This window comes from Limanda limanda, chromosome 5 (genome assembly GCF_963576545.1).
Source record: "Limanda limanda chromosome 5, fLimLim1.1, whole genome shotgun sequence".
Lineage (NCBI taxonomy): Eukaryota > Metazoa > Chordata > Actinopteri > Pleuronectiformes > Pleuronectidae > Limanda > Limanda limanda.
Genome location: NC_083640.1, coordinates 18,861,885 through 18,913,860, shown reverse-complemented (window position 1 = coordinate 18,913,860; position 51,976 = coordinate 18,861,885). Strand labels below are relative to the sequence as shown.

At 40.7% G+C, this 51,976-nt stretch overlaps 3 protein-coding genes across 4 annotated transcripts; 1 reads left to right on the top strand and 2 right to left on the bottom strand.

Moving 5' to 3' along the window:
• Window positions 1–2,690: 2,690 nt before the first annotated feature.
• fbxo4 (F-box protein 4) lies at window positions 2,691–7,772 on the bottom strand. Of its 2 annotated transcripts, XM_061072316.1 has the most exons (7): window positions 7,538–7,772; window positions 6,257–6,522; window positions 5,943–6,163; window positions 5,350–5,425; window positions 5,069–5,241; window positions 4,571–4,797; window positions 2,691–3,935 (listed from the first exon to the last, which is right to left on the bottom strand). In XM_061072316.1, exons 1-7 carry the CDS (start codon window positions 7,703–7,705, stop codon window positions 3,840–3,842), a joined length of 1,227 nt encoding a protein of 408 aa, XP_060928299.1. In that variant the 5' UTR covers window positions 7,706–7,772; the 3' UTR covers window positions 2,691–3,839. The 2 variants fall into 2 exon arrangements, with proteins under 2 accessions (XP_060928299.1, XP_060928300.1); XM_061072317.1 differs by lacking the exon at window positions 4,571–4,797.
• Window positions 7,773–7,875: 103 nt separating this feature from the next.
• rimoc1 (rab7a interacting mon1-ccz1 complex subunit 1) lies at window positions 7,876–11,619 on the bottom strand. The gene is made up of 6 exons (XM_061072318.1): window positions 11,510–11,619; window positions 10,725–10,834; window positions 9,573–9,719; window positions 9,271–9,402; window positions 9,034–9,148; window positions 7,876–8,941 (listed from the first exon to the last, which is right to left on the bottom strand). The coding sequence occupies exons 1-6, from the start codon at window positions 11,601–11,603 to the stop codon at window positions 8,706–8,708; spliced, it is 834 nt and encodes a 277-aa protein (XP_060928301.1). The 5' UTR covers window positions 11,604–11,619; the 3' UTR covers window positions 7,876–8,705.
• A 299-nt stretch (window positions 11,620–11,918) lies between these two features.
• Window positions 11,919–49,772, top strand: oxct1a (3-oxoacid CoA transferase 1a). Its single transcript, XM_061072315.1, has 17 exons — window positions 11,919–12,041; window positions 13,408–13,516; window positions 14,398–14,488; window positions 17,583–17,718; window positions 17,892–18,041; window positions 18,446–18,552; window positions 18,883–18,943; window positions 29,547–29,654; window positions 29,906–30,020; window positions 30,587–30,681; window positions 31,225–31,273; window positions 31,633–31,705; window positions 32,644–32,719; window positions 39,642–39,731; window positions 40,713–40,793; window positions 48,762–48,863; window positions 48,981–49,772. The coding sequence occupies exons 1-17, from the start codon at window positions 11,952–11,954 to the stop codon at window positions 49,014–49,016; spliced, it is 1,569 nt and encodes a 522-aa protein (XP_060928298.1). The 5' UTR covers window positions 11,919–11,951; the 3' UTR covers window positions 49,017–49,772.
• The last annotated feature ends 2,204 nt before the right edge of the window (window positions 49,773–51,976 follow it).

The window sequence follows — 51,976 nt, the reverse complement described above, 5'->3', positions numbered from 1 at the left end:
GAATTATAGATCTACACTGTACAACTGTTGCTTCAACCACACTTCTAGGTACACAAACAGTGTTTTCAGTAATGCATAATCAACAGACAGCATGTTTTAAATTAACCTCTGTGCAAATGTAAAAATTTGAAAAATTGCCCTTTTTTGCAGTTACTTGGTGAATATGGGTCAACCAATTTAAATAAAGCGATAAAATGAGACATTGCGTTCACTGAGGTTTCATTGAGCAGTAAAAACCTCTGGCATATATATATATATATATATATATATATATATATATATATATATATATATATATATATATATAGGAAATACCGGTGCAAAAATATTCTCCATGATCAGTAAGTAAAAAAGTATCTGTGCAATGTTGTTGATCATTTTTGCTTTTACATCAGAATGAATAGAGAGATTAAATGAATTGGCTTCATGAGGGACTCGGGTAAAAATGTTGAGTTCAGACCTTGTATTTTTAAAATGCTATGATAGAGTTTTAATCCTCACCTTGAATGCTTTGTATTCTTGAGGTCAGTAAATAAAAGCGATTCTTCCTCACGACACATCAGCGGCCACCTGTTGACTGTGAGAGAGAAGAGGCTGGAGGTTTTCTACTAGTTCACTCGTCCAAAGTATCGCATGGGAAGCCCCCCCCCCCCGACCAAACCCCAGCCACCATTATGTGGAGACGTGTGCTAATGGTCCACAGTCTGCACTCTAAATAAACAGACCTTGAAAATATCCTAACCCAGCAAGTTACAGAGCTGGAACCCCAATAGCTATAAACCCACAGTATCTTCTGTAACCACTTCACATCTGTCCACGTTGTCAGTGCCAGCTCTGCACGGGTGGGTCTCTTCCTCCATCAGGTTCACAGAGTACTATTATAGGATTAGGAAATGTTATTCTCTGCACACCTGCCCTAAAAACAGCTTCCTATGGTTTGCATAGTAGTTATTTAATGTGGTTCCATCCTCAGGGACAGTCTGTGTAAACACAAGCATGTGCCTTGGCCCACAAACACACAATAGGTAAATAATTGTAAAGTGGGGACCAAAGAGTAAAACATCCTGTTTACAGTGAACAGGATGATGTTAAGATGAAAAGTCACTTTGTGCCCATGTCCAATAGAAACACGCACATTATACACACACAGCCGCCCCTCCATTACTTCCCTCAAAATCTCACCAGTAAAAAAAAAAACATTCTGCTCAGCTTAATGCCCCTTAATTGCACCAATCATGGCTGTTCTAAATCTGTATGTCTATGAAAATGATTGTTGAGACTGAGGAGCCTTCTGATGGACAGGCTGCGGAGGAAACATACTTTTGCCAATAATCTGTGGTTACCTAGGGGACTAGAACAAAAGAGCGTCAGCACATTATCTTGTCATGCATGTGGCCCTAATGGCATGTGAGCGCTGCTGTCGGGGACAACTGAATATGAAGCAGTTGGCGCACACACAACTTTAACACGTTAAGGGAAATTCAGTTTAAGCCAAGTGAAGCGCACAAAGGAAACATGGAGAGTGTTAGGGAATGATTTTCAATAAATTTGGATGTAATCGAATGTGTATTCCTCATGTTCGCTAACAGCACATGTGCTGATGAAATAAAGACATATGATTAACTCTTAATTAGTTTTTTTTAAGGTCCAGTCTGTAAGATTAAGGTGAAAAGGATATATTGGCAGAAATTGCATATGAAATCATCCCAGTGATGTTTTCACTAGGGTTTTTTTCTTTACCCTAGAATGGTGCCTTTATTATATTTAAATACTTTATATTTACATCGGGAGCGGGACCGGAGGTTGCCATGTTTTGTACAGTAGCCCAGACTGGACAAACTAGACACCTTTTGAGCTTTTATGACAACTGAAGGCTACCACAGGTTCTCTGACATGTTTGGAAGGGGAGGGTGAGGTTAGGGGTATTCAGCTGCAACATGCAACTTCACTAGATGCCACTAAAATCTACACACTGAACCTTTAAACAATAACAGCTACAGAGAGGAACTTAAACTATAACATAAATAGTAATAATATATATATATATATACACCAAACTAAATTCACAAAAAATAACAGTGAGATAATAATAACAATAGAATACTTCATACCGTGGAAATACAAACTCCTGTGGGATTATTATGAATCTGTAAATATAATTTCTCAGATTTCATATTTCTGTGGTCATGGAACCACTTCACCTGTCAATCATTTGTTTAATACCTGGTTCAATATAGAGGCAAGTTGTGCCATCTTCCTACAGTACATTTTTTGATTTGGCTTTGGCTGTATGTCTTATATTTACATAATCTAATGTATTCCAGGAAACACGTCCACAAACGTCTTTCAAAAACTCTAGAATTCCGAAATTATATCAAGGATTAAAAAACAAGTAAAGCAGTTAAAAAGGCCAAACTTTCAATAATCTAGCACTGAATCATTAAAAAATTAGTACTGCTGCCTGGTGGCCACAACAGGATATTCTTCCATACTTGCACACACACACAAGGCCAGCTGTGACCTCAGAGGCAAGGAAGCACAGGGAACCAGTTTCCAGAGTAGGAAGTAAATAGCTTTTACTGCTCACACTTTTTTTAAACTGTGACTATGTGCATGAGATAGAAAGAAAAAACAATAATGGAAAGACAGAAAACATGCCTCATACATAGAATAATTTTAGATGCCAGTAGAATAAACTTTTATTTTGAAAAAGTCAGAAGAAATCATTGATCAAAAGTCTGTGTGTTTTGTATGAAATTATAAAAGCTGGAGGGTTGTTGGCACACGCTCAATTCAATAAAGAAAAAGAAGACGAGAGTAAAATATTACTAATAATAAAATATTTCCATTCATTAAAGTAATTACATCATGAGTATTGCACAATGTCATGGCAAAAAATGTGCACACTCTCATAAACTAAACACCTGAGGAGTTAGCCGCTCACCAGTGATTGTAAAAATGAGTTTTTACGAGCTTGTAGCACTTTCATTTCCTACTTCTACAACTGAGTTTACACCTTTTTTATCACTGCAGGATGACGGTTAACAATCTGGCAAAGGAACTGCCGATAAAAATTGGCTTTTCAGCTTAAGCATGTAAATCTACATTTGGATTAATCTTGATTTATGTAAATGGTCTCTTTTCAAAAAAAACATTAAATAAACCTTAAACCTATTGTGTTCTTTCATTCAAAACACTGAACGCTTCTGTCACTTCCTGCTCCACAGAACACAGTGTTAAACAAACCAGTTTGTGGAGTTACTTTCATTTTCTTTCTTACTGTAATTTATATTTATACCACCACCTACCAGGAGAACCTATAGGCAAGAAACTTCACTGCCTGCCACTGCAACTCTAACTCAAAATATTGTATCTACTTTTTTAAATTATTGTTTTCACTTTAAGCTTTTTACTCAATAATTTTTGTTATGTATTTTATCTGTTTCTCCCATGTCTCTCATTCTCTCTATTATTTTGCCATTACATCAAACCGCTTTGTGTGCCGGCTATAATTGTTCCCTGCTGTCTTTCTTGTTCCATTGCTTGTTCTTGTTTGTGAAGCACTTTGTAGTGGTTGTTTTGTGCTATATAAATTAAGTTTATTATTACTATTATGAAGAACTGAGTCTCTGTCAGGTCTTCCAGATGAATAATAGTCAGTCTCTTCTGTTGCACATCCAATTCATTAGACTCCACGGGCAGCGCTCCAGCCTTGAGACACTCAGTGTACATGTGGTGCACATTTATCAGGAACTGCCGCAGTTTGTTTTGGAGTCGGGATAATGCAGCCGTCAGGTCTGTGTTTTTAATCCATCTCGATGCCACAGGAGTTGAGGGAACTAGCTACTACCAGACAGTTTGACTCCAGAACATCTCAGCAGCCAGGAAATGCCATCCAGGAGCCCTGACAGGGATTCTGCCACTGTATCCTGCACCTGATCATCACAGAGAAAAAACAAGCAGGGGGTTCAATTCTCCTCATAAACCTGTTTTTCACAGCAGACAATGTGACATGTAAACAGTACAGCCCCATATTCCACTGGCACAAAGAAAACAAAACACCTACAAACATCTGGCTTTTGTCTGAAATATGACTGGGTACAAATTGCATTCACTCCCCGGTCAAAAGACTCAGGTTTTCATCGGCTCCGGGTTCGGTTGGCAGTGATGGAAATGAGACACATGGATGAACATGCTGATTTGGCAAGACAGTGAGGTGAGAGAGTTTCTTTTTTTCGTTGCACTTATGACTTTGAACCTGACGCACCGGTGGAAAAAAAACTGGAGAGGGTGAAATGAGTCACAATCACCCTTTCAGTGGGTTAACCTGCACATAACCTCACATTTTGGTGTAAAAATCGGTGGTTTAATTCCGTTGAAGAGTCTCAGGAAGGCATGAGCATGTGGCAGTGAGCAAGCAGGAACAATACAAGCACCCTGAAACTAAAGCAGCAATTCAGCCATCATTCATTTAAATGTTTACACCTGTTCTCGTCCTACATGTCTGCTGTAATGCATTTACAGTTAAGGAAATAGAAGCCTTTCAAATAACCAAAAATCAATTAGTTACCATCCAGGGGTTGGCCACTGGATGTAGGCTGAGTCTTTTTGCCATCTCCACACAGGGAGTTCGATGCCTGGCCTTGTTCCTGTGTGCACTACTCGGCTGGCTTGTGGCGCCAAACGCTTCCGGGTCTTCTCTGGAGACACAGGAGAGCACCAGCAGAGGCCTGGATGTGGAGCCCCTGGCTTGGCTCAGCACAGCCTGGATCTGAGCCACCTCAGAACTCCCCCCGTCTGTTTAAAAACATGGCCGCTCATGCAAATGTTCCGCACTCGTGATTCAACAGCCAACATGCAGAAGCTCCACATATAAATGCATCGTCATCCAGGGCCGGGTCTAGACAGGCATGTATGAGGGGGCAGCCACAAATCTTGAGGGGGCATTGTGCTTTATTATATTATTATTATTATAAATTGGGATTTAGTTTGAGGGGGCACAACATTTATTTGAGGGGTCCAGGCCCCCTCTTGCCCCTGCCTAGACCCGGCCCTGTCGTCATCTCACCTCTCCCTGGCTCTGCGTTGGCGACATAGATGAACCCATCCACCACCTGGCACACTTGTTGGACCTGAGGGGTGGGGCTGTAGATGGGGCAACCTGACTCATCTGTTCCATCTGTGGTAAAAAGTTTATTAGTGATGCTCTGCTGCTGCAATCTGGCTCGTTCTCTCTCTGCCCTGCAAACAGATACAGCTTTTGTGACCATTAAATAAACACCACAACGTGCAGAAAACTAATAACACACAAAGCAACTCATGTGGTAACACAAGATACTGAGTTCTTACCTATTGGTTGAGTACAGAGTGAGGATATTAAATCTGTGTTGGTTGTTGAAGATGTAACTGATCCCTGAGCCGATCCCTGGGATAAAAAAAGGTGGGTGCTTAGTTGCATACTCGGGGTAGCTTGGCTGAGGTGTATTGGTAACAATCCTGGGCCAATACTGCCACCTAGCGGTAGGCAAATAAACCTACAACAAGCAAGATAAACCAATTCCTTCACCAACAACCGACAACCATAACCATCATTTTAAAAGAAAGATGCATTATGGGTCACAAAAGATAATTCATGAATAAAAATCAAGATCTCGTGACTTCATAGGTGCTTTCATTAGGGGCCTGTTGAGCTTTGGCAGAGGCAACTGTCCTCTGAGTTTGTTAGTTAGCAGGATTACCCAAAAAACAACTCAAGCTATTTCAATGGAGCATTTGTTTCTCCACTTGTTTCAACATGGACAAATAGGACATTAGCCTTGGAGGATGTATGCATGTCTTACTTCACTAATAAACTTTGAGTATGAAACAATCAAATTCCAGTGACAGCAACGTTTTTTTAAGAGTTTGGCTTTCAGAACCGAGGTTGATCACAGGTATCTCACCGTTAATCTGTCTGTGCGGCGTGCCCGACACAGGAAGCACATCTGGGGCGAGCATGAGCCGCGTGACTAAAGAAACATCCAGCTGCTCCATGCCGGGGCCAAACATGGCATAACGCGGCTCAGACAAGGGCACCAGAGACTGAAGAAATGAGGTCAATCGCTCGTACGCTGGTCGTGAAGGAAGCCATTGGTGTCTGCAGAATGGACAAGCTCTCAGGTATCTGTTACAGGCAGACACAGACCATACTGTTACTACTGGTAATACTGTAGTATCCAACTGACCTCGACATTAGAAAGCGGACAAAGATACCCACTCTGACATGTAGTCACATTTTGATTCCATCCCTTCGTCCTCTCCTTCAACCAGGCTCTCATCTTCATTGATTACCGGTGCATTCAATATCTCCAGCCGGGGCATCGTCAAATGATCAATGGAGGACCAGTATGGCATGTCCCTGAGCAGGAAATACCTCCAGAGTATTGGATCTCTAACCAGGTCCCTCCAGTAGCGACTGGTGGCTCCCAGTCGGCAGATGTCCGCAGGAGACAGGAGGGTCATGATGAGGAACTGCAGGTCCACCTTAAGGGAAGTCAGGATACATCAACTACTATTGTTTCTATAGCTTGAAGTCCTTAACATGTGATTCCTTAAAATGATAAGTCTGGGTTTTCTTTTGGTTAAGGGCTTAATAGAAAATTCTGTCATGGAGACAGAGGAGACAATCAACAAAAGGACATTGTTGTATTATAATAACATATTATAATATAGTCACAAAGCCATCTATCTATCTATCTATGTGGTATTTCATGAGCTTCAGTTTTATGTAATATCTAAATCTGTACAAAGGACAAACCATCAGATACTTTTCTGTAATGATGTTGTAGTACATGATGTAGTGGATGTAAGAAGTAGGCTACAAACTCATTTGGTTTTTGAAAACAGTGGTGGAAATAAAGTTTACTTTCACCACTAGGGTGATTCACCTCCGGCACAACTTAAACTTGATTCCATCCATTTTTAGGATTGTATATATACCTGCAGATATTGGTAGCCTAGATTTGTCTTGGATAACTTTGTAGTTTTACTGGAAATAATTTCAAAGAAAAGAAAAGTCCAGCACAACATACAAATAAAAGACTTTGTCATTAATCTAATTATGTCTCTTCCTAAATATCACATCCACAAATGTAAATGTGAAGAAATTGGACTGAATATTGCTTCAATATCTTGCTCAAATAAAAGCTGTCAGGAAGTAGAACTCTGCTCCAGATTTAAATGTATGTTAATACAATTTTCACTTCGGTTACATTGTGTTTATTCTGTTTTTCATGTCAATCCCTGGCTTTATTTACATTCATGTTTTCATGTGTCTCTAATGAGCTCATGTGTGCATACGTTTAAGTCTAATTCGTATTGTTAGTATGAGTCTCAAATAAAGTTTTTCAAAAAAAACAACAGTGTAACCTTGATTGGATTTAGATCATTTGAACTTTATACAAACTAAAGAGTGGAACTTTTACAATCGTTCAATTCAGTCCCACCTTGACTGATGAGACGTTTAAACAGACAGGTATTTACGGATAGTTTGTCTCACCGGTAAACTGTCCAACAGCCCCGGGTGTTCCTCCTCGTCCCCCGGATGTCCACCTGCTGTCCCGTCGCCGCTCCCCGCTGCTCTGCTGTTTGTGAGGTAAGTGTTTCTGAAGCTCCGGAGGCTGCGGATCACCACCGACTCATTGAGTCGCTGCATCTTTGCTGCCATGTCTCCCAAAGTGTGACGAGACAAACACTAACACACAGCGACCGGAACACACGACTATACTGTTGACGTTTCCTTCTCCGCTGTCACGCTTCCTCATTGCTTGCGGCAGTGTGGCATTGTGGGTACTGTAGTTTTATGAAAACCTGAACTTTTGAATAGTTGCAAAACAATTTATTTCTTAAAACGGGCGTGTTTATTGTCAACGGGGACATAGAAAACAGAAAATGATTTTTCGTCCAAACAACACAGAATCTCTACTAATAGTTATACTATCAAAGTTACTCAAGTGGCAGAAAAACAAAAACTTGCAATAGATGGGAATACAAGTGGTGCATTACAAAGCTGGTATGAACAAATCTGAACACACCTCAAATGGTCATGAATACGTCATGTTTTTTAACACCTCTTTGACTCATGTGTTTTTATACACACACATAGTTATGTATATGCAATTATAATATATTAAAGCATAACAAAATGGAAAGAAAATAATAAATAAAATGTTACTGTGCAATGTCTCATCTCCAGCTGGATTATCCTTAAACTTGTAACAATCTCAAAAAAAGAAATTAAAAAAGGTCAATTTTATTAATAACCTTTTTTTATATTAATAATATTATTATAACACATTCTTAGAGCAAAGTAAGTGCCCCAGTCAAAAGTCTGTAATCAGGATGATAACTGCTTTTTCAGCAGGACAGGGCAAAAAAAATGATTCCTCAGCCTCCTCTGCAGCTCCTGCCACTTTTACACCACCACTCTTAGACTCTCTAACCTCGCATTCACCTGCTTCGGCCACAGGCCATTTGGCATTTGATGAGGTTGCCAGTAGACACAGATCCAAAGACTCTTTCTTCACATATTCCTCGTGCCTCCCCTTAACCTCCCACAACATTACACCCCACCTGATGGGTTCAATTTTTATTAGGGGGCGACACACATTTGAATACTGAACTTAGATCGGTGCCTGAGGGCAACTTCAACACAGGAGCAGCGTGGTTCACTGTAGAATACTAAGAATTTCCTTGGCGTTCTCCGTGTTCCAGCCCTGGCCTTGCAGAGGTCCCTCGCAGGCAAGCACGTATTTGTTGAGGATCTGAGTGCCAATGTCCCGAAACTGCAGGCGATCTTCTTTCCGATCCATGCTGTCAGCATTATAGTCCTCATACTTCACGGCCCAGAAACACATTTCCCCGATGTACATCATTGTCAGCAGGTGTGTATCTGAGAAGATGCCTGGCCAGAAATAGAAGCAAGCAGCGAGTTTGATCACACGGAGGGCAGCAAGAATGTTTTTGTTAAATGACGACAAGTGAAGACATATTTACCTTCAGATAGGAAGCCTGCAGTAGCAGTGTCATGGAGCACCACCCCATCATTTATCTTCACAGAGTTTCTCACCTGCAGCATCCGCATCAGGTACCGCACACCTTCCTGAATACACTGGATATAAACATTCAGTCAGATGAGAATTAGCCTTGATATCTGTACATCAGCACAAAACAACTTAAATACTACTATAAACTACTGAAAAATTCAAAGTAAATCTTTTCAGAGCGTAGTACCTTTAGGAATGTATCCTTGTTTTTCTTAATCCACTGTTTTCGTTGATGAAGGGTGTGGCAGTACATGTACAGCAGAGCTCCACGTCTCCAATAGAGGCATTCTAACAGCTCCAGCCCCAACACAGACTGCACCTGCCATGGACAACAGGCATGAATAGTGCTATCACACACTAATAATAAAGAGCTATACAGTACATTGCACAGTATTGTTATTATCCTGATTTCATTCCAAAAACTGCTTTGATAAAATGACAGAGTCACATCAGCCAAACAAAATTGTTTTGAGAAACACAAATGCAAACCTCTTGTGCTGGTGCTAGCCTCCCAGCCAGAACCTCTGGCTCGGTCAGATCTTGCAGCAACTGCTGGATTTTAAATGGTGAACAGTCCTCAGGGAACTCCTGGTCCACCAGTTTATTCTCTTCATAAAATGTGATGTCTAGAATCACCTAGATGATAAAAAGCAAATATATAACAACAGCAAACAATGGTGATAATTTTCCTCTGACGTCAAAGAGTGGGAAGCTCAAATGCTGTTATCAAAATGATCATGTGATACTATTGTTTGACTTCAAGATGCCCATTGTGTAAAAATATGACACAGAACTAGTTCCAACATAAAACGTGTTTGATAACCTGTTATTTATGGTTAACATTTAATCACTTCCTAGATAACGTTCCCTTTTGATACTGTTACATGATATGAAAAAGACTTTAAAATGTCAAATATCAATGAACAACGTGGACAGCTACTTAACCCTTGAGGTGACATTTTCAAACAAAAATAAACTGTTTCAATGTTACAATCCTCTACCTTCCACTTCTCAAGAAATTACTTCACTAATAAGGAAGATCAGATCAGGGAAAATACATAATATAACTGCCAGATAGTAGTAGCCACATTCGTTACCTCTTCTCCAAACCTCTTATTACACATCTAAAAAAAAAACTGGTAAAAGTAATGTATGAATATAACACATTTAACTAATTGAGAGTTTATGCTACTTTACATAACAAAAAGCACGTAATCCCAACTTCTGTGACTAAGAAGTAACTCCATCTTTGGACCTGGCAACTGTAAAGTTTTTGTTTTAAGCTTTATGATTTTTTTCCTTTCACAACACGGGCATAAACTTATCTCCCACATTTATAAAGTCATGATATGCAAAGTGTATGACTTTGAAGATATGAAGTTATACAGTAATTTATCATTCGCTTAACTCATTAACTTCCAATCATTTCCCCTTTCTTCTATAATCAACCATGACTGAATACATCTGTGTGTTCCCACTCTTCCTCAGATTCACTATGGAGGTTCAACATCACCCTGTCTGCAGGGAAATCAAAATGGCCATCATCCCGATCTTCTGATATATCATAAACTAAATAGTTCATTGGTAATCATTATTTGCAGCTATGGAAGGTTAATGCAGTGTGATGTGATGATGAGGTACCTGTGTGTAATCCTGAAGCAGCTTGGACAGGTTGCTACTCTCCCCTCCTTGTCTGTAATAGCTTTTCAACTTGTCTAGTATGGCAGACGCATTCTGTAAATAGTCGTCATCTGTGGAAGAACGACAAGTACGCATTAACAATTACTAATATAAATAAAATCGACACTATTGTGAGATTGATGTCTATTTACATTTACACACTACACATACAATACAAATATAAACACCCTTTGATGCTTGTAAAAACGGAAGTTGCAACGTCACAACAACAAGTGCAGCGTCACAATGTAGTAACAATTGTGGCCAAACATGTGGACTACAAACACACAAACACATGCACACAATGTTCATTGAAACGTGACACTGTTACTACAACAATGTGCTCCCGGCTCTGGGTTGTTCCGCTTCGAGCTGCATCGTGCGTGCTCAGCTACACGTTTGTCAACAATGATGCATTCTAGCTAACAGTAGCGAACTTAGCGCTAGCGGTTCACTCGTGAACACGTCTAATGAAAAATAAAAACCTGCAGCCAGTAAGTGAACCTGACGAATCACCACTCAGTCCACACCGAGAGCATCCGAGAGGAGACTGGTAGTGAGAGTTCACACGTCGACGTGCACAACATTTCATCAGACAACAGCTGTTGTTATGGTTGCGAGCTGCGTTAGGTAACGCTAGCTAGCCTCTGCTAGTCGGCTAATGAACGGGACTGCACGGCCGGGCTCAAGAGTAGCGGCGGTGGAGAGCGAAAATAACAACAACAACAACAACAACACGTCGGTACCTTGCTTCTCGGCCCGGAGGCTCGAACACTTGATGTCTAACTCGAATATCCTTCTCTCCAACTCGAAGCCCTGTCGCCTGTAGTCGTCGGCCATGACTAAAACTATGCGTCACGTGAGCGACGGGAGGAGAAGGAGGAGGGGGGGTGGGTGGGGTGGGGTTACTCCTCACGTGCTCTTTGATGTCACCGCCGCGCGTTGCCATGACAGCGTGCGCGCGCAGCGATACAAACCGTGAAACCGTGAAACCGTGCGTAAGTATCGTTGCGGTTTAAGAAAGTCACCACGTTAGCATGTGCTAGCTCGTCGTTAGCACGGCAGCTGACGTCCTGACTTTTGACTCTCATATCCTCCGCTCACTGCCCCCCCCTCTCTCCCCCTTCATCATCATCATCCTCCTCCTCCTCTTCATCCTCCCCCCTCCTCCGGGTGAAGCTCTCAAACATGGCGGCCCTCAGAGTTGTGTGCAGAGCGCAGCGGCTTCTCCTCAGGAACATCTCAGGTTCCTGCAGAAGCAAACATGTCGAGCAGCAGGTGAGCAAGGTCAGTGTCCACATGGCGGGGGGGGCTGCAGGGAGACCACCCGGGGCTCGAGGGGGGGGGGGGGGGGCTGCGGCTGCTAACGTCTGGAGACAATATTTAAAAAAAGGTCATGATGTAATTTGAGGTTTTATTCTGTCCGAAGAATCAAGTGAACCCCGGCTGCTGGTTCACAAGTCTCCACGGTGTCGTTCAGTTTGACCGAAGTTAACTTTCTGCTGATGTGGTTGAACTGACCTCTAGCTCTGAATGTCCCAGCGTGTCCTTTAACACGCAGCGACACTCACACGTCCCGCTGCACAGTTATAACCACAACTTACAGTAACACACAGTGAGTGTTTCCATCTGAGCAGCGACTTAACACACATGTGGATGAAGCTGCTCGACATGCTGCGTTAAAGTTATTGCGTCCCGGTAGTGTGTGTGTGTGTGTGTGTGCGTGCGTGCGTGTGTGTGTTTGTGTGTGTGCGTGTGTCACTAGTAGCGTAGCTCCACTGTGATCAAATCAACGTCGTGATCATTAAACCCACATATTCCTGCCAGTGAAAGAAATCAAGGTGAATGCTAAATCAAAAATTATTAGATTAGAAAGTCGCAAATATGAGATAGTAAATCTTGACTATGAGACAGTAATTCACAAAGTTACGAGTTGATATAAAATGTATCAATCATGATTATTAGATACAAAGTCGAAATTTGTGAGATAAGTCAATGATGAGATAATACTTTGAAACGATGAGACACTAACTCATCATTTTGAGTCACCAAGTCCATATTTCAAGTTAGAAAGTCATTATCTTTAGATATCAAGGCATTGTTAAGTGAGTAAGTAGCCATTTTGAGTTAATCATTGTTTTGAGATACAAGTTATTGCTTTGACACAGTAGCCTCAGTCATTATCTTGAGACACTAAGTTTATTTTGAAAACGTCTCATGATAAAGCCATCAGACAGATTTACAATAATTGGCAATATAAAGATAATGGTTGTGATAAAACACTACAAAATATCTCATTGTTTTTCAAATGACGTGAGCACAACAGGTTCATTCTTTCAATGATTTCTATTGATACAAGGTTGTATTTTTGAGAGCTGAGCTCCCTCTGGGACTGGGGCTCTTGTCTGTGGGTCGCCATCTCTGCTCCTTTTGTTGGAGGATTTGCGCTGGTTGTCTTGCTCTTCTTCAACTGAATAAACTGGTTCAAGCGTTTAAGCCAGGCATAGTGGCTGCCCTCAGATGGCTTCTTTGTTTTAGTCGCCCAAATTTACATTTTGAGTTAATAATGTTGTTGTTTGAACTCTTTAAGATAATAATTGAACAAACTTTCTGTTTTACACACCTCTTGTTCTGCTTTCCACAGACCTGTGGCTGTTACTTTTCCACCTCCAACCAGAGAAGTTCACAGTTCTACTCGGACCCTACAGATGCAGTCAAAGATATCCCCAGTGGAGCTACAATCCTGGTGGGAGGTAAGATGTACTGTACTTATTTACCTGACGCCAGTTGAAATAGTTACAAACACACCTCAGTGAGAAAGCTGGCAAATATCTACAGTTGTTAACTTACTTAAAGTGTTGTTAACCGACCATTTAATAACCAAGTGAGCTTGAACTCTCTGGCATGCTGTTTGATTACAGTCCACAAACTCGGCCCACAGATTTCCCACAGCTCTTATTTATAGTCAAGTTCACAGTGACATTGTTAAACATTTTTTCCATTGTGTCACACATCTGTCTGAGGGGAAACAACAGATAAGCAGAAATCAGCCTCATTTATTGTAATATTAGAAATGTAAACATTAAGACCCTATATACAAAGGAGGAATAACACTGGTCTGTTTTAATTCAACAACATTCTTAATGAACACATATCACACTAACCTCTCTAAAGCAGTGTGTTGCTCTGTGGCGAGGCGTCAGTCGTCAGGTGGTAGTGATGATGTGTTACTGGCAGATGGTTTTCCAGGTTTGTGTCAGTCCGTCTTTGAAAGCGTCTGTTCTTGGGTCTGAGCTTTTCATTGCCTGTGAGCTCAATGACTTCTTGTTGTGGGTTTAGAGGCACATCAATTTGTTCCACATTAAACGGTTTATTTGTTCAATACAGTTAGTTCCTTTTGTTTGTATTTCACATCCTGGAACTTCTCTCAAAGTGCCTGCATTAGTTTTGCATGCTCGTTATCACATTCAGATGTCACAGCAGGCTTTTGTTCTCGCCCATTTGGCAGCTTTTCAGTGTTTGCAAACAATGCCAAACTTTTCTGGTTCCAGCAGCTCCATGACAGACACTCTTCCACAAATTGCTTCAAATGCATTTTATTATACATCACTTTTTTTTTTGTGCTTCAACTCAGGTTTTGGATTATGTGGCATCCCAGAGAATCTTATCAACAGCTTACTGAAGACTGGTGTGAGGGGTCTCACTGCAGTCAGCAACAATGCTGGGTAAGTGTGTTAGTGTGTACATGTATGCTAAGTACAAATGCAGGCGCTTAAATTTGTTTAGGAATGATTGTGTTTATAGAGGTGAGTTTGTTTCTGTTTGGATTCACACCTGTGTCACCGGTGACAGTTTAAACCAATCTTTAATATTCCAGCAGCCACATTTATCACTACTTTTGTAGACAAAGACACTGAGTGTTTTCATTTTTAGGTAAAGTAAAATAGGTATGCACTTTCCAGGTAGACTTTCACTTTCTCAAATTGGAGAGGTACTGTTGACCTTGTTGCATATCTTCAAACAAGCAGTGTTTACCTGGAGTGAGGCCCAGATGTTGAGCTCTGATACGTTATCAGAGTTGCAGGCACAAGCAGAAGGTGTGTTCAGTGGTGGCCAATCATGTGTGATACTGGTAGACTCTCACTCTCACATGTTTACCTTTTGGCGCATGGCCTTCAGCTGCTACTGACATTAATGCCCTTTATTATGTGCCCTGTCTTTTTATTGGAAACTTACATTGTAGTATGTCAAACTAGAGGACTCTGGAGTCACGTGCAAGACTCAACTGAAACTAACATTAGGTGGCTGGGTGGAACAGTGGTTCAAACTGCCTCCTCACAGCAAGAGGGCCTCTTTGTGTGGAGTTTTCAAGTTCTCCCCTGGGAGAGTTTACCTCTCCAAACTGTTATCTCCCCTGTGCTCTCCCTTTTGTCTGTGTTAGTTTCCCTGCGTCCTCTTACTTCCTTTCACAGTCCAAAGACATGTGGGCAAAGTTATCTGGTGACTCTGGTTGTTTGTCTGCCCTGTGATAGGCTGTGACCTGTCTGGGGTGCACACCTCTTGCCCAAGCTCAGCTGGGATCAACCCAGTTTTTATACGGCATGACTGAAACTTGAGCCAGTAACTTATACCTAACCGCATCGACTGAAATATAAATTAGGATGTGGGCTATTTAGAGTAGAAACTGAACACTACTGTTTTTTTACTGAGGCCAACACTAGGGATTAACTTTCAACTTTGAAAAGGACAAGTGTTCAGTCTGTGCCACTCCATTCATATATTTCTGTGTCAGTGCTTGTTATAGCCTGTAAAAACTCAGGCCTGTGAAGTGAGTTAGTGCTTCACTATGGACTTTGATGTTTGTTGGATATCGATTTATGGAACAGCTACTCGGATTGTTTGCTTGTATCGGGCAGTTGCCCAGGACAATCATCTCTCTCCTCAATGTTTTCTCTCTGCAGGTAGTGCTTTCTGTGGCCTCTTCTGTGTAGTTTCTGAGTGGATTATATGGAACATTCAGGCGAGGGGTAGTGCCTGGGAAGAGCATCCTGGAGGCAGGATACGTCTATGTTCTCCTGTGGAAATCACTTGTTTTTGTTTATTGCACATCATTTTCACTGACAGGCATACATCTGGTTAATGTTGCAATAAGCGGACTTGAAAACTGAGTTACTTGGATGTTATCAGAGATTTGCTAAACATGACTGTTAAAATAGATTTTTCTTGCTTTATTACAGTTACCAGGCCTGCAAACTGTGTCCACTGTTTTGTTGTTAACAGCTGAGTCCTGTTTAAATAGGTCAGGCTCTGGAGGGAAGAGGGTCAGAAGAGTCAGATTTGTAAAGAATTACTCCATTATTAGGCCTTTCCAAACAGAGAAACAAACTTTGGTGAATGATATCTTTGCAGAACAGGGACATTCTTAAGATGTGCACTTTAAAGAACTCGAGCCGAGGGAGGTGGGTGTACTTAGATTAGACCTCGATGTTACTTTGCACTTAATGTCTTAGGTTTTCTGAAACATCCACCGGTTTAAAATTAAATATGGCTTTACAAATATGTGCAGTTCCTTTTTCCCTTTGAAGGAATTTCAAAAACTTCTAGCTGAGATTTTCGAAAAATTGGTTTAATTTGAAGGGAATATCTTAAAAATATTGTTTTTGTGTAATTATCAGCGATGACTAACAATACACAAAAGGATATTATTTAGTTGTGAAAGAACCCTGTGTAGTTCAATACTTACTACTTGATCAGCGGCTTGAGGCATTTTACACGGACAATAGATTCTATATAAAAGGCGGTGACATTTATGTCTAAGATCACTGCTGTAAATCTCTGTTCCATGAGCTTTTAGCACTTGGCTGGAAAAGGTCATTTTTCATGTACATTGAAGTTCACCAGTCTGTCCATCTGATGTTATTTTAAATTTGACATGGCTTTAGCCCAGAAGCACACAAACTACATACTCACGAGTTTTATCACATTCATCTGTTTTTGGTGTTCAGAGCACACATGACCTAGATAGTGTTGTCACTGTCAGCTGACCTGAGATTACAGAAGAAGACAAAACTGTAGTAGCTGATTCTCAGCTTCTTGCGGTTTAGAAATGAGGGAAAACGTTCTCCTTATGAAGATCAACTTCTCTCTTGTTACTGATTAGTAGATTGTAACATGAGTTAGTAGTGTGGATAGTGAAATCAGCTGTGTTGTAATCAGACAGGAAATGTGTGTTTGCTATAATTCTACTTTTATATTGCATCACAAGATGGCACACAGTTTAATGCAACTTTATTAGTTTTATAAAGTTTTATTAAGACTATTCTTTCATAGATTATTGACTGTCTGAGGTCTAAAAGGAGCCATCACGATTGCTTTGGTTGGTTACAACCTTCAATAACCTTTTTACAGAGTAGGAGTAATATTCACAAGAGCAGGGACAATTTAAACTTGATAAACTGTAGAGGGAATATAAAAATCGCGAAATAACCCCCAAATAATTGATTTTATAAGTATTAGCACTCTTTCAGATGGTTTGTTAGCAGCCTTGAGTTTGTGCATTAGCTTTGCAAATCTATAAAACTACATCTGCTCAAGCTCAGTCAAGTAACATGGAGAAGAGGTTTGAAGAACACAGCCTAGATAATATTATTATATACATTCGGCTTGCAAAATCTGTGTAAATAAACCTTTTTGTGAATCATGTCCTAAGTAAATGTAATGGAAATTCCTAATATGAATCCCCACTTTTCTGTCTCGGTCATTATAATATATAATGAAACAATACTATAGCCACTAATATTTTGTAAATGTTTTCATCAGAGTGGATAACTTTGGGCTGGGCCTGCTGCTCCAGACGAAGCAGATAAAGAGGATGATCTCCTCATACGTTGGAGAAAATGCAGAGTTTGAGCGACAGTATCTGTCGGGGGAGTTGGAAGTGGAACTGACACCACAGGTTGGTCCAATCACATAAAGGCTTATACATCAATGTTTTCACATATGGAAAATGATACAGCTCATGAAAACACATCCACAAGTCCTGACATTCCAACATTCAACATCGTACTTTACACTTGTTATTTATCTGTTGTACTCATCTCCTGATGTATCACCCCTTTTTCTCCGAAGGGCACTCTTGCAGAGAGGATCAGGGCTGGTGGTGCCGGAATTCCAGCTTTCTTCACCGCCACAGGCTATGGCACACTAATCCAAGAGGGAGGCTCTCCCATCAAGTACAACAAAGATGGCAGCATTGCCATCGCCAGTGAGAAGAGAGAGGTGACAATGTGTTTACTTTGGATGGCAATTGATATTTTCCCAGACCTTTGACAACCTTGTCTGTTAGTTTGTTTGATGAACGAAATAGGGCATATGAAGGTTGATATGATGATATGTGCTCATCTAAGTGCCAGGTGATGTATGTTCTTATAGGAAAGTTCAAACTTGTTTGACTGGTTGTACGCCAGCATTGCAGCAAGCTCAAAGTAGTGTATTTCAATAATGAGAGCAATATCTGAAGTTCTAAATAGTTTTTAAAATATTGCTTCACATGGTGACATAGACATATTGTGCTTTTGGTTTCCTTTCTATATGAACTCAGCTATTTGGGCCCTGTCACCATGTTCAGCCCTGACTGTTTTCAGTACTTCTCACTTCTCAAACTGTGTTGTCATTGTGAACAGGTCAAAGAGTTCAACAACAGGCACTACATCATGGAAAAGGCCATCACCGGAGACTTTGCATTGATCAAGGCATGGAAGGCCGACAGGGCTGGAAACATAGTTTTCAGGTGACTGTTGGAATCTCAATACAGCTTATGAGTTTCGATCTGAATATACATGTGGTGTTTTGGCAATGATGTTATCTATCTTGTACAGGATTCAGCTTTCAAACTTTATCACCTTGGTTGTGTTTGCACATCACTCTGCTGTTGGTGGGTTTGAAAAATGGATATTAGCTGCAGTAAAGTATCTCTCCACAAGAGAGCAGTGTTCACTAGTAAACTCTCTGGCTTATACTGACTGAGAAATTGGATATCACATTGAGAGTGTGCAAATTCCTTTGGTTGTAATTCTGTATCTCATACTTGTCCTGATATCATATCTGCTGTCTCTGTCAGGAAAACAGCCAGAAACTTCAATCAGCCCATGTGCAAGGCAGCCAAAACCACAATAGTAGAGGTATGCATTTTCAACAACACAATCAGATGCTTTTAATGTCTGTCTGGAACACGTCTTGTCACACACATCTAACTGCAGAGTCACCATCTAAAAGCCTTTTAGCTTTCCTTATAATGGTTTTCATGCATTATTCAGCCTTTCATGTTCTAGGATTTTAGCAGTCCCTGTGCCCAAATAGCTGAAATTTGACCTTGAGGCACAATTCTAAATATTATAAAAATCAACTGTAACAACAGACCCATGAGAACACGTGTACATGTATTGTGATATAAATACTTTTCTAAGAAATCCTTAAGTTCCGGTGCCTATAGGAACCATACTGGTATGATTTTTATTGTATCAGCCAAGCTACAGCTACAAATAACCTTTGGAAAGAAAACATTTCACCAATGTTTAACTTTAGCCCGTAGAAGAAAACAGCCATTTGAGATTTGAGCCCTGGCACACAAAAACAGTTTTCCAGCTATAAATTGTATAGTCAATATTTTCAAGTAGATCCTATCTCCCCACCCTCAAAAGGCACAGGTGACCCGGGTGCTGTCAAGTTGTGGGCTGAAAGGATAACCTTGAATAGGGAAACATATATATTTCTCAGATCTGAGGTATTATTAATAAACTTGCAGTTTTAGGATCTTATCCTCCATCTGTATCCGCCATCTCTGTGTCAAACCCACTTTCCTTCTGTCTGTCTGTCTGGATACCCAGCTATCTAAGATTTGACAGTACAGAAATATGATAGCTCATCTTCTCCCACTGTGTGTGTGTGTGTGTGTGTGTGTGTGTGTGTGTGTGTGTGTGTGTGTGTGTGTGTGTGTGTGTGTGTGTGTGTGTGTGTGTGTGTGTGTGTGTGTGTGTGTGTGTGTGTGTGTGTGTGTGTGTGTGTGTGTGTGTGTGTCTCCATCTCCTATTCACCCCTCGAACACACAAACAGCTTCACACCTCCCATATAGACACAGTTTGATACAGAGAGCAGCCGGGAGACAAATGTGTGTCCGTGTGTGTGAGAACCACAGAACATGGGCGCTGTCTGAAAATAAATCAATAGCTAAGGGTCTTGCATAAATCTCACCGAGCTCCACGAAACACATTTTCAATTACTCTACGGTGTCTGGACCTGAGATTTATACTGTTGATTAGAATTATCTGGGACCAAATGGCAATTAAATGTTCTCACAATAAAGCTGTTTGCTGCATTTATGGTCGGGTGATCACTGAAATCTGCTTTACAGAGGTAAGCAGAACAGGTATTAATGGGTTTTTAAGACATCAGCGCTCTGCACACGCCCCAAATTAAAGAGCCACTAAATTCCACTATTTGGCATCACGTCTAATCCTCTGCATGTGTGGCAACAAGGATAATGTTGCCACTGACAGATATCAATGAATTGTGGAGAATCAGCGCTTTGGTGGAATAGAATTTTTTTTTTTTTGTTGCAAGGATGAGACTAGTCACTGTGACAGCAGCGATGCGACTGCGTAATGCGACTGCGTAATGCGACTGTGACGTATGCTGGACCTGTGATGTATATCGTTGTGACATAAATGATAATGCAGCTCTGCCTTAAAAGCTGCATTGTGAAAAGCAAGCTTCCTTGGTTGCATTTAATATTGAATTGTGTGCTCAAGGAGTTTTTTGAGAGGGGGGAGGATGAAACGAGCCGGGTTTCATTTGGACTCAAAAAAAGGAGTGTTTATTTTTCCCAGGCTGCATTTCTAGGATTGTCTTTGTGGCATTTCTGCTCCAAACATCTGAGGATGGGTGGCAGGAATGATGAGGAAGAGGGATATAGAGCGCAGGAAAGATATAACAAGTAGATGCCTATAGATCTGCCAACATCATAAGCTTCCAGAATGCACCTGAAATATTTAAGTTCATATGCTCTGAGAAAAGCTGTTTGAAAACAAACAGCCTCTGCAAACTGTCATAGGCTCAGAAATAATTGCTTCCCCGAATTATTAAAACAAGGACACAGCCTTTTTTAATGGCGTGCCAGACATAGGTGTGCAAGCTTAAGAAATGTTCTCACAAATTATCTTCTATTGGGGCAAGGAAAGCTCCGCGTTTTCATCTGAACTTAATTGAATCTAGTTTAAATATAATTTGATGCGCCCTGCCAGCTCTATAACTAGACTGTGTCAAACCACTGTGAGTCTTTGAAGATTTTGCATGTCTTTGCTTTTTCATGTTCTAACAAAGAGTGCATCCAGAAACTTGTCATCCACATATCAACTACGTAGCTCCAATCGGGGGGGGGGGGGGGGGGGGGGGGGGGGGGGGGCAGTTTTGGCAGATTGTGCTGCAGTCCAACAAATGATATCATCAAACAGGATTATAGTATGTTTCTCATTCATTTTCACCCCCTTCAAATGCCTTGTATGATATAATCAATAAACATGGCTCCAAGTGTAAAACAGATATCAAAGTACAATAAAATTGTATTTTATATTTGTATTAGGACAACTGTTCAGTAAATGTGTGTGTATTGGTGTTAAACCCATTAAAGCTGTCTGAATCTGCTTTTTTATGGCAGTGGAGGTAAGATATGAATATTATCTATAACAAGCCTACTTACTGGTGACAATAAAGTGATTGGCCTGGGTTGCAGCACCCATTAAGATCCTTTTATCACTGATACCGAAGCTATTACCGTCAATGAAAACAAATGTGTCTTCAGGATTCAGCCCACGCTCGGTCATAAATCTGGTGATTCACTGACGATATTGACCCTGTTATCTTGGGTGCAGGCTCAGGCAAGGAAAGGAACCAGCAGACAGGGTCAGGTGCTTTTCAACCTTTTCATCTAACTCGCAGCGCAGCATGGAAGCCCAGGCTGATGTGCAGCGAGGTCTTAGACAATCATGCTGCATTGTGAACAACTTGTCCGCTTGACTAGATTCCTGTCTCTTTAACCTTGACACAGCCAGGTAGGCACAAATTGTTCTCAGGCTATCTCCTGGACTATAAGCCCCTTATCAAAGTGTCCAAAATATCAGGGCATTGTGGTGGGAGATTGACAACACAACTGGAAAATAGGTTCAGTTTCAGTTAATGGGCAGCAACTTAGAAAGTCGTTATAACTGGGCCAAAACCATCCATATTAGAGGGGTTCAGCATTTCCTTGTCGGTATTTTTTCTGACATTGTTTTGATGAACTATCAGAGCTCATATTCTCTGTTTGATTCTGACAGTCGACCTGTGCTACGTGTCATATCCATAGACATTAAATTAGTTGGACTACGCTTCTCTGCTTCCTCCCGTTGTAAAAAATAATGAATCTCAAATATCCCGAATACCTTCATTTAGAGCCAGACCATGTGCAATAGTGATTGATGTGTGGAGCTGTGGTATCAAGATCCCACAGATATACTCCACCAATCACCAGTCAGTTTTAGTTATGTTTCACCCCAACATCAAATACCTAATAAATACATACATCAATGTCAATAGAACTACGTAAAGTTAAAGACACCATTTATGTAACTTGAACTCCAACCTTTTATTCCATGTCCTTTCTACTTACATGTAAGACGCCCGACCAGCCTCTTGAATAACATTACATGAAGCCAACCCACTCCTCTGTAATGGATGTGCTGGAACCTGCAGTCTGACATGGCTGTGTTTAGTCTCTAAAAATGTGTATGCATTAAATGCCTGTGGGGCTGCGAGACGTATTGATAGTTAACCAGGTGGCTCCGCTCCTGTAAAACATAAATGGCAATTCTGGGAAGCAAAAATCAAATCATCTCCCAGTAGTTATTCAGTAACACTGCAATTGTTGCAAGTCGACTCCCTTTCTATCAAGGAACTTCTCGGCTCCCATGTTCAAGATAAATGGATTAATTTTCAGTTATTCTACTAAACATTCCATCGAGGTGAGACCTTACTTTACACCACATATACCAGAACAGACAACTATAACCATTACTACTGCTTTATTCCCTCGGGTCAGTGACCAGTGCAGAATCATTGTCATTTCTTCTGCAATCCTGACATGTGAATCACCGAATTTAAACTTTAAAGAGGCAGGGACGCTTCCAGAAAACGAGATGACAAAAAAGCACTTCGAAAGTTACCTGATCATCACCAGCTCCTGCCACGGTTGCTAGGCAACCAAGCCGGGCTATCCAATTGTTGAATGTTCCACGGTATCCAGCTGGTCCAGTTATTTCCTTATCGCAGGTACTGTGATAGGTCCCGGTGCATTGTGGGATACAATTCACCCGAGACTGAATAAAAGCAGTGGTGTCTGCTGTTGTTCAACCATCAGTCACAGTAAATTACTCAACTGTATTATATTACTCTGGCAATGCAGTGGTGTGGGTGTTGGGGTTTGCACAACCAGTCATGCATGAAGTGAATTAATATATTTGTGCGTTTGTTCTTTTAACCAGGCTGGACGTCTAATTGAATATGCCCTCTGTCCTCGGGGCTTTCAGCATTCACTATACACTGTGTTGAAACACAAGGGCTTAAACAGAGTAGGCTTTAGGCATAAGATGGAAACTCATAAAAAGGGACAGTTTTGTCTCTCTTAAAGTCTCTTTACTCTAATGCATGATCCATTTAGTTATTTCTATGATACACAACGCTGTCTTTGTTCAGGTATTTATTACAGCCATCATTTTCCATGCATGGTTACAGTTCTTATTACGCCCTGTTGAGTTTTCTTGACTTGTGCCCTCCATAACTACAGCTGCTGTGAGAAAACAATTAGAAATCCACTCATTTCCCCATCATTTCCTGCCTAAAGAGGTTCATGAATTATCTTCTGGTGTGAATAAGATGTGCAATGTATGTCTAATTTCTGTCAGTATTTTTGCACAATGTGTATGAAAGAATGTTGTGGGTGCAGGCATTATTATTGTGACTCAATTTCTAGCGCATGGCTCATAACAACAGTATTGCAAAAGTGATTGGTAGCTTTTATTGAATAGGATTCATACTGTGCCAGAAGTTAACATGGCACTGAATCCAAATTGTTTAACAAATTAATGAAACTTGAAACGGCATCGATACAGTGGCATTGCACCCTCAATATGTCTTTTATTTTCTCACTAAAAGTGTGCCCATAGGTCATTGGCATGCCTGTATGGGATGCAAATACTTCACAATATCACTGATGGCATTGCAATGTGGAATTGTAGTTACATGTCCATTAGCAGAGATTTTTCTTAATTTCTAAAATCAGAAAAATTAAATTATCATTTGGTGATGGAGAAACTGACAGCAGTATTCGCTTGTATGTTGCTAAAGAGTGGCCCAAATTTTAATTACTATTTTGGTTCTGTCCAATCTGAAATGGAATATTACATCACTGGGGCTGACATTGACTTATCTAGTTCTGGTAAACAGGTTGGAATAGGCTCTGTGCACTCGATGTGCCATGGTGACATTGACTTCTATATGTCTGCCATGAAAACTGATGACTAGTGCTCAGGTTTATTCTTCAGTTCACTCTCTGTCCAACAGAGACAGAAAAGCAAACAGAGAATGTAAATAAAGATGATGAAGCAAGTGGAATGCGACTAGATTTGCTGAACAGGCATAAACTGAATATTTGAAGTGGCACACTCATACATGTTAAAGGTAACAAGTACATTTTCCATTTCCAGTCAGTTTTTCTATTTTATGCTCCTTAATGCTCACACTCCAATAGATTTCAAAGGGTTATGCTGTACTTCCATTGCTTTAGTTACTAACTGAATTGAAGTGGAAGAATTAATACAATAGATAACATAACAAGCTGTCAAAACACAACATACTTCAAGATGTTATGAGTGGTTTCCAGCCAATCTTGCTTCTGATGTCTAACAAAAAGCAGCATAGCCAGAGTCACATTGCCAATGTCTGAGTTATTATTCGCCTTCAGAATTTGGGTTTAATTTCAATCAATGTTAAAATGACGCAGTGTCTCGTAAAAACTGAGACTCCAAAAACGAGGGGGGGAAATCTGAAGCTTTTTCTTCTTTCCTGTATTTGGCGTAGTTCAAACTAGTTCTGCCTGCAGTAACTATGACAGTAACATGTTGCTTACCCCCTGCTGCTTCAGTATCTTGTCAATAAGCTAATAAGGTCATACATAGTTAAACATAGTATCAGTCAGATACAACAAATCTGTACTTTTTCCCACTTTAACACTTATGTACTAATAATTGAGTTATATACATTACTGTATTAAGGATCCAAATTATTCCTCCACAATTTGAATGCAAGTTCAAAGTTGCGTGACGACTGCCTATCATCTGAAGCACATTGCACAGAGGCTTATTTGTTCTTTGAAATGTAAATATCCCAATTTGAGCTCCTTTCTAAATCTTTTGGTAAGCAGTATGTGCAATTTTGAAAAATATGTATTTTTACTTCCTGAAATGTCGTCAGGGTTTGCACAGGTTTGCTGTCTCCCATTTTCTGGATACCATAAAGGCTGTCATAGGCTAGGCAAGCTTCCACTGAGAGGAAACAGATTGCTCATGTTGTCAGTATTCTGGGTTAGAGGATAAAGCCGTGGAGCTGAGCCCCGAAAGTGGCAGCAGAGCGTGGCCAAGTGCCCACACACACACACACACACACACACACACACACACACACACACACACACACACACACACACACACACACACACACACACACACACACACACACACACACACACACACACACACACACACACACACACACACACACACACACACACACACACACACACACACACACACACACACACACACACACACACACACACACACACACACACATACACACACACTGGGAGGAAGATGGAGAGGCTATAAATACACAGGGTAATGAGAGTGTGGTGTCGCTGTCATCCTCATGCTCTGTCGCCTGTGGCCACACCACCTCTTTCTCCTGGCTGTCGCATTTCGGTATGCACACAAACATGCACACACCCAAACAAATCGGGTGGGACACGATGGATTAAGAGATCAGGTACCTCCACCCACGCATTACCTACCTAAGCGTGTCTGTTCTATCCCAATTAATCAAGTTATGATATTAATCTGGTTTAAAACTGAATACCAACATTTGAAAATGATAAATGCAAACTCGCTGATTACATTTTATTAAGGATATTTTGGTACTTTTAATAAGGCTCCATGAATGTTTTATCTCAAAGAAAAGAAAAGTTTTTGCCCTGATATTTGTTGGCCGAGCATATGGGTGGTAATTTGAGTCCGCTTGGCATTATGATGCAAAATAAAAATAATTAAATATCTGAGGGTTGACACATGCCAGCTACCTCTACAATATAGTATTATTGTTTTGCCACATTTTCTTAATGATTTGCAATTTTCTTTACACAACATGAGAAATCTCTTTGATTATCAGAGGAACAATTATCTCATTTTTTTTTTATTTGGGCAGGACTTCAAAAGACTCATTCTACATAGGCACCACCCTGTGGACAAATTTCACAGTTGTGCGCTCAGCACTTTAAAAGTTGAATGCTTTTGTAACCAGGGCTGTAATGAACACTATTGCCTCTAGAAGCTGCTTCCTAACGTTTTGTTGGAACAGACAAAGTCATACTGTAATTTGGTGACACAAACACTTGCTGCTGTTTGCTCATTTAGTGATTGAAAATCTAACCCAGATGGTCAATAGCAGTGCAGTCAGCTCAAATGAATACCTGTACTCAGAGGGCACTGACTCACTTTCACTGAACGATTGTTTGTGCATCTGAATCCCTCTCTGAAAACAAACAGGTGCATTTCATGTTTGTGCATGCACACGTACTAATAACAAACAAACATGAACTATTCTCTATCCTTATTTATTGTTTTTTTTCCCTCAGATTTAGTTCCATGTGTGGAAAAAATGTGGTCAAACTGTAAATGTATCAGACTTGTATTTTAGTTTAACGCACATTGGTGACAAAAAATGTCATTACATCCAGCAATATGAAGTCACTCCAACGCTGTAACCATCACCACTGTCGGTGGTTTTATTCTAGGAATCTGGTAGCATTGTGCACCAATCAGTTTGAGATTAACACGATTTGACAAAGCTCACAGCCTAAAAAAGCACACACACTCAGGGGGAAACAAATCGCTTGTTGTGTCCCCACCGGGCACTTTGAATCCCTCCATCCTCCTGCGAGCTCACTTCATGCCTCACTCTTTTCTCATTGATGTGAATATTTTTCTACAGATTTTGGAATATCAATGTGTTTGTGTGTGCGTCTATACGTGCACTTGTTTGCCTGCTCCACACACCTGCTCATTTGTGTATTATGTCTAAGGCTTGTGTGTTTTTTATTTATTTATTTTGAATGCTTGATCCTTCCTGGTCCGTTGAACCTCCCGTCTGAACTATATCAGAGCAACGGTGCAGCCCGGACAACTCACCTACATGAAAGGAACGGGGGGCTTTTTTTTTTTTATGTCTACAGAACATTTAAATTGTATGAGCTTCATATTGTGCTGTGATTTGGCTTTGGAAGGCTAATTTAAAACTGAGCTGAATACATGTTTGTTTGCATGTGTGAGAGACAAACATCTGAGGTGTGATTTCTTTTGTTGTTGGTTTTGCGTGGGCCGTTTATTTGACACCTGTTGATTGAGGTGACAGTACTAGTAAGTACTTCATACTCGATACTGCTGCTTATTACATTCATTCATCTGAAATCTTGGAAATTCATGCCACCAAATCTTTGTAGAGCTTCCCTTGCCCCCAGTCCTTCCTGTTTCATCACTGTTTTATAATGCGATGAGTGCAGCCCTGCTTGATGAAGATGTCTATGGAAATCATCATTCTCACAAAAGACAGATTAAGCCCCCAGAGAAAGACGTGGGTGGACGTGTGGGACTGCTGTATCAGTTCTCCTCTGCTACCAATCTCATCCTCCGTGGCCTCGTTTTTACTGCGGAGCATCAAAGATTTACCATAACCTAACCAAGGGATCCAGAGGAGAGAAAAAGAGTCTGAAATCACTTTACAGTCCTGAGTGGCCCCTTGCTCGCCACAGACCAAAACCTGCGTATCCATGACAACGCTAAGATGGGATCCACTCTCAGCCATTGACTCCTCTCAGTCAGTGCTGAGGGAGGAAGTGGCGATAAGGAGAGATTCAATTCAATTTGCTCTGAACGGCTGCTTGCCCCAGTCATGTAAATGGAATAAGTAGGTTACTGCCACACGGGAGTGCACAGAGAATCATAAGGGAGGTCGAGCATTATGTTGTCATGGTTAAGTTCCCTTTTGGCTGCAGGAGATGTGATGATAACCCTGGTGCCTGGGCGCTCTCTCCTCTTTATTTTTAATTTTCTGTCATTTCAAGTGCTTTTCGCCCCTTGAAGGAAATTGCATCCTTCTTCGACTCAGCTCGGTTTGACAATGGAAAACAAGTTTCATCTGCTCTCTGTTCATACCATTGTCAAGTTGACTCAAAATCTCAGGGACCCCGGTGCTTGGTTATACCGCCTAGTGTTGATATGAGCCCGACACATGAAGTTCAGGCTAAAAACCGGCACACAAGACTGAGTAGTGCCCACACATGCTGCACGACTCCTCTGAACACCTGCGTGTAGGTATAGTGGAGGCTGTAGGCTCAGTTTGTAGTGTTACCTATGGAGGAGGAAGCAGATGTGATCGTGGCGCGATTTCTATTTAGTCACGTTGACCCATATCTGCTTAAATCAATATCCATTTCCACCTGTGTCTTGTGAGTCAGACAGAAAGCACGTACATGCACTCTTCTTCTGCTGACCCACTCTCTCCACAAATGTGATGCATTTTTTGTGTCAGAAATATACTAAGTTAATATCCTAGACCTTTTTTTATTATTCTGTCAACTTAATGTGAGGATGGTTAAAGTGTCATGAAGGTATATTTAGGTAACGTTAAGTGACGAGTGTTATAGCAGCTCCATCAGACCTGCAAGAAAGTCCAGAGGCAGAGCTTGTGGAATAGAGCTATAAATAAAAATAGGTAACTGAATGGGTTGTTTTTTGACTCTGGAGAGTAATAGATTGTTCTGACCTCTGCGTTTGGTTTTTCTAAAGTCCTGCCAACACCCAAACAATCTCCTCTCCTCCACACTCCCCTTCTCTCAATCGCCTTTAATCCAAGGATCAAGCTACGTCCCCTGGGTTTGGAGTGTCAGATGATCCTCTTCTGTGCTCACTCATCCAAGCTGGCTTTGGGTAAACAGGCGGCTTTCACTAGACTAAGTGGAGTTGCTAAAATGAATAAATGCAATGCCTTTCTTTCAGAAATATTTACCCTTTCTTCCCTGGGAAAAAACTGTCGCAGTTTTTTTTGTTAAACCTGTGAAATCATACTTGCAGAATAAATATCTGCTGGTGTGTCATCACTATTTTTTGTATTAAAAATCCAAAAGAAGAAGTGGCTTCTGTAGCCCTTAAAATAACATTTGAGTATTTTTTTATTAATCATCAGGAATTGCCATTAAAGTGTTTCAGCTGCTCTGTGAAAGTCCACAGCGGTGTAGGCACAGGTTTATTTCCTGGTCGCATAATCACATCACTGCACAGTTCTGGTATCTGAACTAAAATCTCAGGGCTCGTGAGACGTTTTATAGGAGAAAGCGCAGCGTTCAATAACTATTGTCTCTCTGTGTAGGTGGAGGAGGTGGTGGATGTTGGGACTTTTGCTGAAGAGGACATCCACATACCCAGCATCTACGTGCACAGGGTTGTTCTGGGAGCCAGCTTCGAGAAGAGGATCGAGGTGAAAAGAAAGGAATTATATATAAAGCTTTTCAGAGCTTTACATAAAAGCCTTGTAACTGCTTGTTGTATGCTTATTTTTATAGTTTCTGAATTATGTTGTTATAGCTTTGAAAGTCATGTTCCATTAACCAATAAGTAGAATTGCAGAACATTTCCAGCAGTGTTCAAAAACACACACATTAACTTTTATTCATGTGTCTTTGTACTCCAATGGAAATACTGTCTCTCCATTTTTTTTCGTGACTCCAGAAACGCACAGTACAGAAAGGTCAAGATGAGAAGCCCAAACCCAAGAAGGACTCGGATATTGTTCGGGAGAGGATCATTCGCCGAGCTGCTCTGGAGTTTGAGGATGGGATGTACGGTATCCTTTGAAAAGAAGAAGTTCTAAGTTTGTGCGCTTTATGCTGCCCTTTATATAATAACCTGTAGTTAAACCAAACCAGGTGCTGGTCTATAGCCACAGACCTGCTTGGCTTCCTTTTTCTTTTCCACATAATGAGTAATTGTTGCCTTTGCACCAGTTGATTGCATTAGCTATTATGTATTATAGTTATGTAGATAGATTATTTTCCATTTCACATTTACATGTTATTGTGAGAGCTTCTGCCCTTCATTATTAAAGCAGACACATATTTTAAGTGGCTGATCTTTGATTAACCACTTAGTCATTTGTGGACAAATCATACTCAGTTTAGTTTCTTGGAAATATTAGGGACATTCAAATCCATTTTGAAATGGATGGACACATTGTCTTATTTGCCATTGTGTTTTCTTACTTACAGTTTTTTTGGTTGTTGTGTTTTGATTAGCACTTCACAGCCACTGCGGTAATGGCTGCGAGGTGGTCAGAGAGAAGACTGTCAGTTATGATTTCCACTGTATAATTACAAATGGAATAGTAACCGTCTTTAACAAAGAGCTAATCAGCTAACCTTGGTATTGGTATCCCCATGTTGGCCAGCAACTTTATAAAACCAGACATCACTGTACACCTTCAAAGTGAAAATGGGATTTTGGGACTGGTAAGGCACAAACAGAGTTTTCTTCCCCCTCGTCTTTCAGTGCTTTCAGTGAATCCGAGCTAAACTAGCTAACAAGCAGAGTATTGACAGACTTTTTTTCTTTCTCACTCTCATTATTTGCCGGCTAAGCTTTTGCAAAGGCCGCTGCTGCTATGGAAAGACTTTCCAATAAGAAGTGTTGACAGTGGAAACACCTAAGATAATGTGTAATTTGTCCACGTTTGTTTTAATAGTATGTGCCAGCTATAGAGAGGTACTGTCCTCTCCTCTCCTCTCCTCTCCTCTCCTCTCCTCTCCTCTCCTCTCCCCTCCTCTCCTCTCCTCTTCTCTCCTCTCCTCTCCTCTCCTCTCCTCCAAAAGGATTATTCCCTTTTCTTGAACACAGAGAAAATCAATGTCTCATCTAATCAGAGAAATGTGATTGTCTCTGTCTCTCCCTCGAAAGATCATGGCAGGTCAGGCTGAGTGACATGTGTGAGTGTGTGTGTGGTCGCTCGCCGCTGTACACATTCACGTCGATCTTCATTTCTCTCTCTTGTTTAGGGGCCATACCCCACTGAGGATGCAGTGGATCCAGATCTGATTAACGCTGGTGAGGGTCATTGTACTCACGACCCCCAAAGATTAATGCATCTATACATAGGAAATCAAAAGCTATGGTAACATTGATCTAACTAAATTATTGATGGATGAAAAGACACTCAAAAAGGGGACAATATAATGATCTTTTCTTATTTTATTCAGATTGACATTTGAAGTGATATAATATATTGTTGATATTTCACACTCATCTTTTTGAATCTGTTTGTTAATTTGTATTTTTGTTTTAATTGCTTTTATATTTTAATTGACCCTCTTTTTGATTATGTGTAAACTGAGTTTTTGTGTACTGCTGTGATTAATGAACCTTAAAATTCAGTTTCTCAAATATGTCATCTGTGTGCTCTGTAGGAAAGGAGACTGTCACGGTGCTCCCTGGAGCTGCCTATTTCTCCAGTGATGAGTCATTTGCCATGATTCGAGGGTAAGTCCACAAAACAAAGCTCTGAAAACCTATTTGCTGAAAGTTAGATATGACTGACATTTACATGGATTTACAATGTATTTTCTTAGCAAGTTTTCCCCCCTTTTATTCAATAGTGCGTCACTCTCATCATAAGGCAGCTGTTACCAGTAAGCAGGATTTGGTTGGGATGGCCCCAACATTTGCGACACAGAATATTATTAAATAGCTACTTTCACCGGTACAACTAGACGGCAGCCTGGTCAATATACCCAAGGTTCTTATTGATTTGCCAACTGTCTGAGATTGCCCACCCGCACTGCCTGCAGCCTCAGTTCTGTTTGATCGCCCAGAGGAAATCCAATAGTGCTCAAAAACATTGTTGCTTTTGTCACCATGGCGACACTATTTGCGCTCCCTATCGGTAAACGCTACTTTGGGACTTCGATTTAGGTTTAGGCATTTATGGTTAGACAAAACATTTTCCCGGACTTTGTAGTCACAAAGCTATCATCATTTCCCTCTCTGTAGGTGTTTGTTGATGTCCAGTCTGTTGTGTTTGTTCGTCTGCTGGATTGCCCCACTTTGGACTTTATGTAGGAAAAAGGCTCACAGATAAAGAAAGATGAAATTATCAACAAATTTATTCCGGTAATAAAGTATATCTATATGTTACAAGCATTGAATGGTGCAGGCAGCTACAATAGTCTTGATGATGTACATGCATACTAGAGAGTAGATACACAAAATAGAAATTGTATTACAGAAACTAAGCTGTAGTTTTTTTCACATTTGCACTGTTTTTCAGAAGTAGCAACTGCTTTTTGTACAATGGCAGTAAAAACGTTATATTCACAATGTAGTAATAGTTTTATTTTGATGATTGGACTTGTGAGTTTGTAAGATTAACTGATTCTGAAGCTGACAGCTGTCTTCTTCCATCATGTCCTTCTCTTCAGGGGACACATCAACCTGACGATGCTGGGAGCCATGCAGGTGTCAAAACATGGAGACCTGGCCAACTGGATGATCCCGGTCAGTTTTATTTGCTTTTTGATGTAAATCTGTCACCCAGATTCATGCTCTCTGCTCCCTCTGCTGGGAGTCAACGCAATATCGCACTCAATATGCGACTTTTTGCAACATGTAAAAGTCGTCTTTACAGTTCGCGGCAGAAAGGTGTTCACATTGTGTTGGATTCTGATTATATTTCAATGTCCTTTAGTGACATAGATTTGTAAAAACAAAACAAAAACTGTTCCAGTCATGTCTAATGCCTGATATTCTTTTAGGTTTCAATATCAGTTAAAGCATTCTGTGTCTGACTTTCAATTTTTAAAGCACTTAACATGAGACTTTGGACTCAACAGTTTATCACAGTTTGCCACAGCTTAAAGGGACAGCTTCAAATAGCTAGTTTAATCCAACCGTTAATCCAAAATCCGTCATCAGCGTAAATGCAACAAATTGTGAAAACTAATTAATTACTGTTTAAGTTTTAGTTGCTTGCTTCAACTCTACTCTGAATGCCTGGAAACGTTTTGTAATGACTAAATCCTAATTAATTCATCTTAAAAAGTTCAAAGTAACATAACGGTTGCAATTATATCCTCACTTTTAACAGTGTAGTCTTTACAATTAAAAAAAAATGGGATTATTATTTCTTTCTTTATTGAATGCATGGTGGCCTTCAGCATTTCTCAGAGGAGGAAATGTCTCAGTAGAAACAGATTCTTACACGTGTGGCCTTGGTTGTTATTATTCAAGAGCACAATGATATGCTTTTGTCAGGTGACTAATGGGTAGGGTGGTGTATGTGAGTGCAACTCCATAATGGGTGGCACACATTATTGCTAGATGTTTCATTGGGTCAATTGGTCTTTAGACCACAGTGGCCACAGTCATCCTCAGTGATTGCTAAGGTCAAGAACCCATTAAAAGACTGTTCACTATGCGGGAGGGCTCAGCCAGCGAGCCCCCTCCCGCTCACAGCTGCTTTCCATTCGACTGAAGTCCACATGCAAGGCAGTTTGAGCCAAGTGAACTAAGCCACAGTGTGCGGAAGATGTTTACATATGAAGACCTTCAGAACATGAATGATCAAACATAATATAATATATATATATATATTGCAGATTTAGATGAAGACAGCACTGATGCTGACGTGTTCGCTCAATTTATTTTCTCTCTACATTTCCAGTTGCACTCGTTAGTCCATGATAATCTGTAATAGACCGTTGCTTGATTAAGCATGTTCCGCAGATATCGAAGGCCCACTGTGCTGCTGTTGTACAAAGGCAGGAGCATTTATCTTGTTTGGCCATTCTACTGTTGGATAGTTGAGCAGCAGAATAATGCAGCAACACAGGCGCACACAGCTCCATCCTCACCTACGCTTCATTCTTCATTATCCCCTCTGTTGAAAGGATGGATGAAGAGAATTACTCTTCCCACCTTCTGTGATAATGAAAATTATTCTCTATCTAAAGATGGGTGCACAGCGTGAAATTGGAAATGTTTTACGTAGGAGTCCAGAATGCAGTCCTCTCAGCGTGATTATGTTGATTTTGAACACTTTTAATATGCAGAATCCTGATGAACATTTTCCAGTTGAAGGCCTTGAAATACTTTCACATCACGACTCAGCCTGCAACATCTGGGGAAAAAGAATAGATGGGGTGAAAGGGGTAATGGTTTGGAGGCATTTTGGATTGTATGTGCTATTTAATCATTTAGCTGTCGGGGCTTTGTCATGTTGTCCTATATGTAGGGTTCTGCTCCCAGTATAGTTCACTGGATATGTCACATGTAACTCCTCATGGATTTACAACAATTTGCCACACGCTGCTTTCAAAATGAGAATCATATTTGACTTTTACCAACTTGGATTTCGTCCGCTTGAGTGCTGCTGCATTAGTTTTCACTCGCTCCTTCACATCTGAGAGAAGTAAATTAAAGAGATAATGTAAGCGCAGGTATATTAAAGGCACGTTTCAGGCCCAACACTGCATGTAGAGGCATCTGAATTTCCAGGAACAGACACTTCAGCCATAACTTAAAAACAGAGCAAGTGCAACATCAGAAGTATATTTCAAACCTGTGGAGGCAGCTTAAGGACTGCAATAGCTCAACAGCAATTGACAATTAAAATACAGTTTCTAGCTCAAGTGCTTGTGATAAGGTCTGATGGCAGCTTTAATAAAGGAGTTGCTTCAGAACATGGTGGTTTTATTTTCTCCAGATTTACCTGGACATGGTTGTCAGCTTTTCATCAGTTACATATGGCTACATGTAGTAACACACACCTCTCACTCTGTCTTTGCATTTGCATACAGTATATGCAAATTTGTGTGAGCTGCATTGACGGTGTGAGCAATTAACCTTTAATCATTATTGCACCATATTGCATATAGCAGCTTCCGCTGTGCACATTTAAAGTGTGACTTGTGACAGTTGGGAAAGGAAAACCATGTTTGTGATTACTGATTAGATTACACTGTATTGTACACTACACAGCTGTGTTTTACATGTACTTTCAACACATTTGTCCATTGTGTCCCTGTCAGTCCTGTCTCTCATCCTCTTGATTCTCGTCATTAGTTGTCTGGGTAACGAAGGATCGTGGCAGTCAGTCGCTATGTAATTAAAAAAGAGAGCCATTTGTGTCAGACAGCGGAGATTGTCCGAGAATTTGAGGGGGAGAAAGAGAGAGAGAGACAGAGGAAGCCAGCTGGTAAGTGGGAACTCTTAGATTGTGAAGGGGGTCATTTTCTGTGGTGTTCCTGCCACTGACTGGAAAGTGAACACTTGCACAACAAATGAGGGACTGGTATTCTGTTGCCATGGCAACACAAATAAAAATATGTACAAAACTCTCTAAGCTTATTGCCACAGCAGCATATTTAGGATCCCTTATGTCATAGAAACTATACGCTTCTGAATCAATCACTTTGACTGGACAGGGTTTTTGTTTTCTTAGCGTTCCTTATCGAAGACATACACACTTGCATGCAGAGGTTGCTTTGAAAAACACCCGCCTGTCTTTGAATTGCTACCCCTCTCAGCCCATTATCCTGCCCATATAGAGAACAGTAGTTTTGTAAGTACAGAATAATAAACCACAGGAAGAGTCTTTGTTGTGTGCCAGTGGGGGCTCTCTGAGAAAAACTTGTTGGTTGAGTGGGACTGTCTATATCATTGTCTCCGCTCCCGCACATTATGATGGCTGCGATCACAGCAGAGCTTGGACTTAAGAACTTCCATGTTATCTGTGCTCTGCACAACCAGTGCTGCCTCCTGCAGTCCCGCACATTATCGCTCACTTTTAAAGCCATTAAATTCTGAATGGTTGTTCCCTGACCTAAATTTTCTTTAACGCCTATTTAATTAGCATATGTGTAGGCTACTGTATATCCCCCCTAGCAAGGATTAATTTCAAAGCCAGTAAAAAAAGTGAAATGGATGTAAGACGATTTTCTCATTACTGGCTCTAATGTGAAGCAGCGAAATAAATAACTACAAAATTAACATAGAAATGCCTTCTTATACTAATCGGAATGTAATATGTAATGCAACAAATACAACATTCTGTACGAATATGATCCAAATTTTATATTTTGTTCACTTGTGTATTAACATCATCAAATCCCCAATTTTATTCAAGGTAACGGGACATTTAATTTTGGTTACCTTCGATTACATTATATCTGCTTTGCCCATCTCTGCTATAACTCTTGGATCACAGAACGTATGGCGAAGGAAAACCACAGTTTTTTCCACTCGTAATAGATCAAGATTATTTATTGCGGTTTGTGCACTTTAAACTTAAATGCAAGACCTCCTCCGTAAACAGGATTTGTGCCCGAGTGGCGTCAGTTTGATTCTCATCAGCAATCATGGTGAAGACAGCAACCACCATGATTCTACGCAGTTTCATGACGTCATCAAACTAGGTGTTTTGTTATTGTTTTAATTGAAAGATGACTTGCGGCAAGAGCTTATTATTGTACGTTTGAATATTTTAAAGGAGCGATATCTCAGAGTACTTTCTGTGGATAGATACACACTTCCAGGTATAATTTTTCCTATATGGTGCTAAGATTACAGTGGGAATATGGATACAATCACAGTGGGGAGGAAATTCAATACCTGTGGGACCAGCAAGGTTAATATCATCAGAGCTGTATAAATTAAATGAGTAAATAACGCACCACTGGAGACTTGGGCAGAGGATATTTCTTTTTGTTGAAATTGTTCTGACAAAATATATGTTCCATTTGAGTTCTTCTGTGTAGGTTCCACTGGTAGAACAGCCAGACTATGACAGCCTTCATATTCAATGTATCAATGAAACTGTCCATTTGTCCGAATGGAATTCTATAAATAGGATGCCTCCAGTATTAAGAAGCAAAAATCCACAATATTTGGCTTCCGTGGTTGCAGGTGATCAGGAAGACGCCTGGAATGCAAACCCAACCAAAAGGGCATGATTGGATTAAACTAAATCACATAATTGAGCCGGATCAAATAGGTTATTAGCTAATCCATTCCTAGAGCCCACACCTGCCTGGAAGTCTCCAGAGTAATATTATATTATTAGTCTTTTCTTTCTAGCAAGGTCGTGTACATTACTGAGACGTTTCACAGTGAGCACACAGTCATACCCTGTGTTGCTGGCAGCTGTCTCTGCAATGCAACACAGTCTGTGTAAATGCATCTTTCCATAGAAACATACAACCAATCAATTTTTTTATATATGTAAGGTTGGTTCCACTAGAATAATTTCCCCCCCCGGAGATGAAACAAGATCATTTTGTGATTTCCTTCAAATGTTTATTATCATATTGACCCATTTTATTGATCATAACCGGACCAGTTATTTCACATGGATGTTTAACAGATTTTGATTAACAGCAGCCTCTCCGATAGGTGGAGTACATTAGCAGGTGTCTGGCTCGGGCGCAGCTGTAAATCCAGATCTGCCACTACCAGTGTTGTCCCCCCAGGGCCTGTACACACCACCTAGCCCTTTTGAAAGTGCATTAACATTGATTTATGAAAAGGGACACGGTTCCCCTTTTAGAGTATCATTGTGTAGGAGTCACTATGTGTTTAATGAAAACCCTGAAGGGAAGAAAAGGGTGGAGACATTGTGCTTGAAGGTTAAAAGTCAAAGTGTGTAATGTCTTAATAACAAAGATTTTCATGATTTATTTACCTCCACCAAAGAGGTCACGTTCTCACCCCTGTCCGTTTGTTTTTTGGCTGCTTCGATTGCAAACAAGATAAGACAAAAACTACAATACGGATTTACACAAAAATCCGACTTGGTGGAGATATTTGATATATGTGGAGAAAGAAGCCATTCAATTTGGGTGCCGATCTGGGCCTCAGTGGACTACTGAGCCCCCTTCTAGTTTAGGATGTTAAGTGAGCTTTTATAGTTGTAAACTTTCAACTGGTGTTCGATGAGATAAAACAGCCAAGTCGATGACATTAAACACAGCCTCTCTCATATCCAAGGTCTTTGCTTTTCCCTACTTCCTCAACCCCACCTCCCCTCTCCCAGCCCTTTTTCCGCTCACTGTTGATATCTCCTCCACCCAGCTGGCCACCCCGGAGGCAGACGGTATCCTTATGATGCACCACACTTGGCATATATATCCTCTGGTAGGGAGCAGAAAGCAAAGCAGGCTCCTCACATGATTGATGAGCAAATGGGATTTTAATTCAGTTACTCAGCCGTCACCCTGCGGCCATATCTGCATGTCAACCTTATTTGGAAACCTCCTTATTGGGAGCAATGAGGTACGGGAAGACAGTTTTTCACCCGGCTCAGCTGGCAGTTCTGTGGCAGCGATGATCTTTCCGATTGCTTGCTTTTAACATTAATTCAGATTTTTCTAAACTTTTTTCTTTTTTATACAATAAATCATTTTTTTTGATTTTGTTCACTCACTGAATTATAACGGGGAGATGGGGTGTAACATGGGAGAATTGATACATGTTCTAAAGCCCATATTTTGACTGTTTAATTCATATAGCTCAAATATGCCTCCTGAGGTTTCCTTCATTGCAAATCTTTTGTTGCCTGCTCTGCTTGCATTTTGTTAGAATGGACTGATTATCACAGGATACAATGGTATCTGGATATTTATGGATTGCAGAGAGGGTGATCTAGTGAAGGAATATCATTTCTATTCTGTTTTAACACATGCCTTTAGTGGTCTCTGCTAGCTGTGATTTAGATTGTAATCTACAGGTTCACACTTTGGTTATTTAAAAGAAATGGAAATGGAAAGAGAAATTGTCCCTATTAAAAGTTGTGTTGTGGCTTATTACAATGAAGACTTGGTGTATTCGCTGTCATTCTCACTTCTTAATATGCAGTGTTTTGTTAACCTGGAATCCTTTCCAACCTGTGTACTTAATTTTTCATTGCACTTTTTTGTTTCTTAAACTGAATTTGGCTGTGGCACTGCCTCTAGTTATCAATTCATTTGAAAAGTGATGCATTATAATAACTGAGGGGAGTAATAAAACAAGCTAAAATAAAATGTTTCTCTCAAAATATTTTTGGAATAAACAGAGGTAAAGTACATTTTGTCCTCTTTAATTGGACAATCTGGTTTTACCTCACCACAGTTTCTCATACTGGAGATTCATTTTAATCTTCTGCTCCTTTCCTTTATCTCACTGTGTGACTTTTTCTGCTGGGTCTTATTTTTTTTAGTGCATGGATAAAATTAGACTTTTACTCTGCACAAAGCATTACATTTTATTCTTGCACTGAAGACACAGAAACTTTTATATTTTATGGTTTTGTTGTAGGCTACAGTGGAAGTGATAGTAATTTTAAAACCTGTACTCTTTGTTGGTTTTGGATTTTATTTCATTGTCCACCCATAAATAAATGTTATAACTGAAACTTCATTAAATTTCTTTCTTCCTGTCTTAGGGTAAGATGGTGAAGGGAATGGGAGGAGCCATGGATTTGGTGGCTAGTGCCGGAACCAAGGTGGTGGTGACCATGGAGCATTCAGCTAAGGTTTGTGTGTGTGTGTGTGTGTGTGTGTGTGTGTGTGTGTGTGTGTGTGTGTGTGTGTGTGTGTGTGTGTGTGTGTGTGTGTGTGTGTGTGTGTGTGTGTGTGTGTGTGTGTGTGTGTTTGTGTTTGTGTTTGTGTTTGTGTTTGTGTTTGTTTGTGTGTTTGGATGCGCGCACAAAACACTCAGAAGCAAGCAAGCAATCAAATTTCCAATTTCCTTTTCCTGTGTTAAAACCTTCACCAGTACACTCTGTATCTACTTTCATCATAATGACTGAGAGTTATGACTGATTAAAGATAATTCTGTTAATGGATTTCTTAATGCCTCTTCACCAGAGAGTGTTGGCTCATTCTGATGAGATTCAGAACACAAACCATCTCCCGTTATTTTGCCGTTGGCTAATTCGAGTCTACAATTTGACTCTGGGTTTCAGGAGCAGCATATTAGTTATACTGGTGCTGCAGGGCTTCTGACAAAGGCTGTTGGGCAATCCAGCTGAATTGGTTTACTTATAGAAAGTCCAGTCTGATATGATGCAAGGGCAACGTAACATTCACTATTCACAGAAGCGTGCAGTTTTTTGCTAATGCGAGCCTGTCTGGCACCCATTTGTAGTCCAGATGGTGCAGCAGGTGAGAATAAATTTCCTCCCCTGAAGCTTGTGTTCATTCATGATGGAGAAGGTGGGGGTGGTGGTTGATGTATGGTGTGTGTTTTTCAGGCAGAGTTTGAGGTGTTTGGATGTGGGCTTTTATTTCCTGACTGGCAAGGAAACTGAAATATACAATTAAATGGAATATTTGGTGTATTTACCCCTCAGGGTTAGCCTCAGAGTACATAACCATCTGAACCCTGGGTACTTTAAGGTTTATGCTGCATCACTGAAAGTATGAACACACTGGTCTTTTGTGTCTGGCAAACTGAACTGACTAAATTACCTCTACTTTAGTTTTTCTTTTAATCTGCTGCTCTTTTCTTTCAGGGAGGAAAACACAAGATATTGGACACATGCAGCCTGCCGTTGACGGGGAAACAGTGTGTGGATCGTATCATCACAGAGAAGGTGCGTTCTGATCATTTTATATGTATTTCATATATGCAAACATTGTCTTCACCATCCTAAATTTAAATACAAGTGGATGGATGGATGGATACATGCATGAATGGATGGATTAGCCATTAGTCATAAATTTGAACTGCTTACTCAAGTAAGCTCTGGTCTCTGACTCTAACTCTTAGCCTGTAAAAGACCTGGATGATGCTTTCTTGATTTATTTATCATTATTTAAACATTTGCTACAGATTTTAGTCACTTCTAAATGATTTCTATCACAGTTCACCTTGCAAAGTAATAAAATGGCCCACCTTGCTGTCAGTGGGTTGACTGAAGACAAACAGTTAATATGTAAACGTTGACAGTTTGCAGTCCCAATATATCACCGTCAGTCAGTTCCCTGAATATTAAAGCAACAAGCACAGGCGTACAGAGTCAGTGAGCCTGGTGAAACACAAGTCACACACATTGCTTCTTTATCTTTCAATTACATCTGCCTCACATGCATGCACACCAGACACACACACACACACACACACACACACACACACACACACACACACACAAGCCACTGATGGTTTGATATGTTTCAACAGAGTGACACTGGTAGATAGAAATTCCATTTATTAAATCAACACTAATTCAATCAGTTGATTTCTGTCGAAGGATGGTTATTGATTTCCATGGTTGGGGTTGGTTTCCCGTAAATGAAATGTAAATTATGATTATTATTATTGTGGTTGTTGCTTATGATTAGTGCAGTGCCCGCTCTTAACATGCTTGTGTTAAAAGCTGTAAAAGTGACCTGCAGCTGTGGCCAGTAGAGAGGGTCCTCAGAACCCTGCAGCTGTGTCACCTCTTTCTGCACAAAGAGCTGTTCACTTGTTCATTCAAATTTAAGTGAAGTTTGACTGCGACACGGAACTCCGAACTGGAGAATCAGTTGTCTTGCTGTCGTCAGAACCCGCTGTTGTCGTGAACGCACATTAGTCGGGATTGACAACCTTGCTTATGTTGATTAGTCCCAGCCGCTGCTTCTTCAGAGCACTGGTCACGTGTTTGTTCAAAGTTTATTAATATTGAATGAATCACGTGACAGACAGAGATTTCTGGCCAGACGCACTTCAGCTGTGGTGTTTGCAGAGGCAAACACTCAGGGATTTAATGTTGATTATTGATTTCTGGCCTTATGAATAAAATTGACTAGACTCCATGTGGGTGTGCGTGGAGTTTGAGAGGCCATGGAGAATGATTTTGTGCTGGCTTCAAGAGGTTTTGGCAAACTGCCGGATAAATCGGGATGGAGAGAGCGAAGGGGGGAACATTTGAAGGGACTCCTGAACCCAACTGACACAAACTCTGTGGAGGAGGTGGAAGAGAAAGTGGAGCTTTGCTCATCTCTGTGGTGGAAATTATTGAGGTAATTTAAAAAGCACAGTGTCAGGGATGGAAGAGATTCAACCTGAGGCTCCTAGTATTGCTTGGCATGCTTGCAAGCTGGGAACAATACCCATGGCCTGGCAGGTAGGGGAGTTTATCCACATTTTTTTTTTTTAATTAGACCTTGGGGTTTATTGTGGAAAATCGTACTGCTCAATCTCACAGTGAGCGAGAGCTTTGGAGCTGCATCTCTTAAATTTTTGCGGGAAAAGCTCACTACAGTTAGAGATCCTCTAGTAAACGTTGCTAGCCATTCCAAAATCAAGGTTGAAAATCAAAGCAGATAGAGCCTTTTCCGTTAGGGCCCCTATACTTTGGAACAATCTGCCAGAAGAGATTAGACTCGCAGAATCAGTCACCTCTTTTATATCTCTTCTTAAGACACATCTCTATAAATAAAAAAGCTTTTATCGCATGATGTCTATGACCTTTATTATGTTTATCTTCTTAACTCTGATTGCTTTTTGTAAAGCACTTCGTTACTTGTATTGAAAGGTGCTATACAAATAAAGTTATTATCTTAACCATTATGTTTAGATGTTGTTCTCGGCAGCACATATGGTGAGGAGAAAAACGGAAAAAGAGTCTTGAATGAGCATGAATCATTCACATTCCTCCGAGATTGTCACTCAAACTCCATTTAACTGGAATTACTACTGTTCCATTTATAGGTAGAACTTATCCTTTCAGAAAAGGGCTGGAGATAGTCTTAGGGTGACTTTTTCTTTTTAAGTGAAGATGGAGGGTAGAGAGCAGCTGGAGGAAAAAGAAGAATGCAGCTCTGATTCGGAAATGTAGGGGTTGTGGGTACAGCTGACAAAAACAAATAAAAAAAAGTCCAAAGCCAGGTTCTGGCTGCTAGCAGATCTCAGTGGACATATAGTCTTTATGTCCCTATGTATACTGGTCAGTTTCCTGCTACTCTGATGGTTATTGCCTTTGGAACTCGCTCATTGAAAACATGACCTGTCAGGGGCAAAGTAAGACAGCGTGTCCACCCCGCCACCGCCCCCGTCTGTTCTTTTCTGCTCGGCTGGCTTATGTGGTGATTGCGCAACATTTCTCAGCAAGCAGATTTCTGTCAACATTTATAAAGGTTAAAGCTCTTTCTAATACCCCTTGAACACTGGCACCAACTCCTCCTCCTCCTCTCCCCCACCTTCTCATTTCATCTCCTGCTGCTTCCCATCCCCTTCTATTCATTAATACTATTTTCTTATTAAATCCCAAGCCTTTTTAATTATCTTGAATTCTATATTATGTCCTCCTTCAGCTCCTTCCATCTTTATCAATGCATATTTTCCTCTTATTTTCTCATCCTTCTCACTTCACTGCTGACCTCCACATCCCTCCTACTTCATTCTTTTGATACCGTCTCTGTTGTGCTGTAAATACATTCGAAAATACCCCTACTTGAAGGCCTTGTGAAAACTCTCTTCCTTTGACAGCGTTGGTCTCTCTTTGTATAGTCTAGACAGGTGTAACTGAGCTTTTCAGAATACTGACACGTGAATGTCAGCCTGTCAGCCTCCTAGATGTTTAACTCGGCTGCAATGTTTAGAAACCAACTTTTTGCCACCTCCAGCTATAGCAGTGAGTGTTTGTACTGAAAACCAATATACTCAACTGCACAATAAAGATGTTATTAACGACTTTCTGTTTCTGTTGTCAAACAGCACTTGTATAAAATAGGGATTCGCTTGAGGGTCAGATTATGATTATCACAGGGGCGGATCCAGTGGCGAGGCCAAGGGGGGGACACTGGCCCAAGCTGAAAGCCGGTTAGGAGTCAGGGGGGGGCAAACTAACAATATTTACATTGAATACTAAACCCTTAATACGACAATTTGTAAATATTATTTGAATTAGCTAAGCTTTTTGGAAGCATATGCTTTAAAAGGGAACAATTATGTGTGGCTTTGATCAAACCTATAGAGCTACCAGTAAACAAAGAATTACTTAAATGTGCACTTAATCAGGAATTGTGCATGGATGTTGAACATATAATTGTCCCCTCTGTGTAAATTGTGGCTCATTTATGGCCCTTGGTTTTCGAAAAATTATAGCTCCGCCACTGGATTATTGCACTGAAATGGAAACCTTGATCATTGACAAAACAATTATTGCATATTTGGCTTTATCCCTTATCTAAACCGCTTGTCCTATGAGAGTTGCGCAGGGGGCCTGAGCCAATTCCAGCTGACATTAGTGCGAGATGTGGGATACATCCTTGAAATGTTTCCACTCCATCACAGAGCTGACATATGGAGAAAAACAACCCACACTCAAATTCACACCTTTGGGCAATTCAGAGCTTAATTAACCTAAGCTGCATGTCTTTAGACTGGGGGAGGAAGCAGGAGTACCCAGAGACAACCTACGCAGACACGGGAAGCAGTCTAAGACAAAATAGGAATCAAGCGTCAACAAAACAAAACGGTCTCCATTCATTCTGGTTCATTGGAAAATAGCAAATGTTTCTGTGAAACATTTGCAGTAAACATTAAGAGAACAGAAATGCTGTGATATAATAAGTCTAGGTTGTTTGACACCACATCAGTGAGGTCAGACTGGACATGTAAACAGTTTGGGAGAATCCATTCTGTATTTGCTCAGCTGCACTAAATTTCCTCAGCCCTCCTTCACTGACTGTCTCTTCCAGGCTGTACCTGAATCTGAATGAAGTTTGCCATGCCAAAAACTAGGATACAATAGGGCAGCCAAAAGATTGTATTGCGTATTTGTAGCTAAGACTCAAATACACTTAATTAGCTTCCCTCATTCGCACGTTTAGTCATACTCAACAGGGATGGATGTAGCAGACGACAAAAACAGTCACATCATTTTCGTCAGTCATCCTCTTCTGAGTTATTCAAATTTATTTCATCAATAAACTTTACCTGCTGAATAATAATGGGTTTGGCTTACCTAGCACAGTATTGATCCGAAATTTCACTATAGCCAAAAAATCGTTCATTGTCATCATCCACAGGGACGGCCACTGTTGTTTCCATTGTTTGTTTTGTGTGTGGAGCCCTTTATGCAGTGTGCACAATAAGCAAGCATATGCCGCAGAAACAACATACAAGTTTGGGTATTTACATGTGAATGGGTTGATTTTACTCTTGTGTATATAATAGACTTGCTTCACAAATTATCGTGTACACTTTTGTTCTTGACATTAAAAGGCAAGCTGACACCTTAACTAAAAGCACAACGGGGCTTGAGAATTGCTTTCAAACTCAACACAAAACGAGTAATAATTTCCTGTCTCCAGTTTAATTTCCAATGTAATCGAATGTGCCTATGACAGGATATTGGCTTCCTTGAGGCATAATTTAACTAGTGATAAAACCCCAATCTGCTCTGCATCAACATCCTCATGACAACAATGAAGAGAAAACCTGTCGTCTGTGATTGTCAGTAAACACTGATCAATAAAAGTATCCATTTAGAAGTCTGTAAGGCCCCATGCTGAAACTTTACTGCTCCCACAGAAGAGATTGTACTAATACAGTTGAAGTACATACAACTGTTTAACGATCTCACAGGACAAGGTGTGAAGACAAACACAGAAGATGAGGTCTCCAGCGAGTACGACAACTTTGTTTTCCCACTCTGGACACAAAACCAATTAGGACACAATATCTGAATGTGTTGTCGAGTTTAACAACTGAAGTCAAGAGTCACATTTTATTCAGCAACTCGTATTCCAATTGATTAAATATAGCGGACTTATTTTTAAGCCTTTTGATCCTTATTAGCAAGCACAACGTAAAAAAATAAAATGATTGTTGTGGTGATCACAAGAGGAAACTTTCAGCAGTTGAGGATTAGACACTACAAACGCTGCATTATATACATTTCCATTAGAATCTATATGTTTGCAAAATGAGAGCTGAAACCAAATGTTTTTTCCATCCACAGAGATGCACACGACGATGCTTACATAGACAATATATTCTCACAAACACAACAACCTCCTTTACTCCCCATTGCCAGGAGGGATGGCCATTCCAAGTGTCCTAAATCGTGGTGCAATGAATTGAGACCGAGGGTCATGGGGAACCTGTTGCCTTAGGGGGTGTTTTTCTTGCTTCTCTATAGAGCAGGAGCATTTTATAACATCACCTGTTCTCCTCTCTTAACCACAGTTCCACACAGGATGTGGTATTTCTCTTGTTGTCCTTAGGGGGACATAAAAACATGCGCGTTTGTGTGCTTTATGTACCACAATTAGTAAATCGCCTCACTTCTCTGCCTCATGGTGCTTAAGTTGCTGCCCTTACAAAAGTCTACACACCGCCTAGTATTTTTCTCCTCGAACGTTATTTAGATAATTATTTCCTGTTTTAAATATAAGAAAAGAAAAAAAGTAATTGCCAATGTCATTCACAGTTGAGTAGAAAGGCCCCTGAATAATTCAGTCATCATAATGGGCCCAGAAAACCGTTACCTGTGGCATTTCCTGTAATAAAGCCAATGCCAGTGACAGCACTTGTTAAATTTCTCAAAATTGAGCCCTTTTCATTTGCTGTATTTCATTGAAATCGTATCGGATACGTTTATTTGTTGGACAGTAAAATTTTCATTTCTAATTCGATTGTCTAGACTAGAGCGTTAAATCGGCTGAATGTTGTTGGTGTATTACTGTTACAGGAAATTCGACCCACTACTCACCAAACCACAAATGGACGACACTGGCAGTTTAGTACCTCATATGAATCTGGATAATGGTGGTGACTTTAACTATTGTGAGAGAAATTGACTCAGCAGTTTCACAACATAAAGGCTGCTTTGCAAACAGATGGCTTAAGTGTTGGTATTATAAACTAGCTCAGTTGATAGTTAATTGCTTTAAAATGTTCCCACTTAGATCAAACGGAGACATTGACATAAACACAGCAGCTGCCGTATCTATACACTGTCGCCGCACCTATAGTCAACATCGATTTCCCTTATTCCCTCGTGATGCGTGTCACATTTAGAGACTCTTGTCTGCGTTATCCATAGACCCTTGTTCCTTGTGACATTCCATCTGCCTTGCTATATTGGGGTGAGATAGCCGCCTCCTGCCCTGTCACTGTGTGTGAGGTCCTAATGAGCTGAGAGTCCTGACAGGCTTGGCCGGGATGTGCTGGTGGCCTGGCCTGTCAGCCCCTGCTGAGAAGAGCCACAGGACCCAGCTCGGCTCCCAGCGCCTCGGCTGTCTTTAAAACCTATTTTTTGGAATTGTGTGCATACATGTGGGTAATGGCACGGCTGCAGATTCAGTCTCAAGGGTTATTATGTAAAAATGGACACACTGGGCTTCGCTTACCTATTTGTTACATCAAACCTGTGTTGAGAAGCAGCAGTCTGGAAATAATTGGTTTTAATAAAGTATCCTCTCTAGAATTGTCTTCTAAAAGACTGTTTCTAAAATAAGTTTATTAGGCACAAACAAAAAAGTAGAGGTTGTGTTGATGCTGACCATCTTTTCCAGTAAAAGCAACCAAGTAAGAAAGATCTGCCGCAGCATTAAAGCACATTTTACAGATTTGAATGTTGTGGCTGATCGTGTACATCACTGCCCTGGAAGGAAAAATTATTATGGCTCAAGACATGGCGATGTAGTTCGTACAGGTCAGTTGTCTGAAGTGTCACTGTCAGACATGTTGAAAGCTCCAGGGGCCTCATTTATGAATCACCTTGGACTCTGAGTTTTTGTGCATAAACTGTGTGTTATCTCATCTGTAAGGTGGGAGTCAGATTTTCACATTTTGTGCTTGTGCATATTTAAGTATGTAGAACAACAATTATCATGCACGAATCCCAGGTTGTAGAGAAGTGTAAAGAGATTGCCCAAGTAACCTCAGAAACTCAGTGATATCTTAACCTTGTATAATTATTGATAGATGACACTCTTCTATGGTAGCTCAAGAGTAGTCTCCCCCCCACTCTGCTTTTCTACACCAGTGGTAGCGGGTAAACGCAAAGCAAAGGTGATTGTCCTCTGTCCTTTGGAGAGGAAAACGAATAACTCACGCTACATACTCTAATATAAAAATAACCACCAGAATTGAATTGGTTTATAAATGACCCAAATGCACTGTGTCAAGTCAATGCAGATCCACTCTAACAGCCATAGAATGGGTCCTGCGTCTTTGAGTTACCTGTTTTGACCCTGTGAGCTTAATTCATGTTATCCAATGGCACAAGGAAAAACCTTCTCTGCATCCGTTAATCTAATATTTGTATAAAGGTTAATTCCCTCCAGTAACCTTCATAAAAAAGCGGTTCATAGCAGGCTACTTCCAACTCCTGGTTGCCGACCACTCCCTAGGCTGTTCTTCTCTTTTAGCTCACTTTGATAACCGAGGCTCCCACATCCTCGTCTGTGACGCTGGCGACCACACACACATCATAGGATTTAAAGCCATATATTAAGGAAATAATCCCTCCCACTATTTTGTGTTTGTGTCTTGTCATCCCCGCTCTCATCCTTTTTATCTATTCCCTCCCTCCGTCTCTTTCTGCCCTCTCTCTTTCTACCAGGCTGTGTTTGATGTGGATCAGACAAAAGGCCTGACTCTAATAGAAGTATGGGAGGGGCTCACTCCAGAGGATATTAAGGCATGCACTGGCACAGAGTTTGAGGTGCGTAGCTCAACCGTTATTTTGTACCAGGATCATATTTCAGTGACTTTGACTTTGAGGTTACTAACCAGGATGCATTTCTTCTCTCCTCCTTACATCCCACCCGGTGTCTTCTAGGTGTGTCCCAATCTGACGGCCATGCAGCAAATCTAGAGGAGCCTGGAAAGAGAGAGAGATGCACTTTTGATTTGTATCCCCTCATTTCTCTGTGATGAACAGTTGATTTAGCAGCCTGTGATAGGTCAAATAAGCTCATAAACCAAAACTACTTCAGGTCACATCGCTTCCTGCCTTCCTGACTTATAGGATCCAAAATGAAGGATTCTTTTTTTGCAACCAGATATAAGAAAAACGATTTGGGATCATTACATTGTTGCGTATTACACCATCAGTTAGTAAGTTATTCTTATGCAGATTTTTCTACTATGATCAAATTCATGCAATATATACAACTAAATGTGATTTCATATTTACCGCAGGGTCAAGACGTTGCTATAAAATGACACAGAGCTGAAATGTAATTAAATAACTAAATCAATTTAGAAGAGAATTAGCTGTAATGTTATTCAAGAGATTTCTCATTTGGAAGAAGGGAATATGTAGGTAGTTGTACCATTTGTTACAAAAAAGTATTTTAATGATTTATGCAGTCGATATGCAGTGAGATATCTATTCTTCATTTGGGAAATGCAGTATATGAAGGAATGATGATCTCCTCCTCCACAGCGATATGAACATTGTCTACCTGTCGTCCCCCCCCACACTCTCATATTTTGCAGCTGGTTGTTGATGTTGAGTTGCTCGGCTCGTCAACCAGAAAACATAATGCCTCCAGATTTTGCACTCAGACGTTTGCCGTCCCTCTGCCTTTGTGTAAAATAAAATACGACTGTGTGCTGAGTGGAACAAGTGCAATTGTATTCTTTTTCTCTGAATAACTGTCGGCTTTTATTCAGCGCATCAAATCCCACTTGGATTTAAAGCCAATCATTTGAGATTGATTGCCTCTGACACTCTACAGGTTTAATCCTTCCATATATGGATGGTGGGCTTACATTGACATTCATGATGCGATTTCTCCACTCATGTAAAGAGGCGCTCCCATTACCTGAGGGCTGTTATGTAACTGGAGAAATTCAGCCACTGGGCTTTTGGGTTCAAGAAGATCAACCGGGTTGGATCGTCAAGCAGAAAAATGTAGGAAAGTGACAGGGGCTGTTGCCACCGGCTGTTGATGTTAATCCAGCACATCCCTTAATGGATCAAACCAGAGCGCTTCCCTTTAAGCCTTAAAACTTTTACAACCTATTTCCTCATCAACGTAGTGGAACGCACAGAAATAGAAAGGAACATGACAGGCTGCAGCGGGAACAAATGGGTCTTAACACTCCGAGTACGTGTACTTTTTAAACTGTTGCAAAGGACAACGTGACATTCACTGGCACCGATTTTCAGGTTCAATAAGATAGTAAGGTAGAGAGGTCAGACGACTCACCCCCCATACCGAGGGGCATGAACTGATTCTCACTGTGCTCATCGGCTCTTTTGGACACTGCTGCCAACTGTCGTCAATCACTATCAACAGGAATTGTTCAACCTTGGCTAATTAGGACATTTTCGGCCTCAGGCAATTAATAACCTGTCGTGTGTTGCCGGGGTTGATTTCATCCAACTGTTATCTTTCCCGCTCATCCTTATGAGGATTGCAGAGGGAGCTGGAGCCACTGTCGGCAGACATTCAAGAGGCAAGGTACACACTACACAGGATGCCACCGTATCACAGGGCCAACACACGAAGACAAACGACCATTCACTCAGGTGGAAAATTAAGCTTCTGCTTTACCTAACCTAGGTACCGGGGGGGAACATGCTAACTCCAAGCTGGGATTTGAACCAGAAACTTCTTGCTGTGAAGTAACAAAACTAAACACTGCACCGTGTTGCCCCTGTGTTGATTTCAGAAAACCTAAAAATAGATTTAGGTTTGAAGTTTAGACAGGGTAGGGAGAATCCTCTTGGATTTTTGGACAGATCAATCCAGGTTCGTCTTTTTGTTGTTTCTCCGTGGAGTCGAACAAGAGACGAACCAGAGACCTTTTCTGCCCATAGTCCAAGTTTCTGCCACTAGTCCACCGCCGCTCCCCATGAATTTGTGCCTACTGTAAAGCAAACATCCTATTTTAATGACTATTATGATACTTGATGACCTCTGGATCAACACCTGCACTCACTTGGAATTCAAATGTCCACACCAGTATTAACATGTAGTAGACTAAAGTGCAGTGCCTGTTCTTAACTTATCTGTTTGGAATGGGCTGTTTGCTCGTCCTGTGGTGAGGCCGGTTGCAGCTTTCCCTATATGAAAGTGTTAAAGTAATTGAGAAGTAAAGACTCTGAAGCTCTTCCACCACTGCTGCACAAAGAGCGCTTCACCTGTTAATTCAGGGTTCAGTGAAGCTTGAATCTGTGAGCAGTGATCGTCAACATAACCATATTCGACACCGCTCTACCATAGGCCATTAACAATACACATGCCAGCTGTAAGGCTGGTAAGATGAGCGGTTCTCCAGATATGACATTTTTGGAACGACAGCAGACTGAGAGAAGATTAGTAGATTGATAAAAGTTTGTCTGATTCCTAAGTATTAAAGTAAGAAGGTAATGATGCAGGTCTGCTCGTTATCTTTTTTATGACACAATTCTGGCTGCAATTTTGCAAATTACACTGTTACAATGTTGAATCTAACCTTGGATACAAACGTAATCGGTGATGATTATATGCAGTGTGGTTATGTCATTATTGATCTTGTTTATCCAGCAGTTCAATGGGAGCCACCCTCCCTTACATGAAACATGGTGCAGAGACACACCCAAGAGGGAAATGGGAAACAAGTCTAGAAAATTCATCTTCATCAGAGTTGCACCACACACGAGCTTCAAATGTCTTTTCCTCTGAGGCGGGGAGATGCAGCTTTTTCAAAATAATCATCTCCACACCTTTGTGCCCTAGTTTGTGAATGACCCATGTTAATGCCACGCAGCTGATTAGCACTACAGTGAATATGTCAGTTAGTCATCATCACTGTCAGGATGAGTCACTGCCATATTGCCTT

Coding starts and splice junctions, on each gene's coding strand:
- fbxo4 (XM_061072316.1), bottom strand. CDS start 7,705: ATGGCAGCAAAGATGCAGCGACTCAATGAGTCGGTGGTGATCCGCAGC. Junction 6,164..6,256: donor AAATGTGACTACATGTCAGA/GTGGGTATCTTT, acceptor TGCCTGTAACAG/ATACCTGAGAGCTTGTCCAT. Junction 5,426..5,942: donor GCCGCACAGACAGATTAACG/GTGAGATACCTG, acceptor TTTTTATCCCAG/GGATCGGCTCAGGGATCAGT.
- rimoc1 (XM_061072318.1), bottom strand. CDS start 11,603: ATGGCCGACGACTACAGGCGACAGGGCTTCGAGTTGGAGAGAAGGATA. Junction 9,720..10,724: donor TGCTTCAGGATTACACACAG/GTACCTCATCAT, acceptor TTTATCATCTAG/GTGATTCTAGACATCACATT. Junction 9,403..9,572: donor GGCTAGCACCAGCACAAGAG/GTTTGCATTTGT, acceptor TGTCCATGGCAG/GTGCAGTCTGTGTTGGGGCT.
- oxct1a (XM_061072315.1), top strand. CDS start 11,952: ATGGCGGCCCTCAGAGTTGTGTGCAGAGCGCAGCGGCTTCTCCTCAGG. Junction 18,042..18,445: donor TCGCCAGTGAGAAGAGAGAG/GTGACAATGTGT, acceptor CATTGTGAACAG/GTCAAAGAGTTCAACAACAG. Junction 32,720..39,641: donor TGGCCAACTGGATGATCCCG/GTCAGTTTTATT, acceptor TTCCTGTCTTAG/GGTAAGATGGTGAAGGGAAT.